This window comes from Ixodes scapularis, unplaced genomic scaffold (assembly GCF_016920785.2).
Source record: "Ixodes scapularis isolate PalLabHiFi unplaced genomic scaffold, ASM1692078v2 PGA_scaffold2__306_contigs__length_199485367, whole genome shotgun sequence".
Classification (NCBI taxonomy): Eukaryota; Metazoa; Arthropoda; class Arachnida; order Ixodida; family Ixodidae; genus Ixodes; species Ixodes scapularis.
Window position 1 is genome coordinate 126378891 of NW_024609857.1, and position 72089 is coordinate 126450979.

Sequence of the window (72089 nt, forward strand, 5' to 3'; positions counted from 1 at the left end):
TTACACACTTTCAGTTAGAGCCTGGGTAGTTTAAAAAGCTATCCCAGTAGCTTCGTATAACATGTGCATACTGTGCAGAAAGCAGAAAAAGTTTGATCACATTCCTAGACTATTAAGACGCGGTCTTTTTATAAGACGTCCCGCAACTGACCCTCAGTAAAGACTTCTCATTAACGCCCCATGGAGTAAGTTTTTTGGCAGTAGAATGGAAAAATAACGTTCCCTGCGACATGGTCTTGCACAGCATATAGCGTGCCGCATGACGGTGCGCCACGCGGTATTCACCCCGTGCATACGTATTTTGTTGAGCACATCTCTGACGGAATTCTTTAAAGACCAGTAACCTACAACTGAGTGGCTGGCACTTTTTGAGGTGTTCTTTACCCTCAAACACTCGTAGCACGTTCGACGTCAGCCGAGATGGCTAGTGTCTTTTAGTGTTTCTTCGCGATAGTGTGACACTACCTTGTGTCATCGTCCAAATCCGAAAAAAGCCGCGTGCGTGGCAGAGTTGGCAACGCATGCGGCTGCAACGCAGAGGAATAGGGCTTGAACCCGTTTCGTTGCGGATCTTTATTTTATTAATTATGTACGCTTCTTACAAATTAAATATGGTAAGGTGACAAGCTGGGTGAGTTGGTACTATTTGAACATGATAAAATATTTAGCGCCTGTCTGTCTTCTATGTTCGGCTCCAGTTCCTGTTCTCGTCTTTTTGTGCGCTATTTTTTCATCGTTTTCATAAAAATTCCTGCCCATTCACGGCTGTCATTGAGTTTCTTGTTCAGAATATTCCTGAGCATGGCGTGTGTATGAAAGTAGCGGTACCGCGCAGCCTCGGGTCAGTCACCTTCCGTCGCCGACGCAAGACTCATGGCCCATTTCTCTTTAAGTTTGTAGGTGCACGTTCATCTTATTGAGCGTTTATTTTTCGTTCTAAATTAATCTCCTTTTTTTTTTATTGGTGACAACAATGCACCAGGCGGAAAGTGTACATGAATCAACGTTTAGAAAATTATGTGACTTGAATACATAAGCTGACAATCCATCGTTAGATACGTCTTCAACCGAATCAGCCACTAATAATGGCATATGTGTTATGATTATACTCACTTGCAACACAGTTATATCTAAAGCTACCTGAGAATATATCGTACTCCAAATCAACTATAAGAACTGTAGAAGTGCGTGCGATGATTTCTGTGAAATTGTTTAGAAGTTCGGATGCTCTTTCTTTCATCGACGTATCGCAGGGAAATGGTAAGGGAGAATAATAAAGTTATCATTATGTTGCAATCGCCAGACACTCATTATCTCTTTTTTTTTATTCGAAGTTACAGTTGTTTCTTTTTTTTTTTCTCCCCCGCAAACCCCGCTTTGACGAGAATTAGCACATGGCAGAGAAGTTAACGATCAATACGCATCGTGGGGCCAGATAAGTGAACTAGAAGCGCCTGTCACAAATTCCTGCCAATGCTCAAAGCTATATGCGATCGTGCGTCCGAGTACCTTGAGCGTTGAGCAAAGCGGTGCATGAGCACACTTCTTTGAAATCGCAAATACGGCGGCTCGGTGCTTACGCCAATATTGTGGCTCATGGGACATTCTATATGCGGAGGAGATAAAGGATTTCGTGTTCATTGTTTTCCACCGTCCCGAAACGCTCTCTGAAATCCGCTACGATATATAAAACTCTGCAGGCAACGCTGGCGCTGCGGATGCGAAGTAACTGTTTCTTCAATGCGGATAAATATATTAATAAATACATCGTTTGACCCATTGCTACACACTGAGAGCTTTTAAATTCTGCTTCAACAATGTATTATTACAAGAATGTATATTCATTGTGTGAGTTTCGAAAGCAATTAACTAAGGTAATTTTATAAAATAGTGTTTTCTTTAAAATATTTTCTTTATTTTTTATCTTTCGTTCAAACCGTAATTTTTGTACGTAATACAAAATCAAGTGAAATCAAGTGTTCTATGTACTAGCGATACCGATGAAAATTATTAAATTATTGTTCGGGAGTTTGGCTAATTTCACATTCAACTTTAAAATAGTCCTCACTTAAACTGCTCACTTTCTGTTTTCATAAAGACAGTTGAGATCACAACTTAGATAACATTTTTTTTTTCAAATATTTTAACGCATCTCTTCTTCACTTTTTGCTAGTATGTAGAAGTAAGTAATAAAAATGATATTTTCTTTCTATAAAGTTCGCAATATTTTGGGAGTTATACGCAAAATTACAAAAAACAAGTTACAAATGTCATCTTCATGGCGCCTTAGCTGACAGTCGGAAGGGTGACGCGTTCGACTGTCCAATTGGCTGCGGGTTGGGTTCCTGACGTCCTCTCAGAAGCCCCAGGCCCCTTGTCGGCTCGCTGATAAGCATGCTTGCTTGACCTTCTCCGCGGTCGGCTACCGGAGTTAGTAAAGTACGAAGTTGGGCCTCGTTGTGTTTAAGCGGGTGAGCCTATGGGTGGCCCAGCGGAAAAAAGAAACGATCCCATATTCTAGCTCGATCCATCATTTATCGTTTTTCGTAATCTTCTCGTACCCGCTGCAATGAGCCGCTCTTTCTTTCCGACTGGACTACGCACTTTTGAAATTTTATATTTCTTTTTGACGGGGCTCTTATACAAAAAGCTACTTAAAAAAAAAAGTAAAGCGGTTGGTGGTATTGAATATTTTATTTTACTTTTAAATACATTTTGACGGCTCTAACCTATCACATAGTTCCTCTATGCAATGTGACCACTCATCTCTAGTACTCACACTTTTGATATCACAAGATACCACGGAGGATCGAGGTGTTTTTCTGGTATTATTTGAATTAGACATTGATGCGCCATTATATTTGCAACTTTGCTTTCGTCCATTGGTTTGCTCAACTCACCATAGAGGCAGAAACACCAAGAAAAGCATAGGATAAAATATCAAATATTACTCGCCTTCACGTGCTAAATGAAGCCGTTAATAGATATTTCAAGAAAATATAATGACCACTCAACTAACCATATGCTAGTTCCTAATAATCTGTTGTAGTTACGAACAGTCATTTCAAGATAATATTATGTGTCAGATAATTTAGCTCGTTATCACCACAGTGGTTCTTCTAAATATCGCAAAAGTCATAACCAGGGAAACAGATGACCGAATTCAAACTAAGCTTTCAAAGTAAGTCGACCACTCATCCCCATATATTTTTCTGCATTTTGTTTTGTGTAGAATAGAGCATTTGTAATTATGTTTATGAGAAGACTGGCTTGTCAAGCGGGGGGAGGTCAAACTTAATTTTGTTTTCAAATACTGGGTTTTTTTCGAAGCGCCTACGCAAAGACTTTTTCCCAAAAAAGGCTTTTATCAGCGAGGATCATTATTTGGTTAAGAATTGTTGTTCAATTACCCAACTTAGTTCGATGCTTCACAATAAGACGTACTCCGTCTATGAGGAATGGAAAATCTGCCAGTGTTCTTTTTGGCCTCACTTAGTAACGTCCTGGAAATAAACAACAACGCATCTTAACGGCGTATCGCCACTTCGCTGTTCTACAATTTATTCCGATCGGGGCTAGAACAGAAGTCCCGAAAGCCAACCGAAAATCGCATGAAATTCTGAAAATTAAAATATTTTTTCATGCTTCTTTAAGAATGCAGTACTGCAAGTACGTTACAGATATCTTTTGTTGAGGCTTATTTGTGCTCGTTGTTGAATAAAAACCCATGTTTTTGTTTTTCTAAAATATTTTGCTGAATTGATTTTTGAACTTACAATTTTCTCGTAATTCTTTTACTCTTCTTGACAGGTATGTTTTAACCATACTAAAGACAAGACAACTCCAACAAAAAGGCATACAAGAACAACAAGCGCGATGTGTATTCCTATGATTTCGCACAAATCCCTTACTTCCAGTTTTATTTGCTCATCCAAACGTGCGTCTACAAAATAGTATAGTTCTTGGGTAGTCCGCAGTCTTCTGCCGTAAAAGGTGTAGGGAATTTTTTTCGAACCAATTTGATAAATTCCGTAACCGTGCACGGCGATCCGCAGCCGTTTATTGGGAATACAACTGGATCTGCAGTCCCATTTCTGTACAGGACTCTAATCTCATGTTCACTTTGATTTTGTCTTGTCACCTCGAAAAGCACTATCGAGCCATAAAAAGGCTTTTGGGAAAACGTTTCGTTGAGAACCATCAGAGTTGCCATGATATTCAGGTCGTGATAAGAAAAAAAGAGGAACTTGGTTTCACTAGTTGCATTTTCAAACCCTGAGATGACAGTAGCGTTCTTGGTTTCGTTCCTTGCAGGCTGATATCGTTCCTCAAGGAGTGTGGCAATGTCCCTGAAGAATAAGAGGAATATCGCAGTTTTATGTTAATAACTGGAATTAATATTATAACAAACGGAATTTTTTTTTTAATTATGCTACACAAAGGTAATAAACCATGACGATTTCTAGAGGCGAACGAGAAAAAGCCAACTTGATTAATGAGGAAATAAATTTGTTTGCTAAAGTTAGAAGTGGCACAGGCCACTTTTGATTACGTGGATACCGCCGCCGTGCTTTGGCTAGAATGATTATTGCCACTCACGGACAACGGAAGAATATTTAAAACAAAAAAAAACAAAAAACAAGGCACTTCTCTTGGCGTTGCAACTGACAGGTTTTCTCCAGGTTGTCTGATTTTCTCAACAAGCTCCCTGTTTGTAAATACGTAGAGCTGTATATATTTTAAAGCGGAATTGTGGCAAATAAACATTAAAAATATCCATATATTGCTTGTTGTACAACTTAAATTTAAATCAATTTAAACTGAGTATTGAAGCACTGTCGTCTCCAATATGACGGTGTTCATGCGAGTATCGACCCATCGGTACTGCCAACGGCAACTAGCGGCGCCTCCACGCATCAGATATAGCATGCGCATCACAGAAAGAAGTCACACGCTGTCGTGCTAGTGTTTATCTCACAGCGCGCTTTCTAAAGAATAAAAAAATTACCGTCGCGTTCCGGAAACTATATGCCATACTTGTGCCCGCTTTTTATAAAATGTAATGAATTACAATTGCAAATTACCGAGTCTCAAAAGTAATGAATTGCGGTTACAAAATCTTTCGCTGAAAAGTAACAGATTAGTTTGTCCTTATGTTGAAACTTACTTTCACGTTACTTTTCCCGTACACTTGTCAAGAAAACAATACAAACAGTCTTAATGTTTCCAAAAACGTTATGCAATACTACATTTCATTGCTCATACTCAGGAGTAGAAAAGCATGATGGAAGGCGATGGAAAGAAACAGAGTCCACACAGCGTTGTCTTCTTGTTCATCGACTTTCTCATATTTGCGTATGCCTTCCACAGTTTTTTACTGGTCTTAGTGACCAGACATACAAAAAAAATCGTGTTTTATTTTCGGACGATGTTTTCTTCACTCTCTTTTTTTTTCTAATTTGCTATGTTTATGCTGTTTAATAGCCTGCTCATGTTGCCCCACGTTTTGCATTACGTTCATAGTTTTAAAAGGTTACGAGTAATTGAAGTAATTCCTTGGTTACCAGTAATTGTAACGAAATTACATTGCAAATTACTGCCGCAGGAAAGTAACATGACAATTACAAAATAACTTGAAAAAGTAACGGATTACAAGTAATTTATTACTAGTAACGGATGACTTCCCAAGTCTGAGCATGACACACGGAGCGACGGCAGCACAACCGAGCGCGTAGAACGTATTGATTTCGTCATTTCAGTAAATGGATAAAACATATCGCCGCATCATACCCAGACGGACAGGAAAAAGGAGGTAATATGCATTCTTGTAACAGTCGAATTGTTCTTTCTGTGCAGACACGTGCCCTCTCCGTGGTTCACGGAAGCGCCTCTAGTCGGTACTGGCAGTACTAATCGAACGACGGTCCCATGTTCAGCGTCGTATCAAAGATGACAGTAGGTGAAAAAAAGTTATACTGTTGCGTACTCTAAATAAATATTTACGCCTTTTTGCATGAAACAGTTTAATACTCTCTTAATTACCTTACACAATTACATTAAACAAATATTGTCACAAATTATGGCTGAGGATGCAGAAATTACTGAGAGGAAATAAAGGTTTATAGAGTAAACTTGTGACGAAACCATAGTACAAAATGTGGCGTTGAGGGCGTCAACGTCGGCGTAAGGACAGAATCGAGCGCTGGCGTGAGATTAACTCAACGCAACAAGAAATTTGTGGCTTTAGATCCGCTCCATGTTGGAGGATCTTCTAAATCAGAACATTCGATGACTGTCTAGAAAAAGGTTAAACACTCCAGATGATGAACGAAACGAAAAACCTGCAATCTAGGAACTCAAACCCCATCCTTCCGCGTGTGAGCCGTGCTCGCAGCCAACTCGCCCACACACGCGACAATACAGTTTTTTCACGGTAATAAAACCCGAAACCAAGGAACATCAGAAGGGGACGAACACAACACAACGTCTCAACGTTGTGTTTTGTTCGTCCCCTTCTGCGTTCCAGAGTCTCGGGTTTTATTACCACGAATCATCACCAGCTCGCTTTTTTTTTTAAGTATTATTACAGTTTTTTCTTTTGTTTTATGGGAACTGGAAGACTGTTAGTCACACTTTAGTAGTGCTTTCAGATGCACAAGAAAATGAGCAACCATGTTTTTGATGCAAAGATTAAAGACTTCGCATCTGGGGGAAAGTTTCAAAAATACATTTTTTTGATTCGGGTACTTTGTTAAGCGGATGTATAGACACTTTTCCCTTCTGGCACAATTTTACAAAACTCCACATTCACTTCCTTCGCATCAACGACACCATGACAGATCGAGACACCTGCTTTTTTATATGCTGAATGATTGTACAAGCATAACCATGTAATAAGGAACAACTTCTGAACCTACGGTCAAGAACCGAATCGTTTATGAAAAAATAAGAACGTACTATTTTAGTGTGCACTGCAAGACAAGCAAAAGTACGGCATCCCAGCAAAAAAAATACCAGCTCTTTTTTTTTTTTTTTTTGCATTTTACACACTTAAGCTATCTACGCCTCATGGCACAAATATTCACGTTTCCCTGAGCCGCACTTTTACTGGAAGGATAGAACTATGCAACTAAAAAAAGATTGAGGAAGGGGCTCGGTCAGTATTTCTTTACGCACGAAATTTTAACAGTCTCGAAGCAGAATTTTGTCAAGGCAAAAAATTGCATTCAAAGCTTATCTTTGATATCGGAGCTTTTTTTTATATATTTTAGTGCGACTGCCTAATTGAACACCCACGCCGTCCCCATTGACTATTAAAGTTGATAATAATAACCTCATCCGTATACCCTAAACACAAGAAATAACAAAATGCAGAGAAAAATGAATCCACCCATCATGCCAGACAAACGTTTGGATTGGCACAAGCTTGCAATCTTGGATGCCTAACTGGGACCTAATGCAATTTTGCCCCAAGACGTTAGTTAGTGCCAGAGTACTCGTATTTGGCGTCTTTATGCATTTCCTTTCACTCTAGACATGATTGCTCAAGTGTCAGTCTTGAGCCAAAGATGCCGTGTAGGAACCCAAGATCCAGTGGGGAAGCCTGAATCAAACACTCACTCGTTTGACCATTTAGGCACAAAGTTGCTGCATGCAAATCAAAGAAAGTGAAGTGAAGCTTGTCACTGGCCTTTGTTGTGCAATTTCGGCCCATAGCTGCACATGAAAGCACATCTACCAGCAGTGAAGCCTAACTTTCGCACTTGTTTGGCGAAATAGGGCGAAGAGACCCTGACTTTGGCCTAAAAAACTTAATCTACATTAACTTCTTCGGGCTTTTTAAGGCCCTAAATTTGCAGACAAAAATAAATATTGACCCAAGAACTGTGCCCCCTAGGCAAGTTTCTAATTGGAACTATGTGTCGATTTTCATTATTAAAAAGTTAATTAACGAATTTTAATTAATTAGCCGACTGATCGTTACGATTAGCCCCCTTATAATATGTCCCCCTGGCCGTATAACTCAACTCCACAAGAGGCATAAGTCTAACTTTCACGGCTCTTTTTAAGCAAATCTGTTACACTTAAAAAAACACCCTACCGTAAAATAACCAGCAAGCGCCAACTCAAACTTTGGAGATAATCGTGAAAAAATCGGGGGATGGGCCCTTCTTCGCTCATCAATCCTACATATAAATGTACTTTGTGTATTTTCTCAGATTCTACAAATTTGGGAATGGGCACTTAGTGTGGTGTGGGCGGATGCACGGTATTCTACGGTATATATATATATATATATATATATATATATATATATATATATATATATATATATATATATATATACCGTATTTACTCGCGTATAGGTCGACCTGTTTTTCAAAAATCGCCTCATCAAAACTGGGGGGTCGACCAATACGCGAATCCCGGTCCGTTCTCATCGCGCGCGTCGGCACTCAGCTGACTCAGCGACAGCTCGCCTGTACTATCACTCTTTCTTCTAGCGCGTAAAGTCCCTTGATACTTCTTATACAAGTAACGACAACCCATACAAATGACAAAGCAGATTCCGCTGGAAGCGAATGGCGGCATTCAGTTCAAACCTCTGCTGTGCGCCGCCATTCGCTTCCTAAAACCTGCACCGTCACGCAGTCGGCGCTTCAAAGAATGTCGCTACTTGTAGGAAGGTCTTATCTAGGGACTTTACTAGCGCGGTGCTTGCAGCGCCCCCTACCGGGAACATTAAAGCGGCCCCACGGCAAACAAAAGATGAAAAGACGATGACTACCCAGTCACATGATCACCACGCTTGGAGCCAGTCACGCAACACATGATCACGTCACATGATCACCACGCTTGGAGCCAGTCACGACGTTGTGCGGTTCCCACACAACGTCATTGTCAGAACAAATGAGAAGGGATTTTTCAACGACGATTTGGTTTTGGAATGGCTAAGGCTGGTGTGGGACCGTCGTCCGGGTGCTTTACTTGGTCTTCCGAACATGCTCGTTCTGGATTCCTTCCGCGGACATCTGACAGCCAAGGTCAAGGAAAAGCTGCGCTCATCAGGAACCGACCTCGTCGTGATCCCCGGAGGAATGACGTCGCAACTACAACCGCTGGACGTGATGTTAAACAAGCCGTTTAAAGACCGTGTGCGAAAGCTGTACACGGAGTGGATGGGGAAGACCGACAACCCACTCACTCCAACGGGCCGAGTTAAGCGGGCATCCCTCGCCGAGGTTGCATCATGGGTCGCGGCCGCCTGGTACAATCTTCCAGACGCGCTTGTCGCAAGATCTTTCAAGAAGTGCGGTCTTTCAAATGTCATGGATGGCACCGAGGACGACGCCGTATACGAGGACAGTGACAAAGAGGACAGTGATTCGTGCGCATCGTCGTCCGATGAGTGATTGCGAAAGTGCAAAATAAACATTTCTTTTAGCCCTGTACGATCATTGCTTCCGTGCTTGATATGTTCGCGTAACACATCGGCGATACTGCGGGCGTTCGAGTGGCCGATTAGTCACGCGGTGCCAGGCACCGCGTAACGGCGGCTCAGAGCTTGCGGGGGTCGACCTATACGCCGTTCCAACTTTTTTTTTTTTTTCGGGGGTCCCGAAGTTAGGGGGTCGACCTATACGACGTATCGACCAATATGCGAGTAAATACGGTATATACGCGACCATGCTCTATATATATATATATATATATATATATATATATATATATATATATATATATATATATATATTGTGAGGGTGATAAAGACTGGTTTAATGGCGTAGATGATTCGCTGCCACACACTGAGCAATGCTCTTAGTAGCCACTGAACCGAGCCAAGTGCACGTGCTTGACAATCCTCTCTCGGCCCCTCGTCGTCTTCTATCCAACACTTCCCCCGGCGGTAGAAGGGCCGGCCACCGGCACTGGCGTCTTCAGAGGTGGGGTGGATGGTAACGTTTGATTCGTGATATATGAACAATATCGCGTGACTTGGTGCGATGATCTCGGGGAGGTGCGACGGGCTCTACTTCGTAGGATGTAGAAGAGACGCGGCGAAGTATACGAAATGGGCCGACGTATTTGTGGAGCAACTTTTCGCATTTTCCTTGCTTACGGATTGGTGTGGCGAGAATAACTTGATCGCCAACTTCGTATGTGGTGTCGTTGTGAGTCTCGTCGTGTCGAAGCTGTTGTTGCTGCTGAGATTGAAGGGTGCTGAGACGCGCCAGTCGTCTAGCATCGTCGGCACGGCCGGCAACCTCCGAAGGATAAGATGACATCGGAGAATCAGGCACAAAGGGCAATACGGTGTCGAGAGTGGTGGCGGGTTGACGGGCAAATAGCAGATAATACGGCGAGAAGCCCGTCGTGGCCTGACGAGCGGTGTTGTATGCGAAAGTAACGTATGGAACAATAACGTCCCATTGTGTTTGATTTTCTGCAACGTATATGGACATCATTTGCGACAGCGTGCGGTTGAATCGTTCTGTTAGCCCATTGGTTTGCGGGTGATAGGCGCTGGTTAGTTTGTGAACTGTGTTGCATAGGTGGAGAAGCTCGTCGAGAAGTTTAGCAATAAATGGGGTACCCCGATCACTTATTATTGCCTGAGGAGCTCCATGTCGTAGGAGGATGTGGTGCAGAAAAAAGTTCGCAGCCTCTTGAGCTGTGGCGGCTGGAACGCAAGCTGTCTCTGCGTACCGGGTTAAGTAATCCACGGCGACAATTATCCACCGGTTATTGCTTGCAGACACCGGGAAGGGACCCAAGAAGTCAATTCCAATTTTTTGGAATGGTCGATCGGGCGGTGTAATGGACTGAAGATGGCCGGATGACTGCGTGGTACGTGTCTTGTGCATCTGACAGGGGTGGCATGTCCGAATGTACTTATTGATGGTGCGAAACATGCCTTGCCAAAAGTATCTTGCACGTACCCGGAAGTAGGTTTTTGCAAAGCCGAGGTGTCCTGCAATAGGGTCGTCGTGGTGAGCTCGCACAATGTCTTGTTGGAGGTTTCGAGGAACAACGAGCAGCCAGGTCCGTCCATGTGGTTCGTAGTTTCTTCTGTAAAGGATCCCATCGCGAAGAGTGAAAAGTCGAGCTCGGTGTTGTGTACGCTTTGTGGCGGAACCAGGGATCCCCATCAAGCACTCAATTATAGGTTTCAAAGTGGTATCGGATGCTTGGGCAGATGCGATGTCGATAGTATCCAATACAGTGATGGGAGATACGGGGCCAGTAGGGGCTTCAGGTGAAGTGTCGCGGGGCAACGGACAACGTGAAAGGCCATCTGCATCAAGGTGCCGCTTTCCGGATTTGTATAAAACAGTGAAACTGTAATCCTGAAGCTTCAGGGACCAGCGTCCAAGGCGGCCAGTCGGATCTTTAAGGCTCGCAAGCCAGCATAGGGCGTGATGGTCAGTAACAATTTTAAAGTGTGTACCATATAGGTATGGTCTAAATTTTAAGATCGCCCAAATGAGCGCTAGGCATTCACGTTCGGTGATACTGTAATTTCGCTCACACTTGCTGAGAGTTCGGCTGGCGTACGCAATAACGCGAGAACTGCCATTTACATTCTGGGCGAGGACAGCTCCGATTCCATATCCACTAGCGTCCGTTCGGATTTCTGTCTCTGCCCCCTGTACAAAATGACCGAGAATTGGGACCGATATCAAGGCATGTTTGAGAGACTGGAATGCTGCTGCTTGTGTTGAGCCCCATTGGAATGTGACGCCGTTCTTTAGCAGCAGGTTAAGTGGTTCGGCGAGATCGGAGAAACGGGGTATAAATTTGCGGAAGTAGGTGCAAAGTCCTAGAAAAGCGCGGATATCTGTCTGGTTTTTGGGTATGGGGAAGTCGGAGACAGCTTGAACTTTGCCTGGGTCTGGGCGGATCCCTTCGGAACTGACAAGGTGGCCCAACACTTTGAGTTCCTGAGCTGCAAACTTGCATTTTTTTTAGTTCAATTGCAAATTAGCGGCGCGAAAGCAGTTTAAAACCTGGCGGAGACGGCATAGGTGGTCTGAGAACGTTGCGGAAAAAACGATGACGTCATCGAGATAGCAGAGGCAGGTGTTCCAGGTTAGGCCGCGGAGTATGGTGTCCATCATTCTTTCGAACGTCGCCGGAGCATTACACAGCCCGAAAGGCATCACGTTAAATTGGAAAAGACCGTCTGGGGTGACAAATGCAGTCTTCGGCTTATCCGTTTCAGCTACCGGGATTTGCCAATAACCGCTAGGTAGGTCTAAGGAAGAAAAGAAGGACGAGCCTTGAAGTGCATCCAGCATATCATCGATGCGAGGGAGGGGATAAACGTCCTTTTTGGTGACCTTGTTCAGGCGCCGGTAGTCAATACAGAAACGCCACGAGCCGTCTTTCTTTTTCACCAGAACCACGGGAGACGACCAAGGGCTTGTTGAGGGTTGTATAATGTCGCTCTTTAGCATATCGGTCACGTGGTCTTGGATCACTTTCCGTTCTGCAAGGGATATACGATATGGACGGCTTTTTATAGGAGATGCCTGGCCTGTGTCGATCTGATGGTGCACTTCCGATGTCTTTGAAAGCGGTGATCGGTTGAAGTCAAATAAGTCACTATATGTCTGCAGGAGATCGACCAGAGCGTTCCGTTGGTCTGTATGCAAATTGGTGTCAATCATCTGCGTTGTTAGGGCGGAGGAGCACACATTCTTTGAAATTGATGGCGGTAGAAGAATGGAATTGTCATTTAACAAAGTACTGTAGATTTCGTGCTGGTAAGTTCGAATGATCGCGATTGCAGTTCCTCTAGGTAAAATAATTGGAATGGCTGAGGCGTTTGTGAGGTACAAATTAACACGGTTTCCAATGACGATTACGGTGGAGTAGGGTACAAGCAAGCCCTTCTGCGTGAAGCTGGTAGGCAGCGGCTCAACAAGTCCGTAAGTGTCTTGGAAATGCATATTGGACGTGAGTGTTACGGCACAAGCAGTCAATGGAGGCAGGTTTATATCAGTTGTAGTTCGGAGGAGAACGGGATGCAAGTCAGGATTATCTTCGATATCTGAACAGTTCAAATGGAGCTGGCGCTCGCCGCAGTCGATTACGGCATCCGTTGATGCCAAGAAGTCCCAGCCTAGTATTACGTCGGCAACGCAGCTGGAGAGAACTGTAAAGATGACAATGTACCGATTTGCACCAATGATCACGGAGAAGGAGAAGGTTGAACATCCGAGAGGTTGAACCAAGTCTCCATTCCCCATTCGTAAATAGCGTCCAGGTGCTGGCGTCATAACTTTCCGCAAACGTCGGCGAAAACTCTCAGAAATGCATGATTTGGCGGCACCAGTGTCGACGAGGGCAATGAGGTTTTGTCCATTAATTTCAACAGCAACAGTAGTGGGGCCATCAGTCGGAGGATTTATATAGCAATTTGTTACTGCAGCCTGACCTCCTGGAGCGACGCAGGCTGCTGGCTTCAGTTTGACGTCTGGTGAGTTGGAGCGGCGACGTTGAGGGGCGACACCGAACGCGGTCGTCGAGGGTACGGAGACGGAGATCGGCTTCGGCGGCTGTCGCGATGTGAGAAGGGGGCTTGACTTTGAGGCTGGTTGTCAAAAGGGCGAGCGTCGTCATCAGTAAAATAGCGTGGGCGAGGTTCAGGGTAGCGCCTATACTCGTTGGCATTCGATTGTCGGCGGCAATATCGGGCGACATGACCGGGTGTGCAACAGTAGAAACAAATGGGTCTGTGGTCTTCAGTCCTCCAAATGTCGCACTTTCGGCGAGGGATGTGTGGTCTTGACGTGAGTGGGGATTGATGCGGTAGGTAGAAGGGTTGCGGGTCGTGTGGCATTGAGCATACCAGCGCAGGTGCGGACGGCGCAGCGGTGCATGTCGGGGTCGCTGGTGTAAATGAACCCAACGCAGCGCGGAGCTCGTCCTGCACAACTTTGTGCACGCTGTGCGTTTGGGGACGAGGTTGGGGAGTGTCGGCAGACGCACGGAACTGATCTAAAAATGATCGCAATTCTTCGCGAATAATATTGCGAATCAGCGTCGGTAGATCACGATTAGAAACAGAGGCAATAGAGACCTCTGGTAGGCGATCAAAAGGAGGCTTTGAGATGCGAGCGCTCTGTAGTTCCTCATATGTCTTGCACTCGGTGATGAGCTGTTGAACCGTCGTAGGCGATTTGGGAGCGACGATGGCGAAGAGGTCTTGTGAGAGCCCCTTGAACAAGTGCCGGATGCGATCTTCCTCTGTCATTTGAGGATCGACTCTGCCGCAGAGACGGAGAACGTCCTCGATGTAGCAGGTGGAAGACTCTGCAGTGGACTGAAATCGGCGAGCGAGTTTATCTTTCGCCTGCTGCTTGCGGTGTTCAGGTTTTCCAAATGCGTCTGAGAAGGCGGCTGTGAAAGCGTCCCACGAGTTCATTTGATCTTCATGATTGTCGAACCACTGCAATGCAGTGCCCGTCAAATAAAACACTGCATTGGCCAGTTTGAAGCTGTCATCCCAGTGATTGTGATGACTTGCCCTTTCGTAACTCTTGAGCCAATCAGTTACGTCCCTGTCGGGTGAGCCACTGAAAAGAGGAGGGTCCCTTTGTCGGTTCTTGATGCGCGGTGCTGACGGTGTTGAACCAGCAGATAGTTGCCCGTTGGAACCACCGGCAGATGGTTGGCCGTTGGAATTGCCTCTCTCTTGGGACATGGCCGGAAGAAGGCGTCTATTTCGCAACTCCAGAATCGGGTTATGGAGCGGAGAGGTCGAGGAACTTAAAGCACCTCCACCACCTGTGAGGGTGATAAAGAGTGGTTTAATGGCGTAGATGATTCGCTGCCACACACTGAGCAATGCTCTTAGTAGCCACTGAACCGAGCCAAGTGCACGTGCTTGACAATCCTCTCTCGGCCCCTCGTCGTCTTCTATCCAACAATATATATATATAGTCATTTATTTATTTATTTGTGGATATCGTGCGCAAAAGAAAAGTATTCGCGCTTAGTTTTTTATTTAAAATTATAATGAGGGTCTCTTAGTATCTTCAAACTTAGTATCTTCAAACTTGCATCATTTTGCGTCACTTTCGGGCTGGGCGGCTTCTTTGGAAGTTCAAAAGCTGGACTTTGTAGAGCTGTCCTGCTCACTCGGTATTGACTGCAGGGCAGCCTAGACGCCATCTGTGTTCTAGGCCAATCGTGTCTCCAGTTAGGGTTACGGGATTACAGTCTATAAGCTGGTGATAAGGCAGAACACGGCACCTGTCTGAAGCCCGAAGTCACACATAGCATTCACTACACTATCAACCTTGGGTGCAAGTGACAAATCCTCTCGTTGTGGTCATTCTTGGGATGCCCCAGAATCTAAGCCTTCTGTGTGTGCTCTCCCGTTTCGGCCTTTCCTTCTGTCTCTTTCTCTTGCTTCTTAAGCTGAGAGCGTGGTAGTAGGTGCGCACTTGCGGAACCAATCAGCCGTAGACTTTTTATCGGTTGACTCGACTCTCTGTGCGCGGGAAATTGCAGAAGCGTGGTCGCGTGGTGTGACAGATGACGCATTAGCCGTTGGCAATCTCCGAATGCCTGCTTGCGGACCTGGTGTGGAGTGTGGCGCCCTGCGTGGTTGCTGTGGATTCTGCTTCTGTAGTAAATGGTATCTCGTTCGAAAAGTCCAACCCGTATATTGGAAAGAAGCGATTTCTTCAAAAAAGCCCGAGAATTGTTTGTGATGCTTTTAAATTTCGGTCCCAGAAATGACAGCTTGTGCTACATTGTGTTGGATCTTTACGGACACCTTCCTTCTCGTTTTTGTGTTTCAGTGGTTGTTCTGCCGTGCCAGTGTCGACATATATCTCGGATTACACCTTTCAAGTCCGGTATCGTCAACGTAAGTGCCCTGCAACCTACTTCGTGACAATTGATCGTTTTTCTACAGATACTCTTCCAGATTACCTCTGGAATTAGGCCGTGTTTATCTGCATGCAACCGGGAGAATAATTTTCCCGAAATTCTACCAGCAGTGACTTGCCGTGGAATGTCTGAAATCATGTCAGAACTGCAGGTAGAATACTGAATGTTTTATTCTGCGTTTTGTGATAACACCTTCCAGGGCCCCTTTTCGTGGATACAGATTTCATAGGCATATTCCGTCGACATATAAGTTTCACCGACGATCGTTACGCGAATGGCGATAATCCTGCTTTCCCTGGGAACCAAGTCTATCAAAATGAGGAGTGGCGTAAAGCAGCTTAGGTAAAAAATATAAAAGTTGGTACATGCTCAATATGCACTTGGTATTTTCCTTATAGAGATGAGAAGTAACTTTTGGTAGACATTTGTAGAATACAACCGTATATATAAAGGTTGCCTTATTTCATTGGGTCATATCTGGCCTAACATGAGAGGCAGATATGCCCTATTTGGCAGACCCAGATATAGATATATCAAAAATTGGGCATATCTAGCCACGTTGGCCTTATATAAATTTATATGCTCTATATGGGGGCCAGATATTCCCAATTTTTTTATAACCATATCTTGTTTTTTTTTTTTATGTAAGTCCAGATAACCATCTTTGTAAGAGGTACTTCATGTCGAGCAACCTCTATGATCGAGAGCGAGGCCGTGCGTTCGACTATAGGAAGCAGCTACTTGAGCGCCTCCCGGACGACGTCGCGAATAATCTCGCGGATGCCCGGTTTACTTTACGTTCCGTGAAAGCGAGTTCGTTGTTCAGTGCACAAGCAAAGAGCATGCCGATGTAGGGCATTGGAAATTCTGAGCCGCCGTTCTTGCTTTAGTTTTTAAGTTTCACAACCTCTGAATGTAGCTTTAAAGTATAAAGTTTTTTTGTGTTTTAAACGGCGTTGGCGTACCCGATTTCATGTACATGTGTTTTGAATTTTTCAAGGCGTGCCAAGTGGGTTGGTTCTTACGTTTGATACCTATAATCACCCTTTATACAAACATTGTGCCATTACTTAAACAGGCAGTAATATTAACAATTTAAAATTAAATTTTTCTCGATTAGGCGTGTTCAATCCATCAATGTATTGTGAAAAAACAACTCACCTTAGAAGTTCGCCTCCCATGTGCCTTATTAAACCTTCAGCAATCAGGAGGTAGAGTCTTCGAGAAGCGTCGGATAGCTCACCATATCGCTCCTCAAACCAGTGTGGGATCTTTAAGCCGTACTCCTTCTGAACTAATAAAGCGTCAAGTGCGTCCGGAATTATTTTATTGTTTTTAAATAAACTAATTTGAAGCTCCCAAGCGGCTCTCACAACAAACCACGCCAACTTGAGCAAGCCGCTAAATGGATTAAACAGCTTCCATAGAATTTTCTTGATCTGGGGCTTGCAAATTAACCTGCAAATATAAAAGGAATTCTCAAGGCATGAGACAAAGGTCTGCATTATATAAAATAATATTGCAGTCTGTTCGAATCAACCAAACGCGGACTGTTTCCTTGCATGCTTCGCGTCTAACTGACAACCGAAATTATGTTTTCAACTTTTTTGTGGTAATCAAGCACTGCAAATATGGCTCTTTGTGACATTTTATTTTTATCCCTTCCAGGTTACTTTTACCTTGGTACTTAACACCAGGTGTAGCATAAAAGCACACCGATACCTCTGCGGGTCAGAACGTAATCTACCAATTGTTTCGCATAAATCCTTGCTCTGCTTCATGTCTCCATTGTTACTTCCAACATCTCTGCAGCCCAGATAGTTTTCCTTTTTCTAAAATACGCACCCTGTTTGTTGTATTTTTTTTTTTTTTGTTGCTTTTTTGTGATAATTGATCCAAACGGACTATGTCTTAGATCAGGAGTCTGAAACACGCGGACCTCGGACCGCATACGGCCCGCGACTTTCTGGGACGTGTCTCGAAAGCATCCCGCGGCTACGAGGCCCCGTTCCCATGCATTGAGAGCGCTACAAGTTCTATAAATAATAAGTTCATATCGTAAATTAATTTTCCGCTCGAGAAGCAGCTCTGCACAGATAACGTGTTCCCTTATATTGCAATATTTTGTTTTTGTTTGGACTGCGTATTGCTTTGTGTAAATATTTACGTCTCAGCCCTTTCTCGTGTAAACTGACCGGAACGAGAATACCACTATATTAGGCTACAAGCGCTAGAGTTGATCAAAGAGGCACCCCGGCCGCATGAACTCTCGCTCAGCAGAAGCCACTGCCGAAGCTATAGCTATGTCCTCGCGGACTTCTGACCGTCAGAAGACACCTTCAAGATGCCAATATTTTGTCGTGTTTGTGCTATAAAGATTGTCAGGAAAGAAAAAACTGCCGTAGGAGCAGGTATTTGTTTCCATGACTGATGAGCCTAGTGAACTGTGGAACGGGGCAACGATAATATGATTTATTTTGTTCTATCGAAAACTGTCCTACGGTGGCGTTTTATATCTTATCAAATCAAGCGTGGGCCCAAAGTAGACGTATATTGAAATCATATTTAAAAATATCATTTGCAAAACAGCGAGCTTACAAAAAGCAGAGAGCAGGAAGTTCCTTTTCTAGAGACTCTCTGAGGTGTCGCTGGGAGGGTCGACTGCTTTCCAACATAAAACAGCATTCGTGCTAGTTGTTTTTCTTTTGTTTTTTTTTCTCCCAAAAATGCCCAACTATCCTCCCCTCTTCCGGTTTCCCACAAGCTTTCGGGGTGGGCTATCTGGCCATTACACTAGACTGAGTTTGAAACCCCTCAAGGTGAACAAGAACAACAAAGTTAAGGCAGACACTGTCGCCGGTAAATTAAGCTTATGCTCGCAAGGTTACTTGAGGTACAGGAATGCAGTATTAGAACCTGCACAAAACCAAAACTCTGTCATCATTTTTTTAGGGCATTTTAGTTGTATTGTTTGTTTGTTTTTTTGTTTTTTTTTTTGTTTTACATTGTTTGTTTTAATATTTTGGGATAATCGAGGCAATCAAGGCTCTTTTATTAAAATAACTCACTTTTGTATTTCACTCACTTCAGTGATTCGGGTTATGTACCACAATAATTTGTACCCAGAGTATATTCCTATTGTGTGTAGTTTTGAAATATTACATTAAAAAAAACGAAACAATTGATTATACCGGGTGATTCAAGGAGACGGCAGGCTTTTTAAATCGACCGGAAAATTCGGTTTCCTAACCTATCGCGGTACGACTTTGTGCAGGGCTGCCCAGAGATGGTGCATTTTTTTTTGTAAAATTTGCAAAGAGCGAACTTACCTGAGGAAAAAGTAAAGAAAGAAAAAGGCTTAGCTCCTATGGAAATGCAGCGACGCCACCGGTCTTCAAACAACACGGCGCCGTTTCACACGAGAGACAAGAGATGGCGCAACGAACGCCACCAACAAACGAGCATACGGCGCCGAGAGCCAGCGTCTTCAGCAGACAATCTTTTCGACTCAAAAGCGGAGTGCGCTCCGCGGGCGGCGACAGTCCCGGAAACAGAAACAGGCGCGGTAACAACAAGGAACTTCAGTTCCTTGTCTGCTCAATACGCCGGTTCTCGGCGTCGTCTGCTCGTTCGTTGGCGGCAGTTGGCGTCGCGACCGCTTGCGTCATCTCTTGTCTCCCGTGCGAAACGGCGCCGTGTTCTTTGCAGACCGGTGTCTTCGCTGCGTTTCCATAGGAGCTAAGCCTTTTTCTTTCTTTACTTTTTCCTCGGGTAAGTTCCCTCTTTGTAAATTTTACAAAAAAATGCACCATCTCTGGGCAAGGCTGCACAAAGTCGTTGCGCGATAGGTTAAGAAACCGAATTTTCCGGTCGATTTAAAGAGCCTGCCGTCTCCTTGAATAACCAGGTAGATTTTTCTGTCATTTTCCCCTTTTTGCCCAACATCATCATCATAATTTTATTTTTATTAAAATCGTTTCTTCTGCATGATTTCATTCCTTTTTATCCCTTAACCATTCCAATAATAATGAAATACGTTTACAAATCTCTGTAATGCGAAATCAGAGCGCAGCTCTTGAGGAATTTCAATTTTGCAATATACCGTGCTAAACAAATTGAGAAAGAAATTTATCTATATGCACAAACATAGATCACTTTCCTCACATACTGGTCTGCACCCTCATCCTCTTCTGTGCCTTGCTCCTCTTTCTTACCCTCCTCCTCCTCCTCCTCATTCTCAATTCCCCCTCCTCCCCTACCCCTTCTGCGTACCCTCTCCTCCTCTGCACCCTTCCCTCCCCTCCCTACTCTCCCCTCCTACATTTGCATATCCTCTTCTTCTCTGTACCCTCCCCTCCTTTTCCATACCCTCCCCTCCTCCCAACTTGCCCGCTAAATTTAGCAGAAAAATTGACGCCACGCGACCTCACCACCATTTCAATTTCAACGCTAAATATAGCGGGCAAATGACGTCGTAGAACTTTGTGTAACGTCACCTATAAATCAATCCAGTTTCTCCCCTATATTTAGCGGGAAAACTGACGTCACATGACCTTGTAGCGGCAGGTAGCGGCAGCGATCCAGCGCTTGAACGGCGCCACGCTCACGGGACAGGCACGAGCTAAGGACACGAGGCGCCTGGACCACGAGCTGCACGGATCTGGAATTCAGCGCTAGTCAAAATAACTGTGTAAATATTGTAAATTCATATCTAGAGTGTGATTTACCGAGCCTCCGCTCCTGCATACCGGTGACCTTGGACCGAGCTACCCCCAACTTCTTTGAGCTAAATGCTTTTTTTCCCCTTCCCCGACGAGCTTCAAACGCGTGTGATCCCGTGAGCGGTGTTCGAGGCTGCTAAATAAACTGCTCTATCTTTGTTTATGCGCGCGTTGTTGTTTGATTGTCCTTGCAGTTGCGATCAGTGGATTCGGCTTTGCAAGCGGTCTGACCGCAATGAATTGTTTCAGCTGTTGGGGTGAGGAAACGGCGCTCGCAGAGCTCGACGACGTCGCCGAGCCTATACGTTTCCATTGTGTCGTCTGTTTCCGTAAACTCCGAGTCCGCTAGAGGCCTCACTGTCGCGTTCGCTGCCGCTCCCATGGGTTGTCGGAGGAGTTTCCAGCCTTGGCGAAGCTATATGGCATATGATTTTGCCTTTTTTCAAAAACAGTATTATGTTTGAGGAACAAAAGACTAGATAGTGTCGCTACAGTTTTCAAAAATATTCAGAGATTGCCTTTTTGTTTAGTTTTCAAGCCATGGAGTTATTATAATGTACGCTATAGGTTCAACTGTCACTAGTGAGCCAGTGTCTATGCACCTTCGAGGATGCAAATTGAAGCAGAAAGCAATCGTCTATTTAAGCGGTGCTCCTGTGCATTCCTATGGGAAACAAGCTTGCATTCTGCCTCTTCGCAGGAAACTAACATGGATCAGTTTTGTAATTCAGGTCGTACCGAATAGTATGTACCTTTATTATCATTGTAAAAGTTTAAATTTTTTTCTTTGTCTGTATCTGTATTTATTAGTGAACGATGTTAAACTACGCTATATTCAAGACCCAAACCTGTTCCACAACACGTGCTTAAAAACACGCGACTGTTCTAAGCGAAATAACAATAAGAAAATGTATAGCGTGTTCAAGGTTCGCCAACATTCCGGTGACGTTGATATATTGCTGATATGGGCTCGCCTGCATAGCGTCCTGTAGTGCAGGCTCGACTTTAAATATACTGTATTTATTTTTTTGCTTTTTTACATGTGTGGGTGTATTGAACTTCATTTTTATTTATTTGGAGTTGTGAGCAGTGAGTCATGCTTCCTTAATTGTGTTTAAAACATGTTTAAAACAATATTGTGGGGTGTTAGCAGTGAAACTTTGTCTGAACTTTTTGCATGTATCCGAAACATTGGCCCAACTTGTATTTTTTGCTTTCTATTGTACTGAGTGCTAAAACTCCACCTTGCATCTGCCCTTCTAGGCTAATCGTATTAATAAACAAAGAAATGACAGGACTGCCACAGTTAATGGAAATGGCCACGTTGGGCATCTTTGTGACCGCTTAAAAAATACTAAAAACATAAAGAATTAAGTACGTCGTCTATGAAAGGTGTCTTTTTCTATTATTATTTCCTATGCCGGGCTCCTTTTATCGAGCACCTGATTTCTGCCTTCTCCCTATTTTCACAGATTTTGAACCTGCGCGTGATGTTTTGAACACAAAACAAGCGCCTATGCATATATGCACGAAGAAAAAGATTAAACCAATACACATTCATTGCAAATTAAAATATATTTCTTGCTCTTCACATTACTTTTATCAACTACACCCACAGAGAGTTACCAATCCTATATTACGCATTTCGTGCGTCTCTCTTGTTTTTTCAGATATCCTTCTTTCGCTTGGCACGTAAATTCCCCATGCAGATAAGCGCCGCACCGTGTTCGAGCCAAGAGTGCCCACAGTGCACACAAGTGTATTTGTGAAGTTGTTTTAGGACTGTGTTCAATGCCTTGAACTTAAAGAAAAAAATAACTGACATATTTTTATTTACGTTGTTGGGAGAAGTTTTAAGTTATTTACTACGCTATAAATATTCACATCTTTTTCTATTATAACCAAGCTCAAAGTCAAAATGCAACGAATTTGCCCGGTAGAAATTACCGGAGTATAAGTTTCGACTGGTTGCTGTCCGTTTCAATTTTCAACAGCGCACTAGCGGCAGCTGAACCTCTATTAAGGTGGCGATGCTGGCGAGCTGGTTAGTGTCTAAGAAACAGCACAGCATACACAGACAAGAGTAGTAGAAGGAAACGGAACGAGCGCCTTCTCTGCGCTGAACCTTTAGCGCACACTAGAATGTCTCCATATATCAAACGATAAAGAACATGGATGCCGGCGTTCGCGGCGTGCTCAACGAGCGTAGATTACAAGTATAGATCGTTCATTTATATGAGTCTGTGTCTTTTTGCGTTCACCGAGGTCTCAACCGACCAAGTTTGCCGCGAACATCTGAGTGCGCAACATCGGAAGTTCTGCGCGGGTGCTGGTTTTCGTAGCGGCACTGGCGTTAGCCTAGCGTATCATGTCAGCTACTTAGCTTGATCTGGCTTGATTTATTCGTTTGCGCGTGTTGATAATCAATAATGATGTTAGCCCCCGTAAAAGCGGCCGCACTGCTCTTTGAATTGTGAAACCGCCGTGATTGCGACCATGCTTCCAATACCGAGAAGATACATACACAGATAAAACTTCGCGAGCCATTTGGCTGGAGACAATCGGGTGTTCACCTCGCGTCAAGTTTGTCCAGTTATGTTCCCGTAATTTCCCTTTGAAAGGCAAGTAGCTCTTGAGCTTAGCAACGAATGCTCTGGGCCTGCCTAAGGGAATATTTTTAGGACGTGCTTTAATGGTGCGTCATGACGCTTACCCACCCTGCTGGCCGATGCCATGCGGAAACGAAAGAAGAACAGAGGAACTAAAAAAGCTATATATTTAATTTAGTTTATATTTTTTTTTTGTCCTCTCGGTTGCTTTTTAAGTCAACTGCTTTTGCCGGATAGGGCTCGATTTATTTGGTTGCACATGTTGACGCTGGATAGAAATGCCGGATCTAGTAAAAGCGGCCCCACTGTTTTGTGGATTGTGAGACCCCATAACTGCGACGACCATCGTTCGAGTTCTGAGAGGATGCATAAATGCACAAATTTTCCAGCCATTTGGCAGGAAGCCATCTGGTGCTCGCCTACCATCAGTGTCAGGTTTGTCCAGGTATGTTCTTGTTTTAACAGATAGCAGACCCAACCTTGGTATTATGGTTCCTTTTGGACGAGAGTGAATGGGGAGACCAGCCAACTGATATAGCATTTTAATAATTCGAAGCTAGAACGGGTTCACTATCGAGGCTCATTGTTTCGATGGCTGTCGGGGTCGCCCTCGGGAGTCCAGGTTGCAAACATTACCTAGTGGTGTATGACAGGTGCTCCAATTATCCAGACGTGGAGGAGCTTCATTACGCAACTGCTAATGGTGTGATCACCAAACTTTCTCACATTTTTTCACATCATGAAATACCATTGGAAGTTTGCACAGACAGAGGTCCGCAGTTTTCTGCAAAAGAATTCAAATACTTCTCTACGTGGTATTATTTTATTCATAGTCTCAAACCTTTGGTATCCCCGCTTCAATGGCCTAGCGAAGAAAGGCGTCCAAGTGGTCAAGCGGATAATCCGCAAAGCACAATCAACAGAATATGACTTTTTTGTTGGGCCTGCTCAGCTACCGTGCGGCTCCCCTCTGGAAGGCAGTCTCTCTCCATCAGAGCTTTGGATGGGTCACGGTATCCGAACCCTTGTTCCTGACTTTTCTTAGAGCCCAGCACCACCTGTTCGAACGCACACCCAGAACCTCAAAAAGGAACGACATCTAGAGCCTCTGCAGCCAGGAGACACCGTTCGTATTCTAAACAACGGAAAGTGGTCCATGAAAGCAACAGTGGGGCTGGACGTCGCTCCTAGATCTTGCAGCGTCATCACAGAAGATGGCAGGACGTTCCGTCACAACCGGCAACATTTCCTGGACGTTGACGAAGATTGTGATTCAGGGACAACAGAAGAAAACGGCGACTCAGAATCGAAAAATGCTGGGCAACCGGAGTCGCCTGGACCAGATTCTACATATGAAGATACAGAGGACTATGAAGTACCGCAAACTCAGACACAGCAGGAGTCCTCATCACGCCGATCTGGCAGATGTAGCAGGCTTCCAATCGAAGTTATGATATGTCGTTCTAACAGATGCCGTACTTTTTTTGGTTTCTTTTCTCGTTTGTTTATGTTTTTGGTATTCTAACATTTCTGTCTAGTCCTAATTTTACATTTTCCTTTTTCTTTTTTATAACTTTAGAGAAAAGAGGATGTACGACGAGGATAGCTTTGAGGTGCTTAAATAAAAGAGGACGACGAGGGAGTCGTTCCAATCTCATCCTGGTGTCCCGTCCATCACCCGCAGTCGTTCATCGTAGACTGATACAACCATGAGCTTCTCACGCACTGTATTCCTTGCCGAGGCCAGCTTCCCACGCAAGTAAGAAAACTCGCGTTTCGAACGCAGTTACTGAGTCCTCTGGCTGCCGATTAAGTTTAAGTGTGAACACTGCGATGCTAAGCAGATACAACCGAAACCAGGCCATTTCACGCAATTCAGGTCTCAGCTTTCCTATTCCTCGAGCCATATAACCTTCGTCAACACCACGCGCCACTCAGGAGTGGTAAATCCTTCGCGAAACCAAAAAGCGCGTTTAAAAGAACTAATTCAAAGCAACCTACTTGGCTCATTGCACCGTAACCAGAAAATATCCCGAAGCGTGAAAGAAGGTTAAATACCTCCCCACCAGATGGCTCGGTCAAGAAGAGTAGTGGGAAGTAGCTAGGCCAGGTAGCGCTGGTACCACCCAATTCCTAGGCCTTAGAAATAATTTTGCTTCCTTGCGCAGCCATTGCGCTTCGTGCATGTTTATTATACACACACGTACATACATTTCATGTACTAGATCACGTGATACCGTCTGTTGAACATCATATACAATGATCACATACACAGAGCATGCAAAGGTCGACATGAACACCCACTACCCCGATTACTAATACCGAGGGCTGCGCTTCCACCTTTTATTGATGTCATTCTTTTTTTTAAATACGTATTTTCTCGGTGATCACCTTAGCAATAAATAATATCCCTTGTATGTTGATACTTTTCTTTCAGTAATATTATTCCTCAGAAGTTGTTTGCAATGGGCCAAGAGAAATTTTTTTAGAAAAAAGTAAGCGTCTTTGCAGCCACGTGTTCGCTTTCCCTCAAAGCACGTCGTAGAATGGCGCGAGGAACGCGTTTTTCTAACGTTTATTTGTTATTGTTTTTGCGCTGTCCGTGTGCGGCCCTAATAGTCGTCTTGAATTCACCTCTCTATAGGGGAGTATTCACTCAGCTCGAACCATGGCCGCAATTTGTAGCAGGTTTTGTGCACGGCTAGCTACGCTGTGGCGAGTTTACAATCAAGCTACTCGGCCACGAGTCGACTGTCCACTTAACCCTATCCGGCTCAGATTCGTTGGAACTATTCCGGAGGAAGCGGCGGGGGGGGGGGGGGGGGGGGGGGGGCAGTGGTTATGGTAGTGGGGAGCGAGCGAGATTTAAGGTTGCATCGTAACGATGCACTTTTAAGGGGGAAGGGAGTAATGCCGCGTGATGACCGATAAGGCACACAGTACTTCTAGAAGATAAGTGTTTCTCTTTCCGCCGAGTATAAAAGATTAGGAGGCCAGAATGACCTTGCCGAGTCAGTCTCGCCCTAGCTCACTCCCGAGCGTCCCAGGTCGAATATTCCAGATATGGAGATAACCGTGGCTTTGCTGACTCATTCAGACTCTCAGGACAACGACGCACTAATTCTCGCTCCAGCCAGCTATGACGAAGACGCCGTGACGTTCCCTTCTGCTGTTCCAACGTTCACCGTTTTTCTTTATTTGGTTTTTGGTACAAGTATGTTGATTAAACCTGACATAGTAACACTAAAGCCCCTTTATATGGAAAAGTACCGACATCCTTTGAAGATTGCCACCTGCATTCTTGGGCCAATCCAGGCGGCCATACAGTCGACGCGCGGGTGTAAAAAAGTAAAACATAAAGATAAATGGTGTGCACGTCAGATGAGGAGGGAGAAGGAATGCCTATTGTCGGAGTGCAGTGCTAAGCTCAAGTCTCCAATCAAATAACGCCGACTGTGCAACGTCACGGTTTTCATCGTCTTTCTTTGAGCACGTCCTTCGAGGCTGTTAGACCATGACAGTGCGCTTTTTGTATGTATTTGCTTGTCTTTCATCCTTTGACTGCACCCTAACTCAAGTCTAGGAAGGGCGTCTGCTATCTTGGGCCGATCCAGGCGCCGCTACAGTCAACGCGCGGGTGTAAAAAGAAAAAAAAAAACACAAAGGTAAATTGTGTGCGCATAAGAGGAGCAAGGAGAAGATGTCGCTACCTTTCTTATTCAGGGTCATTTAGTAACCCTGAAGCGAGGGGACAAAAAAGAGACTGACAAACACATGCACAGGGTTTTGTGTTTTTCCGCGCTTTTTCTTTTTCTCCTCGCTCAAGGATTACTATGTCTATCGTTAACCAGCTCGCCTGCCCACTTGCTTTAACTTCGATTAAATCTTTATTTTCAGTTTACGCCCGTCGCACCTTTTCTATCTGCGACAATATCCTAAGAACGGCTGTAATTCTCACTATCATGACGAGCAAAAAAGTAGGGGCCTACGTTCACTTACGTGTATTTATCGTGATGCTCGGGCATTCTCGTCAGATGGAACAGACTCTGTTTTTTGTCCGGGTAGAGACCATCGAGCACAAGAGCCGCACTCTTGAAGCACCTGCAATGTAATCAGCAAAAGGTGTAAACCTCTAGTCTTTATATGGCGGTTTCCCTCGGGTTCTCTGTACATCTATAGTGGGACGACCCTAGAGTTTTGCAGGTTTAAAGGTACTCGCATGTATTAGGGAGAAAGCAAGTTATTAGTGGCGACATGGTGTCGAAGAAATATATCTATTCAAAATAATTACTTATGTGATGTGAGCTTTTTTCTGAGCTTGAGACACCTCACCTGCACGGGATGATTCAGCGCTAACGGCCGATAGTAGGTTGTGCATGTTCGCAAACTGCTTTTCCGATCAATTCTAATCCACAATAATAGTTTAACCATGTAACACAGCGCACATTTTAAACTTCTCGCAGCTTCATTGTTGGAGTTGAAGGTCATACCCCTTCGTAGCTAAAACCGTATCAAGTCGTGCGGTATCGATGGGTCGGGCACACTTACTGGTTGAATTAGCGAATGCGGTCTGCACCGGGCCGATTATTATAAGCGTATTTTTTTTAAGTGATTGGCAGTCTTGATGCGGTCGCTGATGTGAATAAAACAAACTACTTAAATAGAAGCTGAAGCACTTTTCAAGAAATCTGAGTTAGGAGCGAACGCTTTTCAGCAGCTGTGCGTGGGCGCCGCCATAACCGACATTCAATTTTGATTTCCTCCTATAACGTTTACTTAATTTCGTCATAACCATGCCAGGGCAGTTTATTGCCATTTTAGATACTACTGTGTCTTTCTCATCAGCATTGGCCTTTGAAGAATCTCGTCAACGCCCGTTTCACTGGCTCGGTATTTGGGTAAGAGAAGAGAAGGTCAGCAATGGCGGCTGTAATTTGGCACGTGTGCAAATCGTCTATCGCTTTTTGTCCCGTGAATTCAGTTATCGCACTTATCTTTGGCAGAGGTAAACGCAAACCGCATTGATTTTGAAAAATATGTCCAGCAATTGGGTGCGTTAGGCAGCGACTCGGGAGTTACGACTCAAGTCACTACCACTACCAAACGGTCCACGCGCACTTGCGGTACTCGGGACTTGAGTCGAACTCCGGAGCTCCGTCCACATACTCGGTCTTCGTGGAGTCAAATAGTCATATTTCCGGAAGAGTGACGCAGTTCCACCTGGTCCAGCCAAGAGCAGACGCCGATCGAGAGCAGCTCGAGCTCGTTTTGGTAGCCATGTCGCTACTGCCGGTTTGTCCGGCAAACGTATCTGATAAACCGACGGACTTCACAATGGATGTATCATCGCAGAAGCAACGAAATGTGATTCGAAATATTGTGCGGCATTGTGATGAAATGGAAATGTGGCGGTAGTCTTGCGTGATGCTTGAAGTTAATCGTCTGCGTCCTTATGTCCATCTTTTCGTTGGATTCGCTACTCGTGAGCACGTATAGCTTCGCAAACAATGTTTGTTACTTCCTCTTGCTCGTGTCCACCAGATGTTTTCTGTGTTATTTCAATCTTATTCGTGTGATGTGAGTTGATGGCAAACGCAACCTTGAGAACGCAACGGTTCTTGTTTGCATGCATGTACATTGCGTTCGTTCTTTGTTCCTGAGGCGGTTTCACTAAATTATCCCATAGCCGCCCCGCTAAAGAAAGCAGCGCAGCTTCTGCATTCTGATACGGTGTGAAATACACGCGCAAAACATCACAATCTTACTTTGTTTACGTGTTTTTTTTTTCAAGTGACAACTACGTGAAATAAAGCTGGAACATAACCATTACTGGCAATAGACAAAGTCAATTAAATTCCGGCTGTGCTTATGAGAAGTTGCATTCGCTCCAGCCTCAAGTTCAGGCGTCATAAAGACCAAACAACGACCCAACCTTACGCTTGAGCGGCTGCAGCGTCCAATTTGCGTCTTTTATGTTCTTCTGCCTGCATGCCGGCCGTCTTACAATGTTCCCCGAGAAAGGCACAACAAAATGAACCAACTGGAACTTGCCACAGAGGGAGCAAACTGCTGTCTGGAGGTAATCTAAGAGCCCGTGTAATGGAGACTCCGACGGAGTGACTCGAGTTGGGGTCAAGGAGTTTGCGATCTTGTCTGCTGATATCCTCTCTGTCACCAGTTATCTGTCTCCAGAGCGTCGTGACGTCATCGCCGGCGTCCCCAAGCCAGCTTAGTGGCGAGCAAGGGTCATCCGATTCCGCTGATGTCGTCACTTTTGCTAGTTTTTCTCTTTATTGTCGCGCTTTCTCAAGCTCTTGTATAGGCTCCCTACGGGAGCTAGATTTCCGCGTTCATCCCCGTAGCGCCATCTTTCCTGCGTGGCATTTGGAGCCTGCTCCTCACGCGACTGAACTCGGAGAATAGCGACGCCGCGCGTTCGAATCGCACGGCGCGATCAAAAGCAGGGGAACGTACACCGGGACGCATGCAACGTCCACTTGCCTGCACGGCTTTTGAGTCTGCTCCTCACGCGATCTGATCTCGGCGAATAGCGGCGCAGCGGCAAGTGGAAAACAGACGCGCAACTCTTACTCCCGTTGGGAGCCTATACAGGAACTCTAGCACTGCCTTCCGACCCTCGGCGCGCCACAGCGAGCGAGTCTACGTCGGCAGTCCAGTTGGTTATAACGACGCTCCTACCAAGGTTACTAGAACAACTTAGTTGGGGAACTGCCATAGGAGCCTGCTTAGAAAAAGTGCCTCCGAACCGTACTCGAGAACCGAACAAGACACGATCGCAACGCCTCCATTTCTCCAGCAGCCGCCACTCCGGGAACTGCACGGCTGCAGGCATCGGTTCAGTCGGGCGCAGGGGCCGGTGGCGCGATCTCGCAGTGTCATCTCGCCGTAGCTATGATGATGATGATGATGAAGTACGTTTATTGCTTTCATAAATAAAGCTCAGGCGATTGCTCTACGGAATGGTGAAGAAAAAAAATTCAAAAGAGTTTTACTGAGGCCCGTTTTCTCCAGGTAGAAAATGACGAATCTGAGCAGTTGAAGTTTTCTTCCGAAATCTCCTGCTGGACTTATCCATTCAATAAGGTTATTGGACTTGTCTTCATGATCTATTCCTGCCTGTGCACGCTCCCTTTTTCTTCTGAGGTGTTTGCAGTTCCACAGGAGAGGATCGGTATTTGATGGGGTCTTCTCTACAAATGTTACTCTCTGGTAGTTTGGGTATGAATTACTGGTCTTGTCTCAAATTTGTGCGCGTCTCCTATTTCTTGAGAAGGTGCGGGGTTATAGCACTTCCTGTCCTTACCCTTCTCAAGAGAACTGTTTGGTATCTTTTGAGCCCAGAAGAGATGGGGTCCTGTTCTTCGACATGCCTATTTCGTAGTTGCTGCTGTAGTTGCTTCTTTGCCTTATTTATGAAAGCTATAGGATCGTAATGTTTACTCAATTTTTTTTTTAACATAGTAGAGTACGGGTGATCTCGTTGAGATTGGTCTGGTCTGTCGGAAAGGAGGGAACGACTGTACTCTTTCGCGACTTTGTTGGCAATCTCATTCCCCTTAATCTCGGCGTATCCCGGGATCCAACGCAGGAGCATCGTCAGATTCTTATTCTTCTGTTTTGTTATTGCCACCTTGAAGATTTTTCATATTGTCGGACTTACCGCATGGAGTACCTCACACATTCTAATAACCACTTCTGAATCGGTAAAATTGGTTATTCTTTTCTTGTCGATTGCATTGTTGCTTGCGTGTTCTACTGCACCCAAGACTGTTTGCGCTCAGGCTTCCTGCGGCGTGTCTGCAGCTTTTGGGTTTGCCCATGCATGTGCCTATGTTTAAGAGGTGAAAGGCTATCGTTGCTTTATTGTTGCTGACCGCCGCGTCCGTATAGTATATCGCTACCTCGGGGTCATTGCGGATGAGCTCAATTTTTTCGTTGTGTTTTTTGGCATATTGTCGTCTTCTTTCTTGATGATCAGGGCCCATCCTCTTAGGAACGGGCGTGCCTTGAACTACCGTTATCCGTTCCCATGGTGATATCTGTTCCGGAAAGTCATCCAGCTCGCTCTGTCTTGATTTAGCAGATTCATAATACGTCGCTATTGTTTCGTGATGAGCATTTCAATTTTATGAATTTCTTACTGTGTCGCTCATAATTCCTCAAAACTCGGGAAAGGGACAGATTTCTGTTATTCGATCTTGACGTTTCGACGTAATCCTGCAATGCACCGTCTCGCATCGTTTAGTAAACTCTTTAGTTTCTGCAGCTTCTTTTTATCGATCTTGTAAAATCTTAGCCCATACATAATCTTAAGATGAGCACCGGTTAGTCAGTGTTCGAGCCACTTTTTCTCCCTTCCCTCCGAGTCTGTTTGCAATTCTTCTGATTAGCGATGTTCCTTGTTTCCACGTTTTGGTCATTCTTTCTACCCATTTAGTTGGGTCGTTCCTAACATTGACCATTATTCCCAGTATTTGGTGATCATCTGTCCTTTCGACAGTTTTTCCGTCAAATTTTAGTTCCACGTTGGCAGGTGCCTTATAGCCGAAAATCATGTATCGGTTCTTTTCTGCCGATGGATTAAGTCCAATCGATTTGAGATGCGTATCGATCGTGTTTAATCGCACTTGCAGGATTTCTTGCTGGCGGTTCGAGTGGTCTCTGTTTGTCCATATTGTTATGTCATCCGCATATACAGTACAGCAAAGTCCTTCTATTTTGTTCAGCTCCCACAGCAATAGAGAGAACGCGAGGTTGAACAAAGTCGGTGATATTATCGATCCCTGGGGTACGCCGATGTTGTTAGACTTTACGGAGCTGAGGTGCTGACCTACTTCAACGGCATACGTTCTATGTTTCAGAAACGCTTTAACTAAGTTAAGTGGCTTACCCAGTATTCCTTATCATTTGAGGGTATGGAATTTGGCTTGGTATGGGAAGCGAATCGTAGGCCTTTTTGATGTGTACGGCCACGAGGATTCGTACTTGATAGTGCTTTGTCGGAGATCTTAGAACTCCTGATTGAATTACTAGCTAGAAGGTTGTCATGTGTCCCAAGATGTTTTCTAAAACCGGTTTGTGCCGGATGGAAGATTTTTTTCTCTTCTGTTATCCAGTCCATGCGGCCGAGAACCAAATTGACTCGTCGCTAAAGGCCGCCGCTGTAATTGTATTCTGATCCATTTTGGTCTTGGTGGTCGCGAGCGGTTCGGGTTTCAAGGTGAATTTCCCAACTGAGTGTATGAGTAACGTACGCTCCTACTAATGAGATCGAAAGAAAGCTTATGACACCTAATTTTAAGGGTCCTACATTACAACTTTTAATGTTGCTCCGAATTCAAAAACCTCTTCAGCTTCCGTTTAAGCTGCATTTAGTGCATTATAAAGGTTAGACAAATGTGCCGCATTGGCGGTGTCTTCCCTATCTCCTCCGCAATGCTTTTTCGTTTTCACCGAATATCACATATTGGCCTCGAGATCGACATATATGAGGCGGCGCAGCTGTCGCGCTATCATCATCATCAAGGCGGGGATAGAAGCATGGCCGCCCCATAGGCTTTCCAAGTTCACGCGCGGGGCGGTGTAGATTCTGGCGTTTATTTTGTCGCATAGTATTGGTAGAAAAACGATTTTATTAGTAAATGTTGCGGTACTGTTCAGTGCTTCAGTGAAGATTGAATCGTGTTAAGAGCGTATGGCCTAAATTAAAATAATCGCTTTTTTTTATGCGTCGTCTGCTTTAGGGAGACGTTTGAAGCATGAACCACCACGACGGATGCCTGTTTCCAGGTGAACAGCGTTATTTATGTTAAATATTTGTGTCTTTAAAAAGAAATATATCGGTTCCCCTGCGTGGAAGTTCAACAAAACAACAAATTCCAACCCGAATACTTACATAATTTTTAGTACTGTGTGTTGTGGAATCGCAGGTTCTATGCATATTTTTGTTACTTTTAGCTTTCGCAGCAATATAAATATTTCGTATTGAGAAACGTTAGTATTCTATCGGAAGTTACCGTGATATTGTTAGTCGCTATAAGTAAAAAGTTTCGTTGCCGCCAATGTTTCCCTTTCCTGTGACATGGTGTGGGTACGTTTTTTCAGAGTCGGAAGAATTAATTCTACTACATTGCGATGAGGACAGAGTGCCCCTTCTATTTGCAATCCGCAAACTGTTCGTTGGTAGGACAACCAAATTGGGACAACTAAAACAAGTGAAACAAACCGTTCAAATATATCTGCCGCGTGTGGAAAAAACAAGTGTTACCGAGCAACGCAGCAGCGTGCCTTTTGTTAGATGCTCTTCTCGGTGGCGTGGGATCAGCCGCTTTTATTTTTCAGAGAGGGCCGCGGATGTCGAGAGGATAATATTATAGATTTCCGGCTAAATATTCTTCTATTCAAACGTAGTAAACTCTGCAGCTCCAACAAACTACCCGCATCACGACACAAAGAGCATCGGCCGCAGCGACACTCTTTTCGTGATGAGGGCTGGCGACTTTCCTTAGAGTTTCCGATAACCCTTCGCCGTAACCTAACGTATATCGAGACTGAGCGGTTCATCGATTAACCTTCAGAATATTCAAATAGTGCTTTAATTGCGATCTTGTTTTGCCATTTATTTGGAAGTTTGTTCGGGAGAAAGTTATGAAAAGGGAAATTAAAAACAAAATGCCTACTTTAATATTTTTCACGTCTCTTCTTTTGGACACAGGCTTACGCGGCAAATCTCTTCTGAATAGGTACTTGTAATTGTCATTGAGGGTGATTATACCGTTTAAATGGTAACCCTAAAAATACTTTCTTTTAAAAGGCTTTCTTTTAAAAGAAAGCCTTTTAAAAGAAAAAATACTTTCTTTTAAAAGGTAAAAAAATGTAGTTTTAACGCCTTTCATGCACTATTGCCGCACGCGCAGCTGGCCAAGTAGGCAGCGCAGCCGTGGCTTAACGGTTATCGTGCTTGGTTCACACGCGAAGAGCCAGGTTTCAATTCCTGGGAGCGACGCGTCTTTTGCTTATTTTCGCACTTTAGTGTTCTGGTAATTTCGAGAATGCTCTTGCTTGTTAGAGGCCACCTGTTCTACGCACCAAACTTTCTAAGGCGCTTGTTCCAGAATCTCACGCGTGTACATAAGGGGCTCCGCGTGCTGAGCCGCAGGCAGTCTTGCCATAGCGTTCTATCCTGCCGCTACGCCGACTTCGACGCCTGCGACGCTGTCTTGTTACCTTCTGTTTCCTTTTTGCTTTAGGGCACAAGTTCGCCCCATCAAACGTTTCAGTTTCCTCAGTTATTACTTGCTCGTCACCTCGTCATTCGTGACAATATGACTTAAGACAAATCAACGAACGGATTTACAATGGATTAGTCTATTAAAAGGCGCAATTAGACTGGTTAATTTTTCAATCAACCAAATCAACATTCAATGTTTTATGAAAGCTATGGATTGTGGCGAGATAACACAACTATATGAGTAAATATTTGGGTTTTATAAATATAAATACTTAGTTATTTATAGCTATTAATATAAATATTTAGGTGTTTATTTAGCTAATAATTTGTCCTGGAATGTTCGTGTCGATAAGATCATATCCTCAGGTAATCGCTCTCTTGGTTATATTCCGTGTAATGTCAAGTCCGCTCCTTCTACCGTCTGAAGACTTCTCTATATTACTCTTGTTCACCCTAAATTTTAATACGCCTGATCGATGTGGCATCTGCACCATTCATTTCTCACCAATGCAATAGACGCAGTCCAAAACCGCGCAGCTCATTTCACTCTTTCCGATTACTCCTGTTTTAGATCGCAGCTCTTAGGGGCCCGTTTCCGGCTTGAGCGGCGTCGCCGTCGGCGTCGGTGTCGCTGTCGGCGTAACCGCGAGGTCATGTGACCCCCTTAAGGTTTCGTGACTCCCCAGGTCACGTGACCCCGCCACCCCCCCCCCCCCTCCAGGTGCTGACCCCCCCCCCCCCCCCCCCCCCGAGGTCACTTGACCCCCTTGAGGTCACGTGACCCCCCTGAGTTAACGTGACCCCCTCCCCCAAGGTCACGTGATCCCCTGACGTCACACGACCCCCCCTTGAGGTCACGTGACCTCGAGGATTCACCTATCCCTTAGTACCCTTCCATCCTCCTCCTTAAGAGCTGCACTCTAACCGGCATTACAGGGAATTGTAAACGGCTTTCATTTTTCCAGTGTCACTGAAATTAAATCTCAATTAACCCTCCCTGCCCTTTCTCTGCGTCGCCAAATTTCCAGGCCCTGCCTCCCCGCATAAAGTGTATTATTCGCCCTCTTTAAATCAGTCTCCCCTTAGCCCACCCAACTATGTTTCTTTAAGACTGGACTACACATGCAAGATTCTCCGGCCCAAGACCAAATCTACAGCCCACCAGCCTTCACTTCTACCCGAAACTATTATGGACTGGAATGGCCTTCCCGATAACATCGTCACCATCACAGATAACACCGAGTTTCCCCTCGCACTAATCTACTACTCCCCTCTGTAATGCCCCTCGGGGCGCTGAGGGTATTTGTAAGTAAATAAATAAATAAATAAATATGTGAACCAGCGGTTCTACAAACGACAACACTAAAAATTATGGTAGCATACGACTTAATATTATTCGCTTTGCTGAATTTACACGCGTGTGAAACGACGCAACACAACGACAACAGAAAAACGGGCGTTTAATAAGAAGGGCCCAGCTGAGCCGGAAACGGGCTTGCGTCGTCCAGATTCAGCTTCTGAAAGTGCGCCCAAAGAATTTGCCTCGCCGGAAGTACCCACGAGCGATCGAGACAAAAGGCGTTTCATCACGGCGCTGACGGCAAGTTTCGCCGCGTTGCGGGACTGGTCTTCTTGACTTCTGTGTTCGCGCAAATATGGGAGACCGTGGTTTCTATAACCGCAAGGCGAGGCTAAAGATGGACAACTAGTGTGTTCTTCTCTTTGCGATAACTGAGTGGAATTCTACTATTTCGGGTCGAGATAATGCGATTTCTTTTCACTTGCGCCAAGATAAACAGTGCCAAACATACTACTGTTCTTAGGATGAGCTTGTTAGTACTGGGTAAACATTTCTTAAACGAACTAAGCGTAATTTGTTTATATAATCATATGAGCTGAAATTCTTCCAAATATAAAATTGTCGCACTCCTCCTTTCAGAACATGCAGAACAACGCCAACGAAATGGTCTATACCTCGCAGCGTACTGCACTTCTTATAAAGTAGGTTGGCCTTGAGCGGAACTATACATTTCTTTTTTTTCTATTAAGCAATCAAAGAGGAACAGGGGCGACTTTACATGAGAGGATGAACATGTAATGACGATAATTAGGGATTTCATGATGCGAAATCAGCATACAATATGCTGTTCCGAAAAACAATTATTTAAAGGACACTCTGTACAATTAATAATATTGAATATTTTACTAAACGAAACTTATAACCAGATTAGACAGCTCTTTTCTAAGAATGTGCGAACCACAAAAAAAAAAAACCTTACCTGTATTTCGGACTGCTTCGCACGATTGTTTCGTTGGGGTCACACATCGAGAAACCAAGATAACGTTCCCTGAGGTATTCTCCGACTTTCCGCATGGTTTGTTTACCCCGAGCTGTGAGATTCCCCAAGCCGTCTATCCACAAAGTGCTGTTTCTATTCAAGTCAGTGGGAAATGTCGTCAGGGGTGCTCTATCACCATGACGGAAAAGACCAACCACAAGGTCTAGGCCTTGAGGCACCGAAGCATTTTGCTGAGCTTGAGTGCAGAAGGACGGTGGCGACACCAGAAGAAGGCAAATGACTTGGAGCAACGAATGTACCATGGTTCTTTCCTGATTCTGGAAGGAATATTGACGTATTTATCATTCAATCCAAAACAAGAGTTTGCGCATTCCGTATCACCATGTGAACATAATATGTATATAAATCTATATACCATTCCTAGTGCAGCAAAATTCACAGAGTAGAGAACTCCACCAAGCAACACTGACAGTCGCCATTAGGTGGGCACGAGGCATGTTATTGAATCTGATTCCTCGCCGGACGCTGATGCGGTACTCGTGTCCCACTAAAGCTCGGAGCACATGCCGAAACAATGGAACACTTGGGTAATTTTCGCAGTCGCCACAAGATGACCCGTGCTTTTCGAAAGGGTATAATATATAGAGCCAATAAAGGTAAATATTTCTTAAATGGTCGTACCTCGAATTCATCTTTACTGCACAAAGCGGTCAGAAACAACTATTAATATGAAACTTTACAGATTTTTTATCCAATTGCTTATAGAGTATAGATATGTTATAGTGTACAAAGTAGAGCAAAAACAGCTGTTTGAGCAGTGGAGGCCACTCGTTTAAGCTCACAATTTCTGATATGGGGGCAACATAGCAACCTGCTTGCAAAGCGATCTTTGCTTTTTGCCTCAAACACTAGAAACAAAAGATGCTCAATGACTGAATCATTTCATTACTGACCCCTAGAACAGCCACTGACCCCTAGAACAGCCACTAATGTATCTTCGTGCGAAAAGTATTTATTAGCATACCGGAGAAATTTCTGAGGTCGTCACAGTCCCACCCCTCACCCCTCCCCCCCCCCCCCCCCCCCCCAAACAAAAAAAGGTTGTTTTTTTGGTGTGTGTGTGTGTCTGGGGGGGGGGGGGGGGGTTGTTTCAAATATAATTTTTTTTAAGAGAGCGAGAGAGAGAGAGAATTACATTATGAGCAATATTTACTCTGCCGCCAGGCTAACGATGACGTTGCAATTATCATGAGCGCAGTCCAAAGCTCAAACATGCAAGCGTTCATTCTTCTTGTCTTTGACTTTGGCAGCGGCTGCGGCGTCAGTATGCACAGTCGACTAACAGCCACTAATGTGCTACTTTCAGTTTTCCGCGTTTTGCTGAATGCTGGTGGTTCGTACCGGAGAGCCACAGGCCTTAAGATTTTCTCTCGCTACTCAACGTGGCAGGTCATCCTCACGGATCTCTCACCGTCATTGCCCTGTACCTACCAAGCGCCATTCCGAGCGTCTCCAGCGACACCATCGTCTCCGTCAAAAGAGATCTTCGGGGACACGGACCATCCCTCTAACGTCTCGCCTGTGCTACTTTCAGGTTAGTCTCACCTTGGAATTTATAGAAAAAAGCACTGATTGCTGGTGCTGCTGCTCCTGCTAAACGTGAGTTTATTTTTAATCGTTTCTTGCCTTTGGCCATCTGGCTCTTGATGATTTCGTAGTATGACGATGTTCGTATTCAAAATGTCGAAGCGCGGTCGGCAGCGATGAAAATGTGTTGACGTGTTCGAAATGCGACTGTTTTTAACACAAGGGCCATTGCTCTGGTGTAACTGAGACAACATATAAATATAAAGAGGACGTTACAAGTCTTGGCGGTTCCCATGTTGCAAACCAGCGAAATCAATGGGGTGGGGGGAATAGGGAGGGGGAAGGGGGCAGCGAAACATAAACTGGAACTTAATTAGCGTGCTTGTACTTACGGATACAGAGCTTAAGCATGACAGCATGAAAACCTCGAAAACGGCCATTGACGACATCGAAGAAAACATTTAAGAGGTGTCTGAGAAATATGATGACGTCCTCGAAAACCAAGTTCGACAGGACAAAGAGATTAAATAGATTGGAAACCGCATGGTCACCGCGGAATAAAATCAAACAACTCCAGATTTGAATCAGCGATTTTGTGTGTCTATCAAGGAAACACAAAACCGAGGTTCATGGCATTATCAAAACTGAAAATTGGAACATGTTTCATAAAGTCGATGAAGTAGCGCCCAGATTGCAGCTTCCTCGCCTAAGAGTTAACGAGGTAGTTTCTATACAACGATTACCCGCCAAGGTGCCGCACATTATTATCCCCTTTGCCAGATGAACCATGAGAAAACAGTGGCTGCAAAACAAAACAAGTCTGGTCGGAATCAAGCACGATGCGTTTATGGTTGAAAATATGACCAAGATAACTATGGCATTCCTCTGGCAGGAAAAAGAGTGGGCTAGAGGGGCTCGCTTTCGGTACATGTAGCATGAAAATATCTTAACACGAAGACAAGACGATGTGCGAACGATGGTTGCAAAAAGCGAGGATGAGTTGTTCCGCCTTAGGAGGTAAAGCAGTCGTTCTTCCCATCTTTATTTAAAGAAGTGGTTCTCCCCTCTATGGCGAACCAAGCACCACTGCTTCCAAAGAACATATATGCCACCTTGAGAAAAGGAGTGGTTCCTATTTACTTGTTTTCATCTAAATGTACAGTCAGCAATAAAAAAAAAAGAACTTACCTTGAGCAAGAAGAGTGGTTGTTGTGGCGAGTTGGTTTGAGACCTTATGCAATCTTGCGCATAGCATAGACGAGGATAACAACTTGTGGTGTTCTGTTCTCCCTTTTGTACTCGTCCTTTTCTGTACACAAGATTGCATGCGAAGTTACCTTCAGCTTTTGTTCCCATCCTTTTGGAGTTTTACACACACACATATATATATATATATATACACATATACATATACACGAAAGGCTGCTTACGTTTTCATCGACCTATGACGTTTCTTCGTTTGAATTGAACTTTAAAGCGTGGCAGAGCATTGGCTTTTCTAATGAAAAAACAATCACTGCCTGGGATCTTCTGAGTGAAAATACTTTTATCACGAAAGATCCGGAAGTATTGTGTTCGCGAAAAAAAAAAAAGAAAAACATTTTCGCTGTTGTTTGCCGCTTACCCGACGCTGACATTTCGCCATTTCTTAAGTTTTTCAAATATTTTTTTTTCCTAACGGATGTGGCTATAACGGCGTTTGCGGTGGTGACTTCAATATAACTATATTTTCTGACAGCGCCACTAAAGGAAAAATAAAGATACTCGCTGGCGTGAAGTTATGTATCAATACGATTGCCAATCGCACAAAACTTACTTTGCACTTAACAACTCATTCATATTTAATTATAACTAATTTTTCATAGATTGAGAGAAAATGGGAATAACGCCAGGTTGTTCGCTGATAATTGCATCATTTTACGGAAGTAAAAACTGATTCGGACCAACTTAATCTCAACAGATCTCTTGCTCAGATTGGTGACTAGTGCAAGAAGTGGCAAATGTCACTAAATAATTCAAAGACTGTGTTTATGACTATTACTTGCAAAATAAAGGCTCTAAATTATCAGTATAGTATAGACAATGAACCACTAACCCGTTTTTTAGAATATAAATACCTAGGTGTCACAATAGAGAGTTTCAGTAATACGTATAGGGGCAAACGCAAACCCCCTACGTTAGCGTTAACGTTGCGTCGACGGAACGTTACAGAGCGCGTCCAATACGCACTTTTAGTACAGCGGAAGAAGAACGCATACGTAAAGACTGGTAGCGCCATCTAGATGTGCTCCTGTAAACTGCTTCAAAAAATCCAAGGCGGGTACTCGGTCAAGCCAATCCAAAGCCCCGATTCTCCTCGCTTTGTTACAGAAGTGCGTGTTTCCGTGTGCCTGTGTACGTGTTTTGTCTTTTTTTTTTTTTTTTTTGTACCGACCGCACGGTAAACACCTTTTTGGGTTCGACGGCGTCGCCAACGTTCTTCGCTATCGACACCCATCTTTGTGGGTGCTCGAAACGGTTCGTCGCGTTGACTTCTTTGAGGAGGTTGATGTCATCTTCAGTGGTAAAGCGAACCCGTACAATGCGCGTAGCACTTCCGCTGGTTTGCCTCACCGCCGCCATTTTTCAAACTGGACTAGTCTCGCGCTCTCCCGTGCGCGACGAGAGCAACGAGACGGCACGCAAGGGACCGCTACGTACGTTCGCAAAAATCAATAGCGAGCGTACGTACGCAAGGCTCGCCGCAGTACGCACGTATGGCGCATGCGCAGTGTGGAGGACGCAACGTTAACGTTAACGAATGGGGCCTGCGTTTGCTCCTATACGTATTACTAAAACTCTCTAATATCTCATGACCTTCGGTGAGGGGCTCATATCAACGATATCATTAAAAAATCTAACTCAAAACTGTGGTTTCTGCGACGAACCTTGAAGGAAAGCTCGAGTGACACTAAATTAACAGCGTATAAGTCGCTAGTGCGACCACTATTAGAGCACGTGGGTTGAAGTTTGGGATCCTCGCGCAAAGTGTGACGTGCTAAAACTGGAGAGGGTGCAGCGGCTGGCTCTGCGCTTTATTTTTTTCCAGGTTTCGCAAGCTGGACTCCCCCACCTGAGCTGTATTCCCAAAGCAAATCTCCCCTTACTAAAATATCGACGAAAAAATAAAAGAATGAAATTATTGTTTTTGATATGGAATAATTTGTTATTGGTTGACAAAGATAGTTATTTGACACCGCATAAGTCGCGGATCTCTGTAAATGAGCACAGTCATACTCTGCAACAGTACCGGTGTCTGAAGGACTTCTTTATGTATTCATTTTTCTTATTGACTATCAGCAATTGGAATCTACTCCCCGAGGCGGTGGTTTCCTGTCATTCCTTATCCTCGTTTAGTGCTCGAATTGATATCTACAATAATGACTCACTGTATTTCTAGGATTGTTTTTCTTGTGTCACGGTCGCTAAATATTTGTACTTTGTGGTATTGTTGTAATAGCTCAGTGGTGATGCGTTGTATAGTTGTTTTTATGTATTATTTATTAACCCACACCTATTATAGTCCTACATAGAACTGATAGTTTATGAAATATATAAATAAACTGCAAAGGTGAGCTGAGTGACCATCTTTTTATGTTTACGTGTACAGTATAATGTATGTAGAAAGACAACAAAACACCAACCCATAGTCTTTCAATATATAGATATATAGTTTTTCCATATATAGATATACTTCCATAAATCCCTACATACCTCACTGCGCACGTTGCATTTTGACTAGATGCCTTAGGACAGGAAATTATAGCTACAGATTGGTACACCGTGCTTGTGCAAAGTTGACTAGACGGCTTTAGACGGGAAATTGTAGCTACAGATTGGGACACCGTGCTTGTGCAAAATAGTGCCGACGATGCTTATAATAAATTTCTAGAACAAATCCTTAAAAGGACTACTTCCATAAATCCCTACATACCTCACTGCGCACGCTGCATTTTTGGAACTAGTTGATCAGGAAGGAGAGTGGCATGGTTGCGGTGTCTATTAACAGGTGTACAAGATATCATACACAAAGCTTGGACTATTGACAGCCGTTAACTTCTGTTTCCTGGTCAATAGCGCATCGTTTTTGGTCTCTAAACAAATGTAAATGGCCAAACCTCGAAGCTTTAACACAAGTCTGAACAATACCTAAAGTATGTCTTGACCATACCTCGGCAAAATCATTCATGAACTCGCTCATTCACCATCATTCACAATCAAGGCGTGAATCTTATTGGCTCTGAATGAATTCTTGAAATTGAAAAATATCATGGTGTGATGGTGAATGACTTTGTGAATTTGAATGAACTTATGATGGTGAATTGTGATGTCTGTACATGTAGTGTACAGAATAAAGATGATTTTGGTTTGAAACAATCATGCGGCCATTTTCAATCAAAAGTAACGAGTAACGGTAACGTAATTTCATAGGAGATTCCCTAAAATAATAACGCCATTCCATTACTCGTTAGACTTTTGGGATTCTAGCGAGTACGTTAGTCAAGAAACTAACGTGTTACCAGTAACGTTGTTACTTTTAACGCGTTAGTTCAAACACTGCTCTCACATACGAGTACGAGGGGGCAGCGAGCCGGCGCCAAGGCAGCCGGCACTAGCAGCAGCAGGCGCCGCTTCGTCTACGTGGCGCAGTCATATATCGTTTCAAAAGAGACGAAGACGAAGCCGACGTCACGAGCAGGCGCACCTAATCCGGCGCCGAGGCCAGATCACGTGACCTGCTGGTTCCGCACGGCGGTGCACGCAGCACATTCACGCGACACGATCGCAGCGCGGCATTCGCTGGGTTGGCGCTCTATCAATGGGCTGTGCGTTTCACGCACTCGAAATACCCCACTTTCCCGGCGGAGTGAGGTCCTGGTTTCAAGTGGCTGACACAAAAAGGCGCCACAGTCCTATTCCGCAGGAACTGCGAACTCGTGAAGGGCTACCAGTCGTGAAGTCGAATTTAGTCAGAATGAACCTGAATGACTTCCTGAATTATGCGGAAGTCATGATGTGATGGTGAATTCCGGTGAATTCGTGTTGACCGTGATGGTGAATCACTTCGTGAAGTGATGGTGAATTCGGATGAATTCATTATGTGATAGTGAATTGCGATGAATTCACGATGGTGAATCACTTTGTGAAGTGATGGTGAATTCGGATGAATTCATGATGTGATAGTGAATTGCGATGAATTCACGATGGTGAATTCCTATGAATTCGTGGTGATGGTGAATGACTTCCTGAATTGGTGATGTGATGCTGACTGACTCCGTGAATTCGGAGGCGGCGGTGATGTGGTGGGGATGAATTCTTGGCACTAGAAACACTAGAAACAAAAGATGCTTAATGACTGAATCATTTAATTACTGACCCCTAGAACAGCCACTGATGTATCTTCGTGCGAAAAGTATTTATTATCATACCGGAAAAATTTCTGGGGTCGTCACCGGTCCGATTCCCCCCCCCTTTCCCCCCCCCCCCCCTCCAAAAAAAAACTTTTTTTTGGGGGGGGGGCGAGGGGCGAGGGGGCAGGCGAAATATTAAGAATATTTTTTTAAGATAGAGAAAGAGAGAGAGAGAATTACATTATGAGCAATTTTTACCCTGCCACCAGGCTAGCGATGACGTCGCAATTATCATGAGCGCAGTCTAAAGCTCAAACGTGCAAGCGTTCATTCTTCTTGTCTTTGACTTTGGCAGCGGCTGCGGCGTCAAGAGTGCACAGTCGTCTAACAGCCACGAATGTGCTACTTTCAGTTTTCCGCGCTTTGCTGAATGCTGGTGGTTGCTACCGGAAAGCCGCAGGCCTTCAGCTTTGCTCTCGCTACTCAACGTGGCAGGTCATCCTCACATATCTCTCATTGTCATTGCCATGTACTTACCTAACAGGCACCATTCCAAGCGTCTCAACGACACCTTCGTCTCCGTTAAAAGAGTTCTTTGGAGACACGGACCATCCCTCTAACGTCTCGCCTGTGCTATATTCAGGTTAGTCTCACCTTGGATTTTATAGAAACAAAAAACACTGATTGCTGTTGCTGCTGCTGCTGCCAAACAACAGTTTATTTTTAATCGTTTCTTGCCTTGCCATCTTGTTGTTAATGATGTCGTAGGATGACGATGCTCTTGTTCAAAATGTCGAAGCCCGGTCGGACGCGATGAAAATGTGTTGACGTGTTCAAAATGCGACTGTTTTTAACACATGGGCGATTGCTCTAATATAATTGAGACGACATGTAAATCTAACGAGGTCGTTACAAGTCTTGACGGTTCCCACGTTGCAAACCAGCGAAATCAATGGGGTGGGAGGAGGTGGGAGCGGGGAGGGGGCAGCGAAAAATAGACTGGAACTTAATTAGCGTGGTTACTTACGGATACAGAGCTCAAGCATGACAGCATGGAAGCCTCGAAAACGGCCATTGACGACATCGAAAAAAACATTTAAGAGGTGTCTGAGAAGGATGATGACGTTCTCAAAAACCAAGTTCGACATGACAAAGACAATAAATACTTTGGAAAGCGCATAGTCACCGCGGGAATGAAATCAAACGACTCCAGATTTACATCAGCGATTTCGTGTGTCCATCAAGGAAACTGAACGCCGAGGTTCATGGCATTATCAAAACTGAAAATTAAAACTTGTTTGATAAGTCGATGATGTAGCGCCCAGATTGCAGCTTCCTCGCCTAACAGTTAACGAGGTAGTTTCTATACAACGATTACCCGCCAAGGTGCCGCACATTATTATCCCCTTTGCCAGATGAACCATGAGAAAACAGTGGCTGTAAAACAAAACAAGTCTGGTCGGAATCAAGCCCAATGCGTTTTTTTGTTGAAAATATGACTAAGATAACTTTGGCACTCCTCCGGCAGGGAAAAGAGTGGGCTAGAGGGGCTCGCTTTCGGAACATATGGCACTGTAATGAAAATAATATCTTAACACGAAGACAAGACGATGTCCGACCGATGGTTGCCAGGAGCGAGAATGAGTTGTTCCGTCTTAGGAGGTAAAGCAGTCGTTCTCCTCATCTTTATTTAAATAAGTGATTCTCCCCTCTATGGCGAACCAAGCACCACTGCTTCCAAAGAACATATATGCCACCTTGAGAAAAGAAGTGGTTCCTAATTTACTTGTTTTCATCTAAATGTACAGTCAGCAATAAAAAAAGAACTCATTCTGAGCAAGCAGAGTGGTTGTTGGGGCGAGTTTGTTTGAGATCTTATACAGTCTTGTGCGCAGCACAGACGAGGATAACGCCCTGTGGTGTAATGTTCTCTCTTTTGTCCTCGTCCTTTTCTGTGCACAAGATTGCTTGCAGAGTTACCTTTAACTTTTGTTTTTATCCTTTTGAAGTTCTTGCTCACCGATATATATATATATATATATATATATATATATATATATATATATATATATATATCAGGGTGTCGAACCGGAACCGAACCGAACCGAAAACCGGAACCGAACCGGTATTTTTTCCGGAACTGAACCCGAACCCGAACCGTTATATTATTATCGCGATGAACCCGAACCGGAACTGAACCGGAAAAAAAATAACGGTTACCGGCTCATGTCAAAACGGTTCGGCCACGCGCTGTTGACAATGAATGTGCTATCAATGCCATTTGTTTTTTAAGTGCCGTCAACTGACACACACCTCGCTTACATATTTTTCTTCTCCACTCAGTCTTAGGAATATAAACGCTGCATCATGAATCTTGACATAGGAACCAGTATTGCGCTGGTCGCGGCTTGCACGGAAAAAAAAAATCGGAAGGCTGTGCAAAAAAAAAAAAAATCGCGTCTAGGGATTTTATTTTTCTACAATCTCGTAAATCCTAAATGCTGCTGTGTGCTCATTTCATAACACGTTTCTAGAACGCGCGAGTTCTTGAAGCTTGCTTCCATCGCAATGAGAAAAGAAAAGGCTGTGGAGTTTGATAATAATGCATCCGGTTTCGTATAGGCACTTAGAAACTAAGATATTTGTGAGACCGCGAACTCTTCTATTTTAATATTTGTCCTATTACGTCCTTCTGGCGTTGCATTCGGTGAAGTGTTTTTCATATTCCGTATCTTGTTTAATGAAAACTTCTTTAAGGGTCTAATTTGAGTTACCGAAGGCTAGTTCAAATAAAGAAAGCTGTATTTTCTCCCCAGTGTTCCTTCAGTTGCTTACACGCCGAGGTGGCTTGATAGTTAGCGAGTTCTACTTGTAAGTGGGTTTGTAAGGAGGTCGCGGATTTTACAGCTACTGCGTCGGACCCAATTAGATCAAGTGGGAATGCGAAAACGTCGGTGAGGTAACCTTTGAGTGCACATAAAGAAGCCATTCCTGCTAGAAATCCCTGAGCCTTACACAACGATGTATCCCGTTTCGTATGTGCTGATTTCAGATGTTTTATTTGTAATTTATTTTGATGTTGCAATTTGTCATTTATAATTTCCGAACCGGTCCGCGAACCGGTTCAGCGCCCCGAACCGGTTCGCGGATTGAATTAATCGAACCGGAACTGAACCGGAACAAAATAAATTTACCCGAACCTGAACCGTAACCGAACCCGTATTTTTTTTCGGTTCGACACACTGATATATATACTGTAACAGCGCAACTTCATCACCGTCAACATCCACACTATCATTACCATCCACAACAGCGCACCACCTGCAAGGGCGGTGTATGGCTCATGCCAGAGCTCGTGGGGGAGAACTGCTCCGGGGCTCAGCCAGTAAAGCCGGTGTTTTTTTTTATCTCTACTTTATCTGCTTACACAATTTATATATATTGTAAGATGGAGATAGTGATGGCCTTCGGAGAGGTTTATTATGAGACTGCTCAGGGCGCAGGCTGGATTCCAATAATCCCGGTCGCGCCACGAGCAGCCAGCGATCAGTCCTCATGATGATGATCGTTGTAGAGATGAGGACGATGAATTTCTTTATGATGGTGTGTATCGTGACAATGAAAGAAGATGATGTCGTCGTGACATTTGTCCCTCCCAGGAAAAGGTGACGTCCTGGCGCCGCGAGGAGGTTATTGTGGTTCGGGTGGGGGGTAGTAGTTTTTGAGTCGGCTGACATGTACAATGTCGCGATTGCAGCGACGGTGGTCTTTGGATGTGGGGGTCAACGCGTCTCGTCAGTTTCAAGACGTCTTCAATGCAGGCCGTAAACGTTTCCTCGGGTTGTTTTACCCGCGTGGCCAGTTTGCGCTCGGCTGTGAGCTTACGTACCGCTGGCCTGCCGAAGACTTCCCTGATTTTCTGGTGAACTCCGGCCATGTTGTCATGGAAGTCTCGTGGTTTTTGAACCGTGTGTTGGCGACTTCCGACAGATAAAATATGACGTTGGTTAGCTTGGTGGCTCCATCCCACTTGCTATGGCGGCTGGCCCTATCGTACGAGTCAGGCCAATCTTCCACGTCGTCGTCTCCAGCTCCGGAAAACCATTTCGGGTCTTTCTGACAAAGGGAACCGGGACAAAAGGTTGTCTGTGGACTAACCTGGGGTGCTATGTTGCTCTTTTTGGACTCCCAGGAGACTAGGGAGAAGGAAGTGACGTCAACGACAGAGCAAACGCAGATTGGATGTTGGCAGAAGAAAACAAAATCAACACCCAATCTGCGTTAGCTGCGTCGTTGACGTCACTTGCTTCTCCCTAGTCTCCTGGGGTGCTATGTTGCGCTTTTTGCACTCCCAGGAGACTTGGAAGAGGGAAGTGACGTCAACGACTAGAGCAAACGCAGATTGGATGTTGACAGAAGAAAACGAAATCAACACCCAATCTGCGTTTGCTGTGTCGTTGACGTCACTTCCCTCTCCCTGGTCTCCTAGGAGTGCAAAAAGCGCAACATAGCCCCCCTGGGCGTTCAAAAAGCGCAACATAGCACCCCTGTCCTGCCTCTGAGGTGGAGCCGTCAGCTGGTGGAGCGGTGGTCGGAGGGTTCCGCTTCGTAGCTCCAGTGCAGAGTTAACCTAGGCTTTGGGGCAGAAGAGCAGCTTCAGGTCTTCAACGAGGATACCTCGCACCTCCACCACTTGTAAGATTGAGATAGTGATAGCTTTCGGATATGTTTATTATGAGACTGCTCAGGGCGCAGGCTGGACTCGAATAATCCCGGTCGCGCCACGAGCAGCCAGCGATTAGTCCTCATGATGATGATCGTTGTAAAGATGAGGACGATGAATGTCTTTATGATGGTGTGTATCGTGACGGTGAAAGAAGATGAAGTCCTCGTGACAATATATATATATATATATATATATATATATATATATATATATATACAACAAGGGCACTTCACACCATCGTACGTGTTCCCCGAGGAGGATATAAATGAATATAAGCAGATGAATGAACCGTACTTGATCCAATGGATCAAAGAATTAAAGTTTTCAGGAACCCGCCGAAAGCCAAAAAACGGCGGAGCCAGGATTTGAACTCTGGGCCTCCCAATGTCCGGTCGGGTAATATAATGAATTAGTGTAGAGGTTAGCACACCCGACCGGACATTGGGAGGCCCAGAGTTCAAATCCTGGCCCCGCCGTTTTTTGGCTTTCGACGGGTTCCTGAAAACTTTAATTCTTTGATTCATTGGATCAGGTACGGTTCATTCATATGCACATATTCGTTTATATCCTCCCCGGGGACCACGTACGATGGTGTGAAGTGCCCTTGTTGTATATTCAATAACGTGGCTCTAGATTCTCGAACATGATGATGATACCGGGTCTCTAAAGCTCATAAACAAAGAATACTGCATGTGCACGGGACGAGACAAACAGTGGGAGGATTTCTGGAGCACAAACGAGCAGGTACCACGTGACACTAAGCGTCGTACTGGAAACACACGCGGCGGCGTGTGTTTCCAGAACACCTCCGATTGGATACATTTTGTTTCTTGTGGATTAATAAGACAGGTAGGAAACGCTAGAAAGCCAAGGTGGAGTTGTGTAGATTCCATTTTCGAACGCCGAGGCGAGCAAACGTGGCATCATGAGCTCCCGTGGAGTTTCTTCAGCGGCCCTCGCCGGCTGCGGTAACAGGGCTGAAGACAACACCCAGGACTACAACGTCATCCTGCCTCCTTTGTCAACAGGATCAGCGGTCTTAAACACCGTTTTTCTTCATGCGGACGTGAAGGGGCGGCCGTACCGCGTCGAGGACTTCCGCGACGCGTTGATTCGTCTAGCTTTGCTTCCCGAGGTCTTGGCCCTCGGGGCTTACGAGATGAATCACGTGTGGGCAGTAACGTTTAAGAACGACGAAGGCCAAAAGAAAATGCTGGCAACGCCGGAGCTGACAGTTAAAGGTCACCGATGCATCGTTATCGACCCCAGCCACCAGGACGTTCGCGTCAAACTTCATTGGCTGCTCTTTAACGTCGCCGACGGTGATGTTAGAGAGGCCCTAACGCCGTACGGCAAGGTCATCGAAGTAGTCAGAGAAAAGTGGCATGTCAACGGCTGCCAGAGCGTCGGCACCATGACGCGCACGGCAGTACTTCGGCAGAAGGCGGGCATCACCTGCGACGACATCCCGCACCAGTTGCGGGTGGGCGGAGAGCTGGCTCTCGTCGTCGTGCCTGGAAGAGCTCCGCTTTGTCTTCGGTGCCAGCAGACGGGGCACATCCGCAAGGAGTGTCGCGTCCCACGATGCAACGTCTGCCGTCGTTTCGGCCACGAGGGCGCTCACTGCGTCCGAACGTATGCGGCGGCTTCTGCGCCTGGGGGGGGCCTGGAGAAATCCGAGCTGTTTATGGACGAAGACGACGCCGAGGAGGCTGCCGCGGGTTCTACAGACAAAAGAAGGCCTGTAGCGAACGCTCTCCCCGCGGCCGAGAACGTGGCGGAGACGAACACGAGTGATGCGTCGCCAAGTGCTGGCGAGACGGTGCACGCTGGGCAGCAGGAGGTGGTGGCGACGGAAGCGCTTACACCGTCGGGTGTGGAGGGCATCAACTCCAATGAAGTCGACGGGCAGCCGGCAGTAGACGTCCCCATGAACGACGCAGAGAAAACGGCGAGAAGGACGCGGGAGGAAAACGTCGCAGGCCCCAGGGATTCGGAGCAGGAAGAGCCTCCGTCAAAGGCGGGCCCTCTCTGGATGCGACGGTCCACAGTCAATGCGAATGCAACTGTGGACGACAAGGAGACAGCCAAGCCACTCCCGCGATAGCATGCGCCGGAGTTTGACGGGGGCCTCGGAGTCTGTGCAAGCAAAGTGCAGTAGCCAACATCGCGCTTGTCGGAACAGATGGACACACGACCCGAGGTAAGCACCGTGGGGTCCCTCTCCCTCTGAATGGCGGTGTTGTTAGAAGCTCCTTTACGTGTCGCCACGATCAACGTCCGTGGGCTTGCGGTGAGACGCCGGCAATATCAACTTAACCGACTATTAGCCGAGAACGAGATAGACATCGTGGCCGTGCAGGAAACGAAGATCGAAAGCCTAGAGCAGACGGACCGCATGGTGCAACCGTTTCGAACTCTTTTCAATGTTTGTGTCTCACACGCTGTTGGAACTTCCGGCGGTTGCTGTTTGTTTTTCCGCCGGTCTCTGGCGTCGTTGAGACGGCCATGGCTTCGTGTGCGTCTGGCCGTTTTGTGTTCTGCGATTTTTCTTTTTCAGGTATAGACTGGCGCGTTATTTGTGTTTATGCTCCGACTAACGAGCGTGAACGTAGACAAACTTTTGAGGGACTGAGTGAGTTCCTTAGGAGTGAAAGAGTAGTTATTTTTCTCGGAGATTTCAATTGCGTCTCCGCACCAGAGGATCGTGCTAATGCAACCCGGGTTCGCGACTCAAGTGCTCTTTATTTGAATGACATTGTCGCTGAAAATGCGTTAGAGGACGTCGCAAACGTCACCGCCAAAAGTAGCGTTCATTTCACGCACTTTCAGGGCCTTAGTCAAGCTCGACTGGACAGGGCTCACGTTTCGCTTAGTCTTGTCCCGCTGTGCGACAACTACTCCGTTCAACCTGTTTCTTTCAGCGATCATGCGTTAGTTATGTTCACCCTAGGTAAAAAATTAAAAAAGGCAAGATGGGAATGGTCGCTTTGGAAAATGAACATTAGCCTCATGAAGGATGACGTTTTTAAATGTAACGTAGATGATTTATTTAGGAAATTTTTCGAAGACGAGAGGACAATGTGGGGTGCTAGGTGGGGACTTCTCAAAGAAGAAGTAAAAATTAACGCAATTGAAAGGAGCACCAGCCTTAACTATCAAAAAACAGAAGAAGGAAAAAGAGCTACGACGCCAATTGAATTTCTTTTTGATCGAAGAAAGCGCGAAACCGGGTGAGTTTGTACAAGAGATAAGGGATATCAAGAACCAACTTGAAGTGATCGACTGTGAAAGATACAGAGGGGCTATTGTACGTGCGCGGTCCCAGAGGCTATGGTTGGGCGAAAGACCTTCGAAGCGAGCACTGAGCGACGAGAAAAGGTATGCGTAGCGAAACGAAATAAAAGAAATTCGCTACGGAAATACGATAACTCGCGATAAGAAAACGATCGAGCGTGCGTTCGTTGAATATTTTAACGATTTGGTGGGTCACAGCCTACCAAGGGATAACGGTTTTGACACCGAGTTTTTGTCGCTTATGCCCACGCTTGAAGAGGATGTTCGAGAAAGTTTAGAATCGCCGATCAGCATCCGCGAGCAGCTTGAAGGTGCCATGGACGAATTAACTGCCGGAAAAACGCCCGGGCCGGATGGTCTCAGTGCCGAATTTTATAAAACATTTAAGAAGGAGGCAGCGGACGCTTTGTACGAGGTAGCGTATTGCATAAATAAGTTACCGCCATCCTTTTTGAAAAGCCATGTTGTCCTCATTCCTAAGGTCGATGACCCTGTAAAACTATTGTCTGTTTCCTTTTATAGGCCAATAAGTCTGACTAATGTCGACTACAAAATTTACACAAAAGTCCTGGCTAGACGTTTGCAAAATGTTATAAAACACCTTGTGGGACCATATCAGACCTGCGGTATTAAAGGCCGCACCATTTTAACTAACATACATATAGTAAGGAGCATTCTAGATTATTGTGATGCCTCTGACAGACGAGTTGCTATGTTGCAGCTAGACCTGGAGAAAGCATTCGATCGTGTGTCGCATGAGGTTCTTTTTCTTAATTTGGAGCATGCTAATGTAGGGTCGGTGATATTAGACGGTTTAAAAATGGTGTACGCAAACTGTTCGATGTCCATCATTGTAAATAAGAACGTCAGTGAAAGTGTGCAGGTTCGATCTTCTGTAAGACAGGGATGTCCACTGTCTCCCTTGCTGTTTGCAATTTACTTGGAACCATTTTGTTTAAAACTGATTAACAATGATAGTATACATGGTTTTAGGTTACACTCTTGCGAAGTAAAAGTGCTTTCTTATGCAGACGACGTTGCTGTTTTTTGTGTAGACCAAGACAGCGTTCGTGAGGTAATCAGCACGGCTTCCTCCTTCTGTAAGAAAACGAGTAGTGCTATCAACTGGGGCAAAAGCGTAGGTCTCCGGCACGGTAATTGGGCTACCGCACCCGGTAACTTTGTGAATGTTCAGTGGACAAATTTACCTGCGAAGTACCTCGGGGTGCCACTCCAGCACTACCGCGATAGCAAGCAACTGTGGAGTGAAGAGACGAAGGTTAAGACTTGAACAAACTCAATTTTCGTTTTCTTGTATAGCCATCGCACCTGACGCAATCCCAATAAACATCGTCATCTTCTGTTTTTGGTTTTGTCAAAACATGGCGTTCGGCTCGTTCCTCGCGGCGGAGTTCTAACATTTTGGTGCCGAAAACTCGGGATGACAACGATAGTCACGACGGAATGACGACGGGGCATCCACCCGCAACGAAACGAGCCAAGGGACGCCACAAGAGAGCGAGCTCCAACGACGCTACCGACGTTATCACTCAACGAGGCCTAGTGACGTCGCAACGAAACGCGCCAAGAAAACGCGCCAAGGGACGCCGCAAGAGAAGAGCTCTAACGACGCTACCGACGTTATCACTCAACGAGTCAAGGGACGCCGCAAGAGAGCGAGCTCCAGCGACGCTGCTGACTTTACTCAACGAGGCCTAGTGACGCCGCAACGAAACGAGCCAAGGGACGCCGCAAGAGAGCGAACTCCAACGACGCTACCGAAGTTCTCGCCCAACGAGGCCTAGTGACGCCGCAACGCCAGCAACGCCGCGAGATCCAGAGACGCCATGGAACGACTAAAGCAGAAGCGGACGGCTCTGAGGTCTCAAGTAACGAGGCTGATCTCCGACATCGACGCAGCTATCGCAAGCCACTCCGACGAGCGAAGCCTCAACGTATTATCGGTGAGGCTCAGTGAGTTGCGAATACAGCTGAGCAACGTGAACGCATCCATCGAACCACTGGTACCTGACGGAGACGTTAAGCAAAACTACGCCCGCACGATTGAATATGACGACAAGATCGTCGCGTACATCGCCACCATCGCACAGGAGGTAGAGGAACTCCGACGAGCGAGGCCCCAAACCGGTACAACGCGGATTCACAACGACGGCGACGGACACGTTGCAACCTCTAAGGTGAAGCTGCCGAAACTGGAGCTTCAACGGTTTGGCGGTGCAGCTACCGATTGGCAACCCTTCTGGGAACAGTACAAGCAAGCCATACATGACAACGACAGCCTCTCTAACGCTGAGAAGTTCTTGTACCTGCGGTCGGCGCTTACGGGAAAGGCAGCATCGGCGATAGCCGGCATTCAAGCAACGGGAGAAAACTACGATACCGTCGTTGAGCTTCTCAGGGAGCGCTTCGGTCGGACTGACGTTCTCATTCAAGAACACCTCTCCCAACTACTTGATTTGCCAGCAGTACGACACTCGAGCGAGGTGAGCGGATTGCGACGTCTCTATGACCACTTGCAACGTAATATGGCCGCTCTCACCGCGCTCGGGGTGAAGAGCGACACTTACGGAGCTATGCTCTGCTCTGCACTACTGAGAATGCTGCCGGGAGAGTTAGTCATTGATTACCACAAGTGTCGACGTCTTACAGACAAGGAAGACGACTGTATCAAAATAGAGAGCCTACAACGCTTCCTTAAGCTCGAAGTGGAGAGCCGTGAAGAGGCTCAACAAGTTCGTCAGCGAGAAGCCAAGGGTATTAGCCATACCAAAATAACAGAAGGTGGAAAGGCTTCTCTGAAGGGATCAGCCGCTGCTCTTTCCTCAACTAGTCGCTCCAAGCAGACTGAACCGTGCGCATTCTGTGCCACGAAGAACCACGCTACACGAAATTGTCAGACATCAATTTCTCTGGAGGAGAAGAAGCAAAGATTTCGAGAAGCAGGACGATGTTTCCGGTGTTCGATCAAGGGACACACCTCCAAAGAATGTCGCAACAAAAGAATCGTGTGTCAAACATGCGGGCGAAGGCACATAACTCAAATGTGTGACCAATCCTGGAAGAAAAGTAAGAACACCGCAGCAGAGTTACACTCTTCAACTGGCAGGAAGAGCGATAAAACACCTGCTGTACTACTTCAAACAGCTCAGGTCTGGGCGGAAGGGAAACAGCAAAGAGCTCTCACGCGCATCCTTTTTGATGGAGGAAGCCAACGAACCTTTGTGATGGAAGAACTTTCACGTAAGCTGCAGCTCGAGGTTGTTGGTGAAGAAGACATTACTATCTACCCTTTTGGAGGAGCAGGAAACATCATCAAGGAAAAACGCAGAAGGGTACGAATCTGGCTAAGGCGCCAGTACAGCCAAAAGAAGCACTGCCTAGAAGCTCTGGAGATACCAGAGATTTGCTCCGATCATCTTCTTCTACCTGAGAGTGTAGTGCAAGGAGTCCAAGTACAGATAGCTGAGCTGGCAGACGTCACCTTGCCACCAGCCCAGTTAACAAGACATGGCATTGACATTCTTATTGGTGCTGACTACTATTGGACTCTTGTCTCTGGTGAGGTCCAGAAAGTGCAAGGCGCTCTAGTCGCTGTCAAAACAGACTTTGGATGGACACTTCAAGGACCGATTCCCCACAGCGGTTTGACTGCCTCCTGTTCTACTGCGGCAGTTCTGAAGGCCAATGTGGGTGGAAGCACATGCTCATTGTCTACCGAGCACCGGTCATTTTGGGAGCTGGAAAGTATGGGCATCACCGATCCTAACCTCCCACAAAGGGAAGAGGAGAATGAAGTTGTCAGAGCATTTACATCATCCATCAAGCTAACCACCGGACGGTATGAGGTGGCCTTACCTTGGAAGCCAATGAACCTTCAGCTGGCAGACAATGAAGGAGTTGCAAGGAAGCGTCTGGTGAGCCTCACAAAGAAGTTGCTTAGGGACGATGTGATGCTGACTGAGTATGATCGGACAATTCGCCAGTATCTCCAGCAAGGATTTGCGGAAAAGATTTCCCCGAATGCAGACAAGGCAGAGAACCGAGTGTACTACATGCCTCACCGTGCTGTGTTACGACCTGACAGCCTCTCGACCAAGGTCAGAGTCGTATTTGATGCGTCGTCAAGAGAACCAGGGTGTCTGTCTCTGAATGACGCACTAGAGCCAGGACCAAACCTGAATCCAGACCTCCTGAAAGTGTTACTGAACTTTCGGATTCATCTTATCGGCCTCAGTGCAGACATTGAGAAGGCATTTCTACGGATATCACTGAGACTGGAAGATCGTGACGCTCTGCGATTTTTCTGGTACGAACGAATGCCAACGAAGCAAGAGCCGAACCCTCCTGTAGAGGTTTGGAGGATGACAAGGGTTCCTTTCGGAGCGACCAGTAGCCCATTCCTTCTCGCAGCCACGCTACGTCACCACTTGTCGATAACAGAGGACTATCCGGAAACAACGAAATCACTAGCCGAAAGACTCTACGTCGATGATCTTATCACCGGAGCGAACACCGAGGAAGAGGCGGAACAGTTCTATCGACAAACATTACATGTCATGAAGCTAGCCGGAATGACAATGCGGAAGTGGAACACAAATTCTACGGAGCTGCAGCAGCTATTCAACAAGGAAGGAACCGGGTGTGTTCTAGATCAAGTAGAGTGTACCACCCCTAGCGTTTCTCGAGTGTTAGGACTTGTCTGGGACAAAAACAGCGATTGCCTGGCGTTCTCCATGGGGCCTGTTTTGGAATTCCTAGACCGGAACTGCAACACGAAACGATTCATTCTCCAGGCATCATCTCGCATTTATGACCCATTAGGACTCCTTTCCCCAGTCACCGTGACAGCCAAGCTGATGTTCCAAACCCTCTGGGAACTGGGTGTCGACTGGGACGCGCCACTACCTGAAGAGGTTCAAACAAGATGGACGCAGTGGCATACAGCACTGCACCACTTAACGAAAGTAACAGTACCCCGAAGGTGCGTTGAGCTTCCTGAGGATGACCGAAATGAAGTCCACATATTCACAGATGCCAGTCCCAAGGCTTATGGGGCTGTGGCGTACCTGTGCACGCAGACTGCACCAATGAGGGTGACTTTGGTTTTGTCCAAGACCCGGGTGGCGCCGCTAAAGAAACTTTCTCTCCCAAGACTTGAATTGATGGGAATGGTGATAGGGGGACGGCTAAAGGACTACCTTACTAGGTCGTTGAACCTACAAGTTGCCAGCTGGTACCTCTGGACAGACTCAACAATCGCACTACATTGGGTGCGAGGTTCTGCTCAGCAGTGGAAGCCCTTTGTGGCCAATCGAGTATTGGAGATCCAACAGCTGACTGATCCAGAGCTTTGGAACCATTGTCCTGGACTAGAAAATCCGGCTGATCTGCTCACAAGAGGGGTGACACCCGAAGCACTCAAGTCGAGTGCGGCATGGTGGAACGGACCGCCATGGCTCACGGAGCCACCTGCTGCTGGCCAACGCATGAAGCAGGTGTTGATATGACCGCGGCTGATGAAGAGAAGAAACAAGTTCGAGTACATAGCGTGACACTGAAAGAAGAACAGGTTTTGCCTATGCAGCGCCACAGTTCCCTCTCGAAGCTTGTTCGAGTTGTTGCCTGGATACGACGATTTATACATAACTCTAGACATCCCAGCCAAAAACACGAGGGTTATTTGACGACCGAAGAGGTAGCAGAAGCTCAAACGTGCCTGATCCTGCAGGTTCAACAGGAGGCGTTTCAGAGAGAGCTCCAATGCGTTCGACGCTCAGCACGCATGGAAAGCAACTCTCCGTTACGGGACTTAAACGCATACCTGGACAAGGACGGGGTGCTGAGGGTCGGGGGACGCCTCGGTAACGCTGACATGTGTGACAATGCAAAGCATCCCAACATTCTTCCATCAAGTCATCATTTTACCGAGCTTTTAACCAATGCCACGCATCGACGACTTCTCCACGCTGGCCCCCTTGAGACTCTGACAGAACTGCGGGAACAGTTCTGGGTCGTTCGAGGAAGACAGATGGTAAAAAGGGTGCTGAAGAAATGTGTGATCTGTGACCGTGTCAACAGCCGAGCGGCCACCGAGCCAGTTGCTCCACTCCCTCGAGACAGAGTAACCCAAGCGGCCCCCTTTGAGGTGACTGGTGTGGACTTCGCGGGACCACTCAACACAAGGAATAAAGGCAACGACAAGAAGTCTTACATCCTCATTTTCACCTGTGCCGTTACCCGTGCCATTCACCTCGAACTAGTGACCGACATGTCCACCTCCCATTTTCTGATGGCCTTCAGACGATTTGTGTCAAGAAGAGGAGTGTGCAGAGTCATTTTTTCTGACAACGCAAAAACGTTTCAGCGTGCTTCAAGGGACCTGAAGAAACTGTGGACCACGTTGCGTGGAGAGGAGATACAAGCCTACTTCGCTGATCGGCAGATACAGTGGAAGTTTATAATTGAGAGAGCTGCCTGGTGGGGTGGGTTCTGGGAAAGGATGGTCCGGTCGGTGAAATCCTCGCTCAAGAAAGTTTTGGGTAACAGCTACTGCAACTTCGAAGAGCTGACGACCATCTTAACTGAAATTGAGGCTGTTATTAACTCAAGACCTCTGACATACGTCTACACCGAAGCCACCGAAAAGGAACCACTCACCCCTTCCCATTTTCTGGTGGGAAAGCGTTTAACTGCACTTCCGACCAGCTCCAGCGTGGAGCCTGTGCCTCCCCTTGAAGGACAATACAACAGGCGGTGGCGTTACCGTCAAAGGATGGCAGATCAATTTTGGCGTAGATGGAAGAGGGAATACTTGACCAGTCTGCGATCTGCTCATTTCACGGTGCCGACTTCCTCCAGTGCCCTGAAGAAAGGAACTCTAGTGTTGGTTCACCAACATCTCCAACCTCGACAACTTTGGAAGACGGGAGAAGTCGTAGAAGCATTGACTGGACGAGACGGGCACATACGAGCTGCTATGGTGCGTCTTCCTAATGGTACCATTGTTAGGAGACCCGTACAACTTTTATACCCCATGGAATCTATTTATTAATGACTTGACGTCATTGTGGGGGAGTGTGAAGAAACTCAATTTTCGTTTTCTTGTATAGCCATCGCACCTGACGCAATCCCAATAAACATCGTCATCTTCTGTTTTTGGTTTTGTCAAAACATGGCGTTCGGCTCGTTCCTCGCGGCGGAGTTCTAACAAGACTAAAGCGGAGGGCTGGAGGGGTAGAAACTTCTCAATGTTTGCACGCGCTACCGTTTGTAATTTATTTTTAACTGCGAAAATTTGGTACATTTTGCAAGTGCTGTGTATGCCGCGCCTCAACGTTCAAAGACTTCACAGAGTTTTCGCTGTTTTCATATGGAATTCGAGCTGGGAGCGCTCTGCTCGTACCAATTTGTTCCGATCTGTTGGTAATGGTGGTCTAGGATTGTCCCATTTGTTTCTAAGACAAATTGTGTCTAGGTTCATGTTTTTACGCAATCAGAAAGATTCATTTTTGCGTACTGTTATGCAAGTGCGACTGCAGTATGCACTCCCTGAGTTTGTGGTGTCATCTAGTAGTCAAATGCGATCCAGTGTACAAGGTTATTTGCGTGAAGTTGTGCTTTTTTTCAGAATACTCGAGGTGCGCTTTCCCTTAGAGTATCTTAGTTCAGTTACCCGAAAACGATAGTATAAAGATTTAATAGATGTACTGTTGCCAATACCTCTCTATAGGTCATTATACTGTGAACGTCCAGGGCTAGATGTGCTTAAAAGGGTAAAGAAAATGCCAATCAAATTTCGGTAAAATCTTTTTTCTTTAAATTGCACTGCGGCGTACTCCCTCTAAAGGCGTGGCTAGAACAGAAAGGTATATTTGTACCGTGGTCAGTGATTTGTATCCTCTGCGAAAAACCCGCGACGATAGAGCACGCATTTATTGAGTGTTGGGACGCCGTGTTTCATTGGGACATTCTTCAGCGCACACTGAAAAAAGATCTACCTATAACTGCGCACGGCATCCGCTTTTTGCCCCTGGAAAACGAAGGGGGAGTCCCTTACGATATGTTCATGCTCCTCGGCCTCCACAGTCTCTGGAGGACAAGAATGAGTGTTAATAATGCTGATGTTAATACCAAAACTGTAAGTGAAAAGTACATTGAAAGTATGGAATATATTCGCGAGGTATACCGTGCACTCCCTGAACCCCCTGAATGGTTGCCAATACTAGATTTGTTGGTATGTTTAAAAAGATTTTAATGTGCTGGCAACCGCCGCTAAGTGCTGATTCGCTCTTGAACAAACTGTACGTATGTGAATGACTGTGTGCTTTTTCATTTTGTCTTAACCGGGAATAAAGAAAAAAAAAGTGGAGTTGTGTAGAGGTTAGCACACCCGACCGGACATTGGGAGGCCCAGAGTTCAAATCCTGGCTCCGCCGTTTTTTTTTACTTTCGGCGGGTTCCTGAAAACTTTAATTCTTTGATTCATTGGATCAAGTACCGTTCATTCATCTGCACATATTCGTTTATATCCTCCTCGGGGACAACGTACGATGCCGTGAAGTGCCCTTGTTGTACATTCAATAACGTGGCTCTTGATTCTCGCAGATGATGATGATACCGGTTCTCTAAAGCTCATAAACAAAGAATACTGCATGTGCACGGGACGAGACAAACAGTGGGAGGATTTCTGGAGCACAAACCAGTACGTACCACGTGACACTAAGCGTCGTACTGGAAACACACGCGGCGGCGTGTGTTTCCAGAACACCTCCGATTGGATACATTTTGTTTCTTGTGCATTAATAAGACAGGTAGGAAACGCCAGAAAGCCAAGGTGGAGTTGCTTAGAGGTTAGCACATCGGACCGGACATTGGGAGGCCCAGAGTTCAAATCCTGGCTCCGCCGTTTTTTTGGCTTTCGGCGGGTTCCTGAAAACTTTAATTCTTTGATTCATTGGATCAAGTACGGTTCATTCATCTGCACATATTCGTTTATATCCCCCTCGGGGACCACGTACGATGGTGTGAAGTGTCCTTGTTTTACATTCAATAACGTGGCTCTTGATTCTCGCAGATGATGATGATAACGGGTTTCTAAAGCTCATAAATAAAGAATACTACATGTACACGGGACGAGACAAGCAGTGGGAGAATTTCTGGAGCACAAACGAGCACGTACCACGTGACACTAAGCGTCGTACTGGAAACACACTCGGCGGCGTGTGTTTCCAGAACACCTCCGATTGGATAGATTTTGTTTCTTGTGCATTAATAAGACAGGTAGGAAACGCCAGAAAGCCAAGGTGGAGTTGTTTAGAGGTTAGCACACCCGACCGGACATTGGGAGGCCCAGAGTTCAAATTCTGGCTCCGCCATTTTTTTGGCTTTCGGCGGGTTCCTGAAAACTTTAATTCTTTGCTTCATTGGATCAAGTACGGTTCATTCATCTGCACATATTCGTTGATATATATATATATATATATACAACACGGGCACTTCACACCATCGTACGTGGTCTCCGAGGAGGATATAAACGAACATATGCAGATGAATGAACCGTACTTAATCCAATGAGTCAAAGAATTAAAGTTTGCAGGAACCCGCCGAAAGTCAAAATAACGGCGGATCCAGGATTTGAACTCATGGCCCCCCAATGTCCGATCGGGTGTAGAGGTTAGCACACCCGACAGGACATTGGGAGGCCCAGAGTTATGTGGTCGAGGATCTCATTTCCAGAGATCCTCGACCACATAAGTCGAGGATCTCTAGAAATGAGCACAGTCATACTCTGCAACAGTACCGGTGCCTGAAGGACTGCTTTATGTATTCATTTTTCCCATTGACTATCAGCGATTGGAATCTACTCCCCGAGGCGGTGGTTTCCTGTCATTCCTTATCCTCGTTTGGCGCACGAATTGATATGTACAATGATGACTCGCTGTGTTTCTAGGATTGTTTTTCTTGCGTCACGGTCGCTAAATATTTGTACTTTGTGGTATTTTTTGTAATAGCTGACTGGTGATGTGTTGTATAGTTGTTTCTATGTATTATTTATTAACCCACACCTATTATAGTCCTACATAGGACTGATAGTTTGCGAAATAAATAAATAAATAAATAATTCACAGAGGTGACCTGAGTGACCATCTTCTTATGTTTACGTGTGAAGTATAATGTATGTAGAAAGACAACAAAACACCGACCCATAGTTTTTTAATATATAGATATAGATAGACTAGATGCCTTTAGACGGGAAATTGTAGCTACAGATTGGGACACCGTGCTTATGCAAAGTAGTGCCGACGATGCTTATAATAAATTCCTAGAACAAATTGTTAAATAGACTACTTCCATAAATTCCTGCCTACCTCACTGCCTAAGTAGAATTTTTGGAACTAGTTGGTCAAAAAGGAGTGGCATGGTTTCGGTTTCTATCGACAGGTCGACAAGAGATCATACACAGAGCGTGGACTATTGACAGCCGTTAACTTATGTTTCCTGGTCCCTAGCGCATCGTTTTTGGTCTCTAAACTAACGTGAATGGCCAAACCTCGAAGCTTTAGCACAAGCCTGAACCATACGTAAACCTTGTCTTGACCATAGCTCGGCAAATTCATTCATGAACTCGCTCATTCACCATCATTCACATTCACGGCGTGAATCTGAATGGCTCTGAATGAATTCTTGAAGTGAAAAACATCATGATGTGATGGTGAATGACTTTGGAAATTTTAACGTATTCGTGAGTTGATGGTGAATGAAGTCGTGAAGTCGAGATGTGATGGTAAATCACTTTGTGAATTTGAATGAATTCGTGATGTGATGGTGAATGCTGTCGTGAATTTGAATGAATTCGTGATGTGAGGGTGAATGAAGTCGTGAAGTCGAGATGTGCTGGTGAACGACGTCGTGACTTTGAATAAATTCGTGATGTGATGATGAATTAAGTCGTGAATTTGAATGAAGTCGTGATGTGATGGTGAATGAAGTCGTGAATTTGAATGAATTCGTGATGTGATGGTGAATGAAGTCGTGATGTGATGATGTGATAGTGAATCACTTTGTGAATTTGAATGAATTTGTGATGTGATGTTGAGTAAAGTCGTGATGTGATAGTGAATGAAACCGTGATGTGATGAAGTGATAGTGAATTACTTCGTGAATTTTAATGAATTTATGATGTGATGTTCAGTAAAGTCATGATGTGATGGTGAATGACTTCATGAATATTAATGTACTTATGATGTGAATTGTGATGTCTGTACATGTAGTGTGCAAAATAAAGATTATTTTGTTTTCAAACAATCATGCAGCCATTTTCAATCAAAAGTAACGAGTAACGTAACGCAATTTCATAGGAGATTCCTTTAAATAATAATAGCATTTCATTACTCGTTAGACATTTGTGATTCTAACGAGTACGTTAGTCAAGAAACTAACACGTTACCAGTAACGTCGTTACTTTTAACGCGTTAGTTCGAACATTGCTCTCAGATACGACCACGAGGGGCCAGCGAGCCGGCGCCAAGGCGGCCGGCACTAGCAGCAGCAGGCGCCGCTTCGTCTACGTGGCGAAGTCATATATCGTTTCCGAAGAGACGAAGCCGAAGCCGACGTCACGAGCAGGCGCACCTATTCCGGCACCGAGGCCAGATCTTGGGACCTGCTGGTTCCGCGCGGCGGCGCACGGAGCACATTCACGTGACACGATTGCAGACCGGCATTCGCTGGGTTGGCGCTCTATCAATGTGCTGTGCATTTCACGCACTCGAAATACCCCACTTCCCCGACGGAGTCGGGTCCTTGTTTCGAGTGGCTGACACAAAAAGGCGCCACAGTCGTATTCCGCAAGAACTGCGAACTCGTGAAGGGCTACCAGCCGTGAAGTCGAATTTAGTCAGAATGAACCTGAATGACTTTCTGAATTATGCGGGATTCATGATGTGATGGTGAACTCCGATGAATTCGTGATGTGATGGTGAATTCAGATGAATTCATGATGTGATGGTGAATTCGGATGAATTCATGATGTGATGGTGAATTCGGATGACTTTGTGAAGTGATGGCGAATTCGGATGAACTCGTGAAGTGATGGTGAATTCAGATGAATTCAGGATGTGATGGTGAATTCCGATGAATTGTAGATAATGAATTCCGATGAATTCGTGGTGATAATCAATGACTTCGTGAGTGTGATGGTGAATGACTTCGTGAATTCCGAGGTGGCGGTGATGTGGAGGGGATGAATTCTTGGCACTAGAAACACTCGAAACAAAAGATGTTTAATGACTGAATCATTTAATTACTGACCCCTAGAACAGCCACTAATGTATCTTGCTGCGAAAAGTATTTATTAGCATACCGGAGAAATTTCTCAGGTCGTCACGGTCCAACCCCCACCCCTTCCCCTAAAACAAACTTTGCTTTGGTGGTGGGGGGGGGGGGGGGGGGAATTGGACCGTGACGACCTCAGAAATTTCGTGGGGGGGTTGAACCGTGACGACCTCAGAACTTAAACGGTTAAGGCCACGGTCCCACATTCAGTGGGACCGTGGCCTTAACCGTTTCATCGATATGAATCAACTATACTTTATTTCACCTTATGATGTACCGCAGGAAAGGCTACAAACGCAAGCTTTTTGCTCTAGGGCACATCTTGGCGGCCCAAGCTCTCGTGCACTAAAGGCAGCTGTCAACACTATGCGCTCGCGCTACTAGCCTTCGCTGCTGTACAACATAAGGTGAAACGGTAGTGTGTGTGTGTGGGGGGGGGGGGGGGGGGTTGTTTCAAATAGAATTTTTTTTAAGAGAGCGAGAGAGAGAATTGCATTATGAGCAATATTTACCCTGCCGCCAGGCTAACGATGACGTTGCAATTATCATGATCGCAGTCCAAAGCTCAAACGCGCAAGCGTTCAATCTTCTTGTCTTTGACTTTGGCAGCGGCTGCGGCGTCAATATGCACAGTCGACTAACAGCCACTAATGCGCTACTTTCAGTTTTCCGCGTTTTGCTGAATGCTGGTGGTTCGTACCGGAGAGCCAAAGGCCTTAAGATTTTCTCTCGCTACTCAACGTGGCAGGTCATCCTCACGGATCTCTCACCGTCATTGCCCTGTACCTACCAAGCGCCATTCCGAGCGTCTCCAGCGACACGTCTCGGCTGTGCTACTTTCAGGTTAGTCTCACCTTGGATTTTATAGAAAAAAGCACTGATTGCTGGTGCTGCTGCTCCTGCTAAACGTGAGTTTATTTTTAATCGTTTCTTGTGTCGTTATCTTCTTCTTGATGATGTCGTAGGATCACGATGCTCTTGTTCAAAATGTCGAAGCCCGGTCGGACGCGATGGAAATGTGTTGGCGTGTTCAAAATGTGACTGTTTTTAACACATGGGCGATTGCTCTGGCGTAACTGAGACAACATGTAAATCTAAAGAGGACGTTACAACTCTTGGCGGTTCCCACGTTGCAAACCAGCGAAATCAATGGGGTAGGGGGAGGAGGGAGGGGGAAGGGGGCAGCGAAACATAAACTGGAACTTAATTAGCGTGCTTACTTACGGATACAGAGCTTAAGCATGACAGCATGAAAACCTGGAAAACGGCCATTGACGACATTGAAGAAAACATTTAAGAGGTGTCTGAGAAATATGATGACGTCCTCAAAAACCAAGTTCGGCATGACAAAGAGATTAAATAGTTTGGAAAGCGCATGGTCACCGCGGGAATGAAATCAAACGACTCCAGATTTACATCAGCGATTTCGTGTGTCCATCAAGGAAACTCAAAACCGAGGTTCATGGCATTGTCAAAACTGAAAATTAAAACTTGTTTGATAAGTCGATGATGTAGCGTCCAGATTGCAGCTCCCTCGCCTAACAGTCAACGAGGTAGTTTCTATACAACGATTACCCGCGAAACCCGTCAAGGTGCCGCACATTATTATCCCCTTTGCCAGATAAACCATGAGAAAACAATGGCTGCAAAACAAAACAAGTCTGGTCGGAATAGAGCCCAATGCGTTTTTTGTTGAAAATATGACCAAGATAACTATGGCACTCCTCTGGCTGGAAAAAGAGTGGGCTAGAGGGGCTCGCTTTCGGTGCATATGGCACTGTAATGAAAATAATATCTTAACACGAAGACAAGACGATGTCCGACCGATGGTTGCAAGGAGCGAGGATGGGTAAACTAGTCGTTCTCCTCATCTTTATTTAAATAACTGGTTCTCCTCTCTATGGCAAACCAAGCACCACTGCTCCCAAAGAACATATATGCCACCTTGAGAAAAGAAGTGGTTCCTAATTTACTTGTTTTCATCTAAATGTACAGTCAGCAATAAAAAAAGAACTCATTCTGAGCAAGAAGAGTGGTTGTTTGAAGAGTTGGTTTGAGATCTTATGCAATCTTGTGCACAGCATAGACGAGGATAACGCCGTGTGGTGTCCTGTTCTCCCTTTTGTACTCGTCCTTTTCTGTGCACAAGATTGCATGCGAAGTTACCTTTAACTTTTGTTTTTATCCTTTTGGAGTTTTTGTTCACCGATATATATATATATATATATACGAAAGACTGTTTACGTTTTCATCGTCCTATGACATTTGTTCGTTTGAATTGAACTTTAAAGCGTGGCAGGGCATTGGCTTTCCTGATGAAAAAAACAATCACTGCCTGGGATCTTCTGAGTGGAAAAACATTTATCACGAAAGATCCGGAAGTATTGTTTTCGCAAAAAAAAAAAAGAGATAATAATATTTTCGCTTTTGCCGCCCACCAGACGCTGACATTTCGCCATTTCATAAATTTTTCAAAAAAATTTTTTTTCCCTAACGGATGTGGCTATAACGGCGTTTGCGGTGGTGACTTCAATATAACTATGTTTTCTGACAGCGCCACTAAAGGAAAAATAAAGATCCTCGTTGGCGTGAAGCTATGTATCAATACGACCGCCGATCGCACAAAACTGACTTTGCACTTAACAACTCATTTATATTTAAGTATAACTATTTTTTCATAGATCGAGGGAAAATGGGAGTAACACCAGGTTGTTCGCGGGTCTTGGCGTATATATATAAGAGCGTTTCTTGTTCAAATAAACTATACCCGTTTTTTTCAAGAAAAAAAGAAAGTTGTGAGAGTTTATTTATTTATTTATTTATTAAATACCCTCAGGGCCCGAAGGCATTACAGGGGTGGAGAGCACATACATGAAACAAAGATGGTCGTATACATACGCGACGCAAAGTCTTACGCGATTTGGTTGTCGGAGAAAAAAAAGCGATGATTTTGGCGCTGCAACGTGTACGTCTTGATAACGTGTATAGTAGGATCCAGCTGCATATATTTTAATTCTCCACATAAAGGTGGAAATTAGTAATGGTTCGCGAGGAGTCGGACTCTTTTTAGTAAAGTTCTTGACGTGAAAACGGGTATAAAAGCTGTGTTTGAGACTTGTTATCTTGTGCGTTATTTTTATCGTTTCGTGTCTCCCGTTACCATGCAAGTTCTTCACCAGCTCGCCTGTGTTTTTAAAGTGTTATAACGGAATGAACGGTTTTGTTGACCGCAAAACGATTTAATGAAAACTTTGTGAAATAATTTGATACAAGAGGGCTATATTCGCGTCCGTTTTCAGGCTTCTTTCAAACGTATCTTATTTTAATCCACACGCTTGGCTTGTTCCTGTCACATCGTGTTTCTAGGGGTCCTTCTTTCTCGTTTCCACGCCGGGATCTAGCGTCGGGGGTCGAAGTCGAGCCCCCATCCGGTCGAGTCGGGGAGGCTGTCCTGACGGGTCTTTGCCGCCAGCGTATTTGCTTAAACTCTCGAGCTCAAAATCCTCGCGACCTCACACATTTTTTTCATGATCCTCTGTTATGCGCCTAGCCATCGTGGAGGGCGGCGTCGGCGTGATGCGCTTGTAATCGGAGGTTCTGCCGCGGTGCAGGGCGAGTGGTTGAAATCGGCGTCAATCGCTGCAGACTGTTCGTGAAAAAAAAAAAAAAAGAGCTATGTGCGGCAGTTTGTCGGCAATCCGGTGTGCCTTGCGGGGTAAACCCGGAAATGGTGTAGGTTTGATTGTTCACGTTGGTGATGACTTAAGTGTCCGTGGAAAAGCAGGCCAAGTTTTGAGGTAGGAAGGACCTTTGTGTACCATACCCTGTCCCTGACGCTATATGGAGCTGGTCGATGTTTTGCATCGTAGGAACGCTTCATGCCGTGAAGGTAAGCGAGGTTCGCGTTTGCAGCGTCGCAGTTCGCGCGGACGTCGCCGACCTCGTCGGGAAGCGGGGAAAATTCCATTGGTGGACGTGGGACAAAGTTGAACAGGAGTTCGAACGGTGATGTCTGGAGTCCGCCGTACGGCTGCTAGTTCACTTAAAAGCTGGTTGCCTGGAGATAATCGCTCGAATGGTCGATGTCGCCGTTGGCATTCTTTCGCGCAGACATTAAAGGATTTTTCCGTTGGCACGTTCGACACGGCCGTTAGCTTCGGGAGCGTAAAGTACTGTTAGGGATGCTCTGAATGTGCCTGTCGGCGAAGTACCGCGAAGCCGAACGAGAAGTTAGGACCCTGTCGTTGTCGGTGATGACGGCTTGCGGCGTACCGAATGAGAGTACGAGTTCTATACATCGAAGGACGTGCTCGGTCGACTTGTTAGGCACGGGGCGTGCGACAAGTGCGTGGTGAGGTGGAACGCTGTGATCTTCTGTCCTCGTCTTGCGGAGGATCTTGCGCCGCGGCTGCCAGCCGGCGACATATTCTAAACAAGAATAAACAAGACGCCGAAGTACCTGATTCTTCTAAAGGTCGCACTCTTCACGGCAAAGGCGATGTATACCTCTCCAGAAAAAAAAAATGAAATAAACAAATGTGTTCCTTTGTATGGTTATTTGCATCTTCTTTTCCAAATTCAAACGACTCCTTTCTCTCTTCCTCTCTAATTTACATCCCCCCTCCCGTCCCCCTTCCGCGCCACGCCGCCGCCGATCCGTTCATCGCCGCGCCGTCAACACGCCACCGTCGGACGTACAAACACCGGTGCGCCGCCGCCGGCGACTTCTGACCGGTGCACAGGTCTAATCAGGAGACGGCCATCCCCCAGTGTATGTGGCGCTGCTGGCACTGCTCCGGAACTTCGCTGTTTCTAGCGGCTTCGTTTGCTCGTTTGATAAAATTAGTGATAAAAACGCCAATGCAACCGAAATGTTCTGCACGCTTAGAATAGAAGACGGAATTACAGGCGGCCTTCGCTGCCGCTGAAGCTCGATCAACTGAACAGCTATTTATTAAACAACGTGCGCGACCTGCTCAAAAAACGAAACCGAAAGAAGATGAGTCGGGAGGGCGAAAGCTTCCTCCCGTCTGCCTGGAGAAGGAGAAAAACGTTTCGTTCCTCCACTTTTCTCGCGTCCGCTTGGGGGCGCGTCAGTAGAAGGGAGGAAGTTGGTACTTTTTTCCTCCATTTTTTCTTAGAGTGCGGCAACACGCGACCCGGTTTCAACTTACACGGTAAAAACACCCGCCGAAGCAATGTTCGGCAGACGAAGAGCCACGCCGCTCGATCTCATGATACTATGGCCTACGAACGAAGATCGACAGATTCCCAGATCGGGGGAGTAATGGCAGTTTATTCGGTCGGACAAATCGTCTACGTGAGGAATTTCAGCGGAAGCCAGGCCTTCCATGTAAAACTTGAGTAGAAAAGGCTCTTTGTTGGTTGACCAGAAGGTGTCATCCCTCTGAATACGTAGGTTATGAATGCGCTTCAGTGTAAATGTAAAGAAATCACAAAACTCTCTTTGTGTATTGTGTAACTGCCGTTGTATTTGGTAGTAGACGCTATAGTGGCGATTTGGACCTTTCACCCCAGGCACCTTTTTCTTATTTTTCGCCTCATACTCCTTTGCGGTTTGAGCAGGCTTCAAGAATCTTTTGGAACGGTGACACTTTACGTCAACGAAGCCATTTGTTCCAAGCAGTCAATCAGGGAGTGCTGCTAGAAATCCGTCCCTCATATTAACGAATAAGCCGCATTTCTGCACAGTGCAGTTTTCCTGTTCCACATACAGTTTTAAAGCAGCATCCTCATTGGTTCTACCATATTCTATTGCGGGTGAAGGAAGGTCTTTTGGTACACGATACCTGAAACAAGTCTGGCAATGTACGTTGTGGTTCGACACCCACTAATGTCGTCGTCCTTATGAAGCCTCATCCTTTAATCATTACCTCATCGTCACCTCATATTGCTCTTCATCAACAGTAAGTACAATAGGCTACCGCCTTATTACAATCCAAGAATTGAAAAATTGAGTCATTCAGTCCTTCAATATGTTTATCGATTATATAATGTTACTACGTTACATTACCTCGAGACATTCGACGTCCATCGTCGATCTTCAAATACTTATACCTGTACATAAATTAGACGCACAAAGGGGGGGGGGGGGGGGGGGCGGACTTGTGGCCCAGTGCATGGTCTATACTCTGTTTCACCTTATGATGTACCGCAGTAAAAGGTACAAGCGCGAGCTCCTTGCTCTAGGGCACATCTCGGCGGCACTACCAACGCTACAAGCTCGCGCTTCTAGCCTTCTCTGCGGTACAACGTAAGGTGAAACGGAGTACAGCGCACGCCAGCTAGGAGCACGTCGAGCGAAAGCTCGCGCTGCACGACCCACCCCGCCCCTGCCCGTTTCGATCTGGAAGAGCATCGTACCGGCGTGCGGTCGTGTATCACTACTGCGTGGTGCACGTTAAAGGCCCCAGGTTTGCGGTTGTATCGCACTGGCTAAATTGTTCATCTACAGCTGAGACACCAGACGCCCACTAAGGCAGACTAACTTCCGGCTGTATAAACATACGCACAACAATTTGCAATTAGATGCATAATCACAAAGAACACAGCGTGCCGCCTCTTTTCTTTGGATCGTATTTTTTTTAAACCAGCGCCAGCTCGCGCGTTCTCTCTTTTGAGACGGTAAGCACGGTTGCACATAAAACCCGCGTTTTTCCTTGCCGGCCGCTTTCTCCTCTCACTATGTGTAGTTGGTTATAATTAAATAAGCTATAATAATCGTGTACTATTTATATCTAGTTTCAGTTTCAGTCAGGGGGGAAAGGAGATTTGAGGCAAGTAGAGCCGATAAATGGTCTGCGCTTAGAGTATCGGCACACTCTCCCCCGACAGTGTTGTGAACGCCGCCCTTATCGTGCTTGTGCAGAGCAGGCGCAACTGCCGATCGTCATGATTCAAAAGTGCGACATCCTCAGCATTAGATTCGGTGTTAGAAAGCTCATGTAATGTTGCTTTGCTTTGTCGCGAACTGTTTAAAGTGCAAGACGGAAAAGCGTTTCTTGTGATTTCAGATGAAGCTTCAAATAACTGGCAACCATTATTTTAAGCCACAATATGGCCAAGTGTCGCTACTCTGAAGCGTAGCTTATTTAATGACACTATTCAAGCTCTTTTTCAAGAGGCTTGTAATACCTGGAGGGGCCATGACGTAAGCCCCGTGGATTCCACAAGTCACTACCTTTTGACACCTGCCTCTTCCTCATTGTTCCCGCTTGTGCCAGTAAATTAGCTACGGTTCAGAGTAACGACACTTGGCCATATTTTGGCTTAAAATCATGGATGCAAGTTATCTGAAGCTTTATCTAAAATCACAGGAAACGCTTTTCCGTACCCCACAAATGTTTAAACAACCCGCGACAGAGCATTGCAATATCGCATCAGCTTCCTTTCACCGCATCTAATGCTGAGGATGTCGTACTTTTGGATCATGACGATCGGCAGTTGCGTTTGCTCTGAACAAGACCCGAAATGGCGGCGGCCAAAACAATTTGGGGGAACGGAGTGCCGACACTTTAAAGCTCATTTAGTGACTCTAGGCATGAAGTGAACTTGGGTGTATTCTTTTCCTCTTCGTTTTTATTGTTTATTGATTTCAATCATATCGAATAATGAACACATTATATCACGCTACGCTTGTGTAATTATTTGTTTTAGATTTATTAACCTGACCCAGCACTTAAACCATTCATTTATCGATAGTAAATCTTCCAATATATATTTTTAAATGTGAAGGTAAAAAGACACGGAGATTGATGATGATACAGACGCCAACGCCGCCCTCGGAAATTTTTTGAGCATTAGAAATCAGCAGTTCGTCTGCCATCCTCCAGGTAACGCAACAAAACACCCAAACAGTTTTTAATTGTTTTTAAGATTAGCTAAGCTCTACACCTATTAAAAAACCAAAGCAAGATCATTGTGAGAA

The 72089-nt window shown here is 45.5% G+C and overlaps 2 protein-coding genes across 2 annotated transcripts; one reads left to right on the top strand and one right to left on the bottom strand.

Moving 5' to 3' along the window:
• Positions 1-3943: 3943 nt before the first annotated feature.
• On the bottom strand, positions 3944-37089 carry LOC115321954 (testicular acid phosphatase homolog). The gene is made up of 4 exons (XM_029982237.2): positions 36767-37089; positions 27236-27337; positions 17068-17364; positions 3944-4349 (listed from the first exon to the last, which is right to left on the bottom strand). Exons 1-4 carry the CDS (start codon positions 37087-37089, stop codon positions 3944-3946), a joined length of 1128 nt encoding a protein of 375 aa, XP_029838097.2.
• A 16545-nt stretch (positions 37090-53634) lies between these two features.
• Positions 53635-56966, top strand: LOC115332282. Its single transcript, XM_040206205.3, has 3 exons — positions 53635-55722; positions 56602-56789; positions 56840-56966. The coding sequence occupies exons 1-3, from the start codon at positions 53635-53637 to the stop codon at positions 56964-56966; spliced, it is 2403 nt and encodes an 800-aa protein (XP_040062139.1).
• Positions 56967-72089: the final 15123 nt, after the last annotated feature.

Bases quoted from the DNA above. Each gene is read 5' to 3' on its own strand.
- LOC115321954 (XM_029982237.2), bottom strand. From the start codon at position 37,089: ATGGTACATTCGTTGCTCCAAGTCATTTGCCTTCTTCTGGTGTCGCCA. The intron at 27,338-36,766 runs GTAAGGTTTTTT...ATTACATTGCAG, and splicing joins CGAAGCAGTCCGAAATACAG to GTGCTTCAAGAGTGCGGCTC. The intron at 4,350-17,067 runs GTGAGTTGTTTT...CTTATTCTTCAG, and splicing joins ATGGGAGGCGAACTTCTAAG to GGACATTGCCACACTCCTTG.
- LOC115332282 (XM_040206205.3), top strand. From the start codon at position 53,635: ATGGAACGACTAAAGCAGAAGCGGACGGCTCTGAGGTCTCAAGTAACG. The intron at 55,723-56,601 runs GTGAGCCTCACA...TTCATTCTCCAG, and splicing joins GAGTTGCAAGGAAGCGTCTG to GCATCATCTCGCATTTATGA. The intron at 56,790-56,839 runs GTGCGTTGAGCT...ACATATTCACAG, and splicing joins AAAGTAACAGTACCCCGAAG to ATGCCAGTCCCAAGGCTTAT.